Source organism: Schistosoma mansoni, chromosome 1 (genome assembly GCF_000237925.1).
Source record: "Schistosoma mansoni strain Puerto Rico chromosome 1, complete genome".
In the NCBI taxonomy this organism is placed as follows: domain Eukaryota; kingdom Metazoa; phylum Platyhelminthes; class Trematoda; order Strigeidida; family Schistosomatidae; genus Schistosoma; species Schistosoma mansoni.
The window spans coordinates 25,934,402-26,006,490 of NC_031495.1; the positions used below are offsets into that span (position 1 = coordinate 25,934,402).

Here is a 72,089-nt window from a genome sequence, read left to right on the forward strand (position 1 = left end):
ATTATCATTTTTTCTCTTAAGCAACAGAATAAACTTTTCATGTTTGTTTCTATTTTTCTTACTTTGACTATATGTTTCCAATGTGTGTGCATCACACAATTATTAGTTTAGAGTAATGAATTAAAAGCATAGATTATAATGACAAAAGCTATCTTTAAACTAATTATTCAATTAACTTAGAGTACAATCCACTTAAATAACTTCCTTTAACATGAATATCTCGAATATTGATCGGTTGATAGTGTTTAAAACAACTGAATGATTTTTCATCTGACCACCCACAACATTGAAATCCAAGACTGACTGTGATGGGAGTAGAATGAAAGAAGGCTATAAGTTTTCAAATTTGTACAATACATCAATCCATGGGGTTACAGATCTGATCTGTTCTGCTAAGTGATGACAATAAAACAGGTTTTGTGTGGTAACTATGATCATTGACTTGAAATGTTGAATGACGTTGGAGTGTAACAGAAACACTGGATACTTCTTTTACTTACCCCTAATCTTCAATTTCGTGAATATCTCATACATTTTACTCAGCGAATTCATCTGTTCTTTTCAAACCATATTCCTCTTAAGTATGGTTATCTAAACTATCAGTTCTACTTTGATAATGTGCTGAGGAAACTTGAAAAGATGTACATATCACTTAACTCATGTCTTCTAGTGAAAAAGTATAATCAGATGAGAATGGGATAGGTAATTATGCAGAACTTGAGAATTGGTTTGATGCACTGAGTTAGGTTCTTAAGTAAGAGTTTGTGACAAAGGTGTCCGTTATGTACCACAAACGATATAAGATCAAATCAGTTGTAGTGATGTGATGTATTATCGGTTTATAAGAAAAGGCTAAACTATTATTCCTAACGTGTTCTCTTTGTTTTTATTCTGCTTCATTACAGTTGCTGTTACTAATAGTTTCAATCTTTGATTTTACAGTTAATCACATCCACTACATGTATTGATTCAAAGTATATATTAGTGATGTTTGCGCAATATTATGGGTTGATTGAAGTTAGACTGTCACACTAATGGTATAGAGGTTAGGCTTTCGGACGTGAGGCACTGGTTTTTATTCCTGCTTACGAAATCGAAGATGCGCACAACTGAGGAGTTTTCGATCTGGACGAAGTGGTTGTCCAGTGCTTCCAGCTTTCTAGTCGTTGTTTTACTTAAATCGAAACATGATATAAGTAGAATTTAACAATCTCCCACAACTTCATACTGATCATCGTAGAAAATATTGAAATGTCTTTAGTCTACCCCGGATACATTTGACAAACTTTACCTAGAAATCTCATCAGCCTAATTCCAATAATTCTAAATATTACACATTGATGATCACAAACAAAAATGAACAATTTCCTCAACAATAAATACATCTACGAGACAACTTTTTACTTGAATGTTCATTATCTTAAAACGTAACACAACATAAAGCCTCGCCGGACCAGCCTCCAAATGCCCTGGTACGGCCGAGAGTGGGGAGAGTCCGCTCTCCCTCTCCAAATGCTCTCACATGGCCACGCGTATATAGCCTCTGCCAGGGAAGTCCTACTCACTGCCTTCTCGTGGCGGGGGTGTTGTTCACGAAAGTGAGAGGACGAAGAGTCAATGTTCGGCGCTTTAACTGGGTTGGTGGACATAGAACGTGCACCTATGGGAGTTGGAAAACCTTGATTCTAAACCAATGGCGCACATAGGCTCCAGTATCCTGAGGGAACAAATGGCTTATGAATCAACCATTGGTCACCGACTACCATAGGACTGCATCTCCTCACGATGCTCCACTGCCTTGTGGGTTAGACCTATAGATCAAAGGCTCTGGGTGTGGACCCCCAAAGAAAACCACCTGCTTCAGTTTGGGCACCTGGGCAGTATCACAGCCCTAATACAAATCGAATGAGATTTATGTGGCGCATATGTATCTGGTGCTTCCTTGTACCAATATTTATGTGTTTAAATAAATAAATAATAAATAAACCGCATTGAAAAGAATTTCTTTACTGCAATTTTGTTTTTAGACCATTATTAGGTAAATTAGAACAAATAACCAATGTCCCACTGAAAAGAAATTAATACATGTCATATTCGATTTGTACCACTTGAAGAACTCTCAGTTCCTATTTCATGTACAAATTATGAAGATTATATAGAATAAACTAAGGAGCAATCATCAGTATCAAAAAGATGAACCGATAAAAACAAAAGAATAAATATCACCTATGACAACAATGACAAATAATATCAACAATATTAGTACTAATAAAAAAAGTCTTTCACCATTTTTACCTGGGTGTCTAGATAACCAAACCAACTTGAAAAACCATATCAACGAAGGATATTGCAATCACTCAATGAAAAAAAAAATCAAAAAACCACCATAACAAACATTACGTAACATTTGTAATGGAAAAAAAAAGAAAAACAAACAAAAGGAGGGAAAAAAAGAGCATAGAAAAGATAAAACATTAAAAACAAATATTGACATTTTCATGATCTATAAAAAAAAAAGAAAAGTGGACTTATGTGACATAATGAAACATAAATAGTGTGTTTAAGTAGAATTGGAAATGTTAATCTTTTTTGAATAAGACATATACACCTACAAAAAACGAGAACACAAACTGTGAACGAAAAAAACAAAAAAAAAACACAAATCAAGAAAGACTTGACTCTCACAAAAACAAAATGAAAAAAAATATGGGTTCCAGGCAGACAAATAGTAAACACAGTAATAATAAGTGTAGATATTAGAAATTATAGAAAATACTTTCATATTAAGCACTTAATTGTGATTTATATGATAATGGTGAAATTACATCTGATGTTGATCCAATTGTTTCATCACTAGTTTCTGGTAAATATTTATGAACATAACCCATAGATATTAAACAACATATAGAAAATGTAGTAAACAATATGGAAGGATTAATTAAATTACCAGTTATTTCAAATAGTTCTGTTATTAAAAAAGCAAAGATCCAATTGACAGCAATAGCAGCACTTAAAGCATTTCCACGACTACTAACTGGAAACAATTCCATGCTAATAAGTACTGGTAATGGTCCCCAGCCAAATGAATAACCAAACATAAATAAAATAATCCACAACTCACCAAGTTTAGTACTGTATGAAAAACTCTGGAAGAGGAAATTGGAAATGGTAGAATAATCACTATTACAACTTACAAGAAAAATATTATTTAAAGCATATTAACCTAGTCCTATAGCAGTTAAGAAACTCAATGGGTTTTTATATTATACTATCAAACATGAGAAAGCTATAGGAAATCTGAAGCGAGGGAGAACAGCAGGCCCTGACAGGTTTACCCCTGAGATTTTTAAGGATAGTGGTCCAGTACTAGCAGCGAAATTGACTGAGGTCTTAGGGAGAATCTGGGAACTGAACGTAATTCCATCTGACTGGTCCTAATCACTGATTTTACCAGTCTATAAGAAAGGACAAAAGTCCCCTTCTGACAATCACAGAGGGATCAGTTTGACTAATATAGTTTCTAAAATATCATCTTCAATAATACTTCGCCGCCTAACCAAAGCTCGTGAAGAGCAGACTAGAGAAAACCAGGCTGGTTTTCGACCTGGACGTGGTTGTATAGACCAGATATTCACTCTACGTCAGGTCCTAGAACATAGAAACACATTCAGACGTCCCACAATGGTAGTATTTTCGACCTTAAGGCGGCATTTGACTCCGTTGATCGTAAGGCTCTATGGCAGGGTTTATCATTGAAAGGAGTACGAAGAAGTGCATTAACCTTATAAAGGCTCTCTACTCGAACACAACTGGCCGAGTTAGAGCTTATGGCGAACTGTCATAGGGTTTACTGTGCAGCAGTTCGTTCTGTCCTACTTTATGGCAGTGAAACATGGCCGGTAAGAATAGAGAATACTCTCAAGCTACTAGTATTCGATTATAGATGTCTTCAAAGCATTGCTAGTATATCCTGGGACCACCGGGTAAGTAATGCAGTTGTTAGGAAACGGGTACTAAGTAAGGATGGCAAATCGACTGATGAAGTAGCGAAACTTCATCAGTTGAGATGGCTGGGACATGTGTTACGTATACCCAACCACCGACTGCCCCGACGTGCAATGCCTTACGGTGTAGACGTAGGTTGGAAGAAAGCTAGGGGCGGCTAGACCAAAACGTGGCACAAATCCATGAAGTCACTGACAACTGGATTGAGCCATGCTGGTAGGTGTAGACTACCTGGTTGAGATTCGCGAGACGATAGCAATCGATGGTTAGAGACCTTGAATGACATGGCTCAAAATCGTTTGCAATGGCGCAGGTGCATCCACTCTTTGTGTTCTCCTAAATTCTAATCTGATATCTTTATGTCCCTTTCTTTTTTTTTCTTTGCAAATTTATTTCACTGGATTATGCCCCTTGAATAACATCTTCAAACCCTAATCTTGAGGATTACCGCTTAAGCTCTTACTACCTCTACGACTATGGGATTTGAACTGACAACTGCATCTCTGTGCTAATGTAGTATGACAACTCGAACTGATGTACGTACGTAATAAGTTCTACGTTGTGACTGATTGACTAACTGATCAATCACTTAGACACTTGATATTGAACCATATCGATGAGTCCAGGTTGCCTGAAGCAGGACGTAATATTGCATAACACGAATTATAAAGTGAAGAATGAGGAATGTCTAAGGAATATGTTGATACAGTCTCGAAGGAACACTCTGAAGACATGACTGAAAAATCAAAAACAAAAGGAGACAACAAAACCTCTTTTCTAGAATCTCCTAAGAATATGTTTTCAACTATTCTAATGCATAAGCGTCCACGTTACAAATACAAGCACTGTCACTCGGTTCAAAAATTTGTGATGCTTCTGAGAAAGTTGATGAACACACAAAAACACAATTTGAAAACCTTATCAAACAAACGTTTGAGTTAACCTCAGTTCCTAACAATCATTTTGAGGAACTTAAATCAACAACCACTAGTTGTTCCCATGAATACATTAATTCGCAAACCTCAACGAGGCGGTTCTTATCAAAAAGACATAAACCTTAATCAAATGAACATTTAAAAACAAGGGTTTATCATTGCTTCGTTCAGATGAAGAAGCTGGGATTGTTCTAACGGCTCGAAAGGGCCATCCTTCTAGTTGTCCTTCTGTTGATAAGAATATTTCATGCTTGACGACGTGGTAATATGAACATGCTTCCTTGAAAACAAATTTCCATCTAGAAACCGTAGAGTTAAGCAAGATTACGTGCACTTCAAGAACTTTCTTGAGTTTCAGTATACAAAGAAATATACTGATTGTACAATGGGGGTTCTCATCGCTTTTGATAACGATGGCGCAACTGCAGCAATATTAATATCATAATTTGCAAGGTGGCTGATCCAAAGTAAATAACTTTTTAATATATTTCATAATGTATTTTGGTAGGCAGTATCGGTATATTGTTAGCGAACATACAATTTTTGGAGGATAGATAGTCATCAGTTAGTCAGTCACAACGTAGAAACTGGTACGTATGTGTATCGACAAAGTTGTCATACCCAATTAGAACAGAGAGAGGAAATTGTCAGGCCAAATACCAGAATAGTAAAGGTAGTAACATTATCAATCATAACAGGAAGGATTAGGCATCGGGGATACTATTCGAAAGAAAATAAATTGGTGAAACAAAAACAAAGTTATGAGGAATATAGAATCTCAGAATTTGGAGGGAGATAAAAAGTGGATGCACCTGGGCAGGGTTATGAGCCATGTCATTCAAAGTCTATAAGTATTGGTTACAATAATCACGCGGACCCCAACCAGGTAATCTACACCTATTAACATGGCTGAGTTAAATTGTCGGTGACTTCATGGACAGGTGTCATGTTTCCTTTTGAACGCCCCTAGCTTTCTTACAACCAACTCTTACACACGAAAAAATTGCTCGTCGAGGAAGGCGGTGGTAGTGCATACGTGACACATTTCCAAACCACCTCAGTTAATGAAGATTTACTACCTTATCAATCGATTTACCATTTTACCTAGTACTCTATTACTAGTTAGTTTCATACAAAACCAAAAGAAATAGACCTAATGAAGTCAAACCTTCAAATAATTTATACTGTTCGCAAAAAGATCAGTAAATTTTCCATATATATAGTTAACATCGTCAGTAAAAGAGCCGTAGCACAAAATACTCCATGATTAATCTAGAATTTTTCAGATAAAACAATTAAAGTCGCCAAGTAGTCTAAGTCCAAGCTTAAATGTTTAATGTTACGTTCATCAGGAAATTGTTTTGATTTTAACGTCACATCGTGACCATATGAACATATACATATCCAATCTACAAAAATTTAATAAATCACCGGTAATATTCATGACACAACCCGTAGCATAAAGGGCAGATATACAAAGACTTCTCTTTACTTAAAGTTTGCAAAAAGCATCAGGAAACTATAGACTTTATCGGCATTCTCGACTATAATAAGAAAATGCTGTTCATGTATTCTAAGTAAATGAGTCTCTGTTTAGGAGACCCATCACTAAAATTGGCAGTAAAGGTTTGCAAGACCACCACTGGTTGTTTTAAATTTAAATAAACACACCTTAAACATTTACGAAAGTTTTAATCGTATAAGAAACTATTTGTTTACCTGCTTTACATTTAAAGAATGCAAAAGTTAACTTTTACACTGTGTACTTTATAGTTCCATTGAAAACATTTTTGAGCTTCCTTTCAACGAACAATTAACCATAGTATTCTTAGAGAAGTAGAGAATGTATCTATAGAATATCTTTGTTCATTCGTTTAGAGACATGCATGAAAACATGCTTAACATATTTACGTTATGCTAATAATAAAGTGACATTCTTGGATAAAAGGAAAGTAGAAATTATTTCACAGTTAATTTACAGAAATTGTGATGCTATAGGCCAGTAACGCTATAACCATGATAAAGGCACTAAATTGAAGTAATGTTTTTCGACGCATGTGATTGATAACAAAAGCTGCTAAAATAGTGAATATCATTTGAAAAAAGCCTATAGAGAAGGCACAAGCAGGAGGTGATTTTGCATTTCCAATGAGACAAACTGATTCAGCAAAAAAGAGGATAGCATTTACACCGGTTAACTGTTGAAATATCATGAGGGCTATAGCCATTCGTAATTGAGGTTGTTGACTTGACGGAACAATTGAACATGGAAAGACATAAGGCCATAATGAGTGCCATTTTGTTTTATTATTGGTTATATTTTCATTTAAATTGATCGTATCCATAGAATGTTCACTGACCTTGCAAAATAAAATACAAGATTCGCAAGGGCAGCACTGCTAGAGATTTAAAAAGTATCTTAATCCCAATTCACATTATTGGGCTATTCCTATAAAACTCATAAAATTGTTAGCATTTCAACACAGGCTAAAAAAAATGGAAGTGAGATCAACATTCCTATATGCAATCAAAAATATTTCCTACTTAACATTAAATAAAAGCAGAAGACTTTTTACAGACTATAAATTGAATCAAAATCATTGTCAACAAGAAATACCTGTTTTAAGTTATCAAATTACTAATAACGTGGATAGTAAATAGATAAATTTTATGAGTTGGGAAACCCTGATTCCAAACCAATGGTGCACATGAGCTCCAGTACCCAGAAGGAACAAATGGTGTATGAACCAATTGTTGGTCACCGATTACCATTGGACTGCATCTCCTTACGATGCTCTACTGCCTTGTGAGTCAGACCTTAAGATCAAAGGCTCCAGGTGTGGCCCCCTACGTAAACCACCTGCTTCAGTCTAAGCACCCGGGTAGTACCATAGCCCTCACACAATTAAAATGAAACGAAAATGATTATGATATGTAAATCCACAAATCAAGGTTCTTTTAGATAATTCTTTAAAACCTGATTTGTAATTTCTTTGACAATATTTTTTAAAGAAACTTTTGGGAATACAAAAATAACAAAGTTAAATCACATCAAATGTGAATTGATATTTATTCACCCCGTAGGTATAAAAATGTAAATTTACTAGGTAATATGATTCACTAAAGACTTACTGTCCCAAACAACTGTATGCTAACATTGTTAGCTTCGTGAATACGGCCAGCTTTTCGAAGCCATTTTGGAGATTCTGGGAGAAGCCATACGAGAACTAGTACGACACTGGAGAAAATGGAATTTATGAGAGCGATTTGTTCCCAAAGCTTAAACATAGCCATGAAAAAAGATATACAAATCCCAGAGACTATTCCAACTTGAGGTAATGAACCAACTATACCACGAATTTTAGTGGGAGATATTTCTAACATATATGTGGCAGAAGATGGAATACATAATCCCGCCCCAAATCCAGTTAAAAGACGACCAAAAATAAATAGATTTGCTGGGAAAGCATTTTGATATATTACGTCAGCACAAAGATACATCCATAACCAGCCTAACACAGTAGGAATACAAGATACCAAAAGAGTAAAACGTCTTCCAGCAGTTGACAACATATGCGCTGATAGCAACCCACCTAAAAGACCACCAATGTTCAATGAACTGGCGAAAATTGCAGATTTTGAGGCCGTAACGTATATTTGGAGAGTGATTGCCGAAGAAAAACCGAAGGCTAAACCTAAAAGTTAAAGGATTACGAGTTTGTAACTGTCAAGTCTTAAATACAGGACGTAAAGTCACATTTATTTACACACAAGAACATAATATATCATATCTTCATGTATCTGTAAATAGACGATAATTCAAAGTCAATGAGTTAAGTGATGTTAAATTGTCTTAAATATGCATCACATATAGGGGAATGATGACTCAGTATCTAATAGATTCATCATATTCAGATAGAATTAGTCAACTAAATAATCTGCATAAACGATGACTTAAATCAGGTTTGAAAAATAACTATGTAATTCATCAAAGGTATTGTAAGAAATTGAGGATAGATGACAAAATTTGTGGGAATTCGGTTGGTATCGAGAGTGACAAACTGATAAGATATTCAGTGACCTGATATAAAGACTTATTGATCTTAGGCTCCTGTAAATGACAGTGTTATACTGTACGTAAAATAGCTGACGAAATGAAGATATTTAGGGTTTTGTTCAAACAGGCTTGACAGTTTTCCTTCATCTTGTATGAACTTCACATGAAGTTAACACATACTAAAACTATAACAAGTCTTCCGTAAATTAGTCTTCAATTATGCACAAAACTGACCGGACTACTTTGTAGAATATTATCAACTGTAAGTCAACAAATGTATGCTTTTTGCTCCCACAAATTATGCAGTACGTAGACCTATGAATTTTTGAAATTGGTAGTCAAATATCTAAAATGTTTTAAGCGTAAAAAATTGCCACTTTTTCTGAAATACCTACTTAAACTATGATCATAATGTATTCTGTAACAGAGTAACTTTCCGAAAGTTAAAGGAGGACGTCGACTTTGACCCACAAACGTAAAAGAAACTGTTTCTTACTTATTTGAGCGTTATACTGAATTCGATTTATGCTAAAATTTCAAGGAACCGAAAACTGTAAATGAGCACTCACTGAAATTAAGAGACTTTATGAAAAATAGGTAATTTTATTGTTGACTTTAAGCGACGAGATGTCCATACAAAATGGATTTCCACAGGCCTTTACATCACTGTCTCCTTACATAAATTCACAATTAGTGTTATAAATTTCTGTTATTACGACCCAGCTATTCCTATTGATTAGTATTTTTGGACACCAATTCATTCGACAAGCCCCCAGGTCAGAAGCCGGTTTGATATATTGAACTATTTGTACATAAGACATTTTGTCAAGTCTAAATAAATGGAAACAATTATGTGTAGAATTTACAGAATCGCGAAAATATCCCGTTAAGAGCAAGACCTGACATTTTATTGACAGGTATACCTTGAGAGAGTACAATTATCTCCCCTTTCCTATTTACAAAATGGTAATTTATATTTGAATTAGTGATAATCAATATATAAAATGAAGTTTTAAAAGTACGAATACCAGCTTATTAAATAACTGCGGTCAAAAATTTAGATTCATAAGGTGGATAGTGAAGGATTGAAAATGACAGTACTTGTGATACGTCGAGATAAATTCTTACCGGGCATTATAGAACTTAACATTGACGCAATTATAGTAAATGAGCTAGTTATACGATAATTCACAATCGACGGCATGATGACAACGTTTAATTTGAAGATTATGAGCCAGGACGTTAGAACACAAATACCTAAGGAAGAAAAGTATAGCATTAAGAAGATAATCGAATCAAAAATACAGTAGGGGAATATAAAATAACGTAATCCAGAAGATTGATGTAAAAAGCAATTCAAAGCTAACTTTGTAGTGGACTTTTATCAACACAGTACTTATGTTCACACTGTCTGATAGTCTTCACACATCACAAAAAAGGTTGAAGTTAAGTTTCGAAACCTTCCGACACAATTAATTCCTGAAGAAAACTATTTGATAGAGCACCGTAACTTCGAAAGAGAAAGGTACACTGTACATCACACTTAGTACATGGATTAAAAAAGCATATTGAATAAAGTTTTGATCATGGAACTTTTGTACAATTTAACATTCACTAAATTTTACACGGTCAGACCATAATTTATGGTCACGTACATACTACGGTCAAACTAGGGTTATGAACCAGTATAAGGGATTAGGATTATTATTTAGAGTTGATAGTTAAAAATTATATTTAGTGTTTTCACTACAAACTGACATTGGTTGTAATGCCGAAACGATAGTTAGTTAAATAGATGAACTGATTTCGTGCCAAAATTCAGAGATTGTTATCGTAAATATGACCGGTTCGTCCATAAATTATAGTCTAGCCTCGTACATAATTTAAAGTAAAACTTTTATGATAATAATCGCATTACGCTAAATAAGTACACTAAATCAATCCTTCATAGCACTCGACTTGTTACGTTGCAGATGTGAACGAAATTGCCAAATATTACGGACGATCGAAAGAAAATGATAGTTGGATGGAAAGCAAGATAAGATAACACAAAGATTAGGAAAAAGACGGACACCGAATGTACACTTCGAAAATAAATGAGTCGAGTAATGACATTTATAAAATTATGATAAGTTATGAGCAAAATAACCTAGACCCCACCAAACTAATATTAGGGTATAAATATACAACTTATTTACCAACTAATTGTTTGGGTTTTCAGATTACTGTTAGTGATGTATAAATTGAGGTTTTAACGAGAATGTTAACTTTTTGACATGCGCTAAATTGACTAGCAGTTGCTCTTGGAATCAGCTATGTTTTTTATCTTATTCGAACTAACGCTTAACCAAGAAGCTTTGGAACACAAAAACCTGGTAAGCGAAAAAATATCGCGGCACTACATAGGTCACTCTAACGATCACTGATGTAAAAAAACAAATTCTGAATAGAAATCCGTTGTTAATTTACAATCTTTTAATCTTAAGAGCAGCTATAGGCATGAAAACATACCAAGGGATTGGCTTGTTCAACTGACATCGATGAAGATTAGTCCAGCCAGTCTGTACTAATAATCGACCTATTATTTGATCACAACTCAAGCTCCGCCTTCCAATGTCTTTGAAATTCCCAAAAAATTCTCATGTCACTCTCGCGTAGAAGAGGTTGGTAAATGGTGTGAGCTTCACAATGATTTCAATGATAATAAAAACTATGGATTTATATCAATAGTCCATTTAAAAAATATTGTATGCTGTCAAGTGTAATTTACTTTAAAGAACTTTAGGAAAACTATATAACCATCCTCATCCATATGTCAATGTAGTCTGTACTGGTAAAAAAATTCACATCGTACATATTTGTGAGTCTTTGAAAAATTTGCTGACCTCGTGCTAGATAATGAACTGGTACTCTGTGCTATGCATTTATGTAACCATAGTCCAGGTTAGACTAAACACTTACCAACACCAAGGTAACTATCCAAATATATCTTCGAGTCCGAAACCCTTAACTTCTGATTTGCCTGGGTTGGTATTTTTTGAACATAAATGTTTTCCAGACGAAAGCGTTATCAAACATCGGATAACGAAATCCTGACAATACATGTTCATGCTTAAAAAACGTAACTAAAAGAGCACCATCGTTACTCGTTTGCATACATTGCCAGTGACCAATATATGTTACATTGTTTTTCCATCAAATCTCAGGTATTTTAGGAAGGTGTCGATCATCAGACAAAGAATTACACATTCTTCTTACCTCCAGGATTCCAAGCTCCAGGAACATAGAGCCAAACTTTTCCCGACGATGCATTGTTTACTCGACAATTTACTGATACACATCTAGTAATCTGAGGTTAGTATAAGCTGTTCTGAGTATCTGCATGACGTGATGTCTGATACACTGAATCATATGCTATGATACAACTTTTTTGTAGCGCTTTATAGATAAGTATTTCTGTTGTGATATTTGTGGAGGACAGTGTAACGTCTTGTGCTATTTTACACCCACATAATTTATTCTAGCTTCCGAACAAGCAAGTTTACTCATTCTTCTTAAACCATATCTTGACCTTGTCACTTATTGGTTTAATTATTCTGTTTTTAGGTAAGCGTGTGTTCATTTCCTGTCTTAATCATCACATATCTGCAACTTATTTTGATCTTCCCATAGATATCGATTAACGCTTGATCAAATCGAGCTGGCTCAGCCGCCTCATCAATTGAGCGTCATCTATTTTTGCCTCACTTTCAGACCAACGATCGTATGGATTGAAATCCATGACCGTATTTAATGTATTAAATCCCATTGAAAACTAATGCGAGTTAAGTTGATGATTATATACGACAGTAACGAGGATGTTTATTTCAATAGCAATCATTCGATAACTATCATTAATACGATATAACTGTAGTCAGATCACGGATCACTAAATACTTTTATGCGCTCCTGTAATTTTTTCTGCAATGATCAATACCACGAGTGCTGAACAGGTACTGTATACTCAGCATACTTTCTAGCGCTGCTTCACAATATGAATAAAGCCCTTCCTTAGATGTAAAAACCAAATCAATTGCGCCTTATACACTTTAAGCAATATTAGACTAAATAACAAGCAGCTAACTGGCACTACTGAGCATGTAACAAGCGTATTTGTCCTTATGTCCTTAAAATCGAATCACTTCTGAAAATAATAGCACTCAGATCTATTGTTTCTAGTTAGAAAGTGGTTACGTTAACTGCGCAGTGGCAAAGTATTCCCCTGGCATATTTTAAGTGTTGAATATTATACATAGTTACTTCCACTGTAGGAGGTCATAAACACTGACCGACGCGTCACAACAATAATTGAATTACATTGTATACCTTTCTTTAGGCCATAGGCGCAAAGTAAGAAACCCACAAGACTACTAACCAATCCAAAGGCGTTCATTTACGAAGTACCTATGTATTAACTGACGAATAAATAAATCACAGGTTCTTTATAAAGTTCCTTAACAGAAAACGATACTGTGAATTTGCGCTTTCAACACGTGCTATGCTGTCTTTTAGATTTGAACACATTACATTACTTGACTTTTTTATAAGTCACTTATTTATGAGTCTTGGTAAGAAAATAGAAGACACTTTTTCGATTTTAAATGGCTTGTCACCATAGTATAGGAACACTACGAGGCGGATTACGGTAGTGAGAGATTTACTTACAGTGGATTATATGTAAGAAAATACCGTCAGTGACTCAAGCGATTTACGAATATTCAGTTTAAAAAAATAACCTCATGTAAATACAACAGGATAAAAAGATTAATTCGAATAAAAATCGAAGGAATCTAGAGGACTGTGCATAACAGAAAGGTGTGTCTAACTTAATTCAGAGAATGAAAGTCTTCCGTAAATACTGTTTTGTTAGGTAAGTTTTCCACGTAGTATTTGAGCATAAGACAAAGTCGAAATATTTGAAGCAGGTAATACATTACAGTCAGTCTTAGGATCTTTTAGCAATTTTGGTTGTTCGTTGGAAGGCTTCACTACTCCAGGACATTCTCGTTTGAGCACGTTGGTTAGGCTTCCACGATTGCTCATTGATCCCGCAGGTAGTTTGGAATAACCACGTCTCGCAATAATCATTACATGACAGTTAGGTCCCGGATCACATGTACAAGCTTCCATACCATAGTATTCTACAATATCATGAATGAATCGACGTTTCCTTTTATTCATAGGAGGAAAACGATGAGTCAAAACTCGGGGGTATTCTTTAGGATTATTTGGATCAGTAGGTTCAATATTGGATTTCAAGAACTAAAATAAAGTAAATACTCGATTTACAGAAGACACAATGACTTAAAGATAAATAACATTGGTAAAGCAATACATAAAGTATTTTGAGTGTATCCAGTAAATGTGAAAACTATTGAGAACGATTTTAAAAAGTTTCCTTTACCATCTATACGAGAAATCACTTTGCTGAACATTCACGTCACTAACTGTTAGAGATTTGCTTGTTTGAACTCAGTGTAGTTTCTTTAGCCTTTTTCCTCAATAGAAGGAAACCGTGTTTATTACATATCACCACATCTTTATACTTAATAAGACATCAAAAATTTACTAAGCCACTAACTATTTTTATAAACACCATAAAGAAAACAATATCTGGAGTTTATGACCTATTTCATGAATGTCTTTTTCTCAAGAGAAACTACTTCAATGAAATTTGCGGTGTTCTGAAATCAAATGTTTCAAACGGTTTATATTTATCTCACAAACTAGATAATACTATTATGTTGTAGTAGCCACAATACAACTTTCCTCTGGTATTAAAAATAGTTAAAAAGAGAGGGAAATTCATCATTGTGAGAATACTATGTACCAAATAAGAAACGTCTTCGGTCTATTGCAAAGCTTGATCACAACATATGAGGTGTTCACGAAGAATAACTAAAAGCCAACGAGATATACCTCCCACGAATTTTCGGAAGAATACTTTGCCTATGATGCCAGTATATATCTAGAACAATGAATAATCTTAGGGGTTATAATGATATACCTACGTATTCTCATCTAGATATTACTGACTTAAAACATCAATTTCTATTGCTCTAATCTACTACAAAACATTCTGTTATTCGTCACCGGTAATTATGAGTACAGAATTAGCGGGGAACATGGAGACAGCTATGATGCGATGCCTCCGATGGTATTATGCGCGTAGTTTTAAAGTAGCTTCAGTTTATGATAAATTCAAGTTATTCTGTAAATTTGATTTTATTGTTTTGATCGACTTTAAACTGTTAGCACACTTTAATGGTGAACTTGTTTTCTTTAAATATGTGAATTTTTTTTAATTTAAACCTTTGTTAGTTCAGTAAAGTCCAACAAACTATCAAATTATAAAGAACAGTATATTCCAACGAAATAAATCAAATGATGAGAGCACAGAATAAGTGTGTTATGTAACAGATTGTATTCAAGTTTCCTTTAAATAATGAACTAAGTTAGTAATTCATCTAATGACCAGCAAATATCATTTCTACTACATAGAAAGAATAGCGAGCAGAAAACTGTCACGACGTGAGAGAAACTTGTAAAATTTATGTGTATTACAACTGTACTGTTAATGAGTAGCTAATTTTTATTCCTTTTCCTGTATATTTTTCGTTAATTGCATTGGTTGATATAAACTTTATTTGTCCGACTACAGTGAACTATCTATGAGCCTATATGTGTTGCTGCGTTCGTTACCTTGTATGTGAATTTAACGAAAACTAACTATTATTGATTATGGAACCACTCCTTGTTCATATATTTTCGTATGTAAATACTCTGAGAAGGCGAAACAATCTACTTATATCAGTCGTCCGCATGTACGTAGTTTCAGTAAATCTAAGAAGGCATATTATTCGACAAGACACTATGATAGTGACTATATGTTAAGATCACCTTATTGTTGTTTATTGACAGACTGAAGACAGTAAATAACATTTTTACCGTTGACTGTCATTGTGAGAAAATGGTATGTTAAACAACTTTCTCAAAACTGAAATAAGTTTTAGTATTATGGACTAACTTTTGTGAAATTTGGTGAATATCGAACTTGGCGGTAGACAGAAAGACTGAAATAAAATAACAGTAGAATAATATTCAAAAAGTGGTTTTTTAGAAAATAAACTTACTTGCATAATCATGCTTCTCAATTGTTCTTCAGTATTTTCAACAAAAGTAAAATTTCTTAGTGCAAACTGCTTTAAGTGGTCAGGATACTCTGGAGGATCAAATGGGCATTCATCTCCATCTGAGTTAGGCAACTCAGCATCAGAACTGTTTGTAAAACCTCTTTTCCAAGTGCTTGTATTAGCATATTGACTGTTTGTATGTGACTCTGTAGAACTAGTACAAGAATTATCACATGCTAATAAAGGTATTGGCTTTTGAGAATCATGCTCAGTAAAAAGTGGATGAATATCTGTCAATGATGCACCGCTCACATTGCGTTCATGCTCTAAAAGTAGATATTGCTTTGCATACACCTAAGATAAAGTTGTTAGTATATACAGTTGTATTAGCGGTTTTCTATTTAAAGTATCCTATAAAAAATGTTATCATGGTACCCTTCACCACTGTAAAAATGTATCAAAAACACAATGAATAGTTTCGCTCTCGTTCTCAGCTCAACCAGCAAAATATCCATCACATAATTCTGAAATGTGATTTTACTATAAAAATAAGTTTCAATTAAAATCTAATGTACAAGATGTTTATCTTACAACAGTAATTAAAAGTTTTCATTTTTAAAACGTAGAATAGCGAGACTATAATTTATGGACGAACCAATCAGATATAAAAAAACAGGTCTTGGATTTTGGCGCGAAATTCACTCATGCATTTGGCTAAATAGCGTTTTGGCATCATAGCTGATGTCATTTCGTTATGAAAATCCTAAATCTAATTCCCAACCATAACCATCTACTTTAAGTCAAAATCTTTATTCTTTCCACAGGTTTATAACCCTTACTTAGCCCTACTTAGTAGGTGGACATTCTCAAGGTTAGTTTGGTGTCGCTCAAACGTTGTCCATAAATAATAGTCTCACTGACCAATTTTATAGGTAGAATCATTTATAAGTGTGAGGTTACATAAATCATCAGTAAAGTTTACTTAGTTCAAAATAAGGATTTTTTAGATTTATACGTTTAGTTAGAGTGACCTGCGATTAGTTGAGGATTAAAGCCAGACATATTCAACGATAAAATTAAGAATAAACTGCCTTATATTGGGAAAATCATTCGACATTAATTCTATTTGCTGACTGTTTTATACTTGGTATAAATAAAATTTTGTTGTGATTTACATTTGATTCTCAATAGAACGATCAAATAATTGAGTTGACTATATCATTACATGATCAAGTATTATGTTCATCTGATTTGCATTACAAATAACGGGGACAATATAATTGTCTTCAATCTTAGTAAAGATGTATTGCACACTAAAAACAAATCAATTCATTAAATTCACTTAGTATTACTTGTTTGAATCTTCCCATTGATGTTTAGGACTGCAACTGGTCAGTCTCTTATTGGCATACGTGCATACCCCATTGCGCAAGCAAGTGGCTATCAGGACTCAGTAGCTGACTGGATAACGCGATGGCGTTTGAAGTGAAAGATACTGGGTTCGAGTCCCAGAGTGGACATCAACTCTGAGATGCAGGCACACCAAGCTGACGAGTCCCAAATAGGACGAAACACGCGTCCTAAATTCCACTGCTAGCCACTATCCATCTTTGCTTACAATGTTTGTGAAATAAGGCAATATCGAGGCAATACGCACAGTATGCACATATGCCAATAAGAGACTGACCAGTTGCAGTCCTAAACATCAATGGGAAGATTCAAACAAGTAATACTAAGTGAATTTAAAAACTTCACTCCATTGCACAAGCAATCGGCTATCAGGAATCAGTAGCTGAGTGGATAACGCGATGGCGTTTGAAGCGAAAGGATTCCACTGCTAGCCACTATCCATCTTTGCTCACAAATCGATTCATTTCACTTCTCCACACAATATTCGTTTCTACTTCATAAAAAAATTACTTAAGGAACTATTTATAAGAAATTCAGAAAATAATCAACAACCAAGGACATTGTGACACTTTTTAACTCAATTGTTGAGGTTCATTATAGGACAATTCAAATTATCTATACAAAATGCACACACATTATACTTATATGGAGGATGTGAATAAACAATTCTGGTAACATTATTGTCATCATACGTTGAAAGGTTAAGACGTTTGAAAGTGACAAAGGACTGCTTCTGAATTAAATAAAACATAATAGCATCATAAACTTGAGCAAAACTTATCAGCCCATTTTGGTACCAAAATCTTTTCAAGACTATGATGTTTTGAGTTTTATTTTGAATAGATGAGGTCATGGTATACACAGTTCTCAGTAGTCACAATTTAAAATGAAACTGATTGTTTGATAGTAGAAGTACTCTCATCTGATATGTGGTTTAACAACCATAACTTTATATCTTGATCAAATACTATTAACTTTTATTGATCGTTTAAAACTAAGGGAGGTTTGCCAGTCTACTTCAAATATTGAAAAATAAACTGTGAGAAAATATAAGAGGTCAGTGTATTTATTGTTAATAACTTTCACTGACCAGACTTATCTATATGAAGTAAACTGGGTATAAAACTCAAGAACTAACTCGACTCGTTGATTGATGTCTAGCGAACCTGATTTTAAAAAAGACCTTGAAGTGTTTCAATGCAAATGCGACATATTAGGTTAGGCAAGCGCTAACCTGGAATCCTGTAGGGAAACTGAAAAGAGAAAGGTCAAGGGATACACTGCGTCGAGAATTGGGAGCAGACATCAAAAGGATTATCCAGGAGAGAGTTGGGTGGAGAATGCTGGTGGGCAGCATATGCTTCTTCACGAGGGGTAACAGACGTAAGTAATTATTACCAATGAGTAACCATTTTTTTATTACTATATAATCTCTTTCTTATGTTTCATTGGTAGTTTCATTAATCGTAAACCAACATTTCTCACAGCTGAGAAACTTTGTATCTGTCGAGAAATATCGAACTAGTCATTTCTGTACTTTTCCATGGTGAAAGTTAACCGTTGTTGCTGATTTTCCCACGTTGAATATGAGTTTTTTGTAGACTAAGCTATTTATGGAATCGTTTATTATTTATGTATAATCATATATAAACAGTCTAAGTAGTCAAAACAATCTACTGACTCTGATAGATCTCAGGATCATTATTCCGGTGAATCTAACGTAGGACCTGATAGAAACGTGCATTGACCCTACATGGGACGTCACGTCAGCATTGCAGAATTGAATTAAAAAGTGAACACTAAAGTAGTAGCAGTGATAGTAAACAAGGAAAATCAAATGTGGAGAGCATAATACAAGAAGAACGAACCAAACAAGTTTAAATTATTCTCAAACTCAGGATCTAGCGGTAGACAAAGAATTAATGTATTTGTAATATTATAAGAAATTATGAGCCAATTAATTCAACGTCTTCAAAAATTGGCCACAACAATCGTGAAGACTCTAATCAGGTATTCTGCACTTGCCAACATGGCTCAAACCAACAGTCAAAGACGTCATTAACCAACATGATGTCTCGACCTAACCTTCACCAACTTATTCCCTTGCTAACCAACAATGATAAGAGCGATTATTTAGTTTTATGCCATTAAAAAAATTACAAGGATTACCTGATGACATTGTTGACTTTGTTTGAGTTTGCCACAGCGACAGACGACATCTACTAATGCAGTGCAAATCAACTGGCTTTCTAAACCGTGATTAACAAAAGCCTCCAAACATGATTGATTTCGGACTTCGTGACAAGGTAAACCACATGGATGTCCGCAACCAGGACGAGGTTTTTGACAGGGTTGGATGCATACAGTATTACATTCTTCGTCGGATGAAGCTAGATCCAAACAAGGACCAGAGTGACATTTACGCTGACAAAGATGTGAGCAACCTGGAAGTGGTTTATTGCAAATTCGACCACAACTTCGCACTTCTTGAAAACAAGGCACTTTAAACTGTACTCCGTGTCCTAATATGATATATGGAAAAGAATGAACGGTTAAATTATGGTAATAGAAACAATATTTCAAAAATCAAGAGGTGAAAATCAGTCAAAAGTCAGGCGGGAATAGATAATTAATGACTTGACAAAAATATATATTGGTCCCGGTCAGCGGTTCGGTAAAACGAGAAAAAAATAAAAGATGAGAAAGGATACTGACTATTGTGAAAAGTCAGCCATGAAAAAAGACATTTCAAACAAAACGAGTGAGATCAAACAAAGTGACACCAAACTGAAAATTAAAGGAATAATCAAGTGTAAATTTAACTGTGCTATTTCAACTGATTTTGAACTGTATATCATAACGATTATTTTATGACTCTCAAAACATTCACCAATTCCATATTCTAGTACCCTGTCTAACCTAACTCTTCTTACCCTCCCCTCAGTGTATTCCTACGAAAATTTATCTCAACTCCCTATACTTTGATGAATGTTTACAGATTAATCATTGAACTAATCATTTCTATTTGAAATCACACATGTAACCTCAACATTAATCATTTGGTAGTTTCACAGCATATGAATAATGCTTCAAAGATATCGATAATAATCAAAATTTAAAACTTTCATCTATTCTGTGTTTTCGTAGCCGGCCTGCTTGAACATCTGGGCTACCTGTTCCTGTCATATAAGTATTTCAACAAGTTATGTAATTGTGTTTGTTCTAATACATCATTATGGCTATTAATCGCATAACCTATTCAGGTGCGTTTCTGAAACGTTTATGACCTTTCGCTGTACAAGTTACAAAAATGTACATTCAGCGACGTGATAGTGGCTTGAAATATACATCGAAAAGAATGAACATTATTCAGATGACGATTGATGAATAGCTAATATCGAACTGTTGATCACTGAATATTTATCAGTCAGAATCAATCAAGAAATGAGGAACGGAAACTTGTTGAAATAATTTGTGCTGAGAATTCTATATTGTACCAAAAATATAATATTGAATAAAGCTTATGATAATAATAATAATTTTTTGGTAGTTGTCAAACAGTGTACAGAAGACTGATGAAGAATATACTCACTCTCTTTGATATCCAAGAAAATCAATATATATTATAAACATTATTAGAAGGGGGTTTTGTGGAGATTTTAGTAATTTTATATAGTTGAAATCATGAGTCAATTGAAGCTAGACCACCATGGAAAATGAGGAAGCACTGGACGGCCGTTTCGTCCTATTGTGGGACTCCTCAGCAGTGCGCATTCACGATCCCGCCCCGCGCGATTCGAACCCAGGACCTGTCGGTCTCGCGCACGAGCGTTTAACCACTACATCACTAAGCTGGCCAGCATCCAACGGTGTAAATGTCTAACTTCAGCCAATCCACAAAAATGAGCAACCATTCACCAATGTCTTCAGTGAGTTGATATCTCACAACAGATCTAGTTGAACTCCACTGGTCACTGCTTCTCACTAGAACTCCAGGAAATATCTCTTGAAGTCAGTCATTAGTGAGCATAGGATTATTATCAAAAGGGGTTTTGCGGAGATTTCAGTAACGGCCGTCCAGTGCTTCCAGGTTTTCCATAGTGGTCTAGATTCAATTGACTCATGATTTCAACTCTATAAAATATGTTATAAACACTTAATATTTTATTGTAATCAGCTTAATGTTACTTAATGTACACAAGATACTTAAACTTAATATGTAAATTAGAAAGTATCAATTAAGTTATAATTAGTATATAAAATGTAGTTCTACAACAACATAAAAGTTACCATTATCGCTTTTAATTAGTTTATGTAAGTTTATATAAATAAATAACTAATTGGTATAAAAATCAATGAGATATTGATTTAATTTTAATAGTTGAGATCATAAAATCAATTAAAGCTAAACCACCATGGAAAACCTAGAAGCACTGGACGGCCGTTTCATCCTATTGTGAAATGGCCTTCCAGTGTTTCCAGGTTTTCCATGATGGTCTATGTTCAATCGACTCATGATTTCAACTATATAAAATTACTATAATATCCACAAAACCCCTTCTGATAATATTGATTTAAGACATTTTGTTTTCTTTTTCTATAGATTAGTTGGATTGAAAAACAAAAAAAAAATGATTTAATACACATAATTGATTTAATCGATTTCACAGGTGATTTTACTATGATAAAAGGTGAGATTATAATTTGTAGACGATGTTTGAGTAATACTAAAGTAACTTTTAGAATATCCATCTAATAATTAAAACTAAAATGAAGGTTATAAAACTATTTGAGGAAATACAATTATGATTTACAGTTAAACATTAAGGTTAGAAATTAGATTTAAGGTTTTCCACACGAACTGAGCCAAATGAATGAATGAATTTCGCGCCAAAATCCAAGACCTGTTTTCTTATATCTGATTGTTTCGTACATAAATTATAGTCTTGCTATTATCTCATGATATATATCAGATGTATAGACTTGAAAGAGTAAACCGGCTGGGGACAAGACGAATGTATGATTATACTCAAACAATACAATTCATAAGTGTAGCAGTCAGTCAGTCAGCCACAACGTAGGACCAGGCACATATATGCATCGGTCCAAGTTGCCATACCTCGTTAGCACAACAAGATCAACACCGGATTCATAGTATTTAATTTAGTGGTGGTGGTAGTATATAAATTATGGGTTGTATATAAGGATATAGTATAGGAAGGAAGAAAGTTATGGAGCAATTTTAATCTCAAGGTTTAAGGGAAGATAAAGAGCGTATATACCTACGCCATTGTGATCGATTCTGAGCCATGTCACCTAGAGTCTCCAACCATTGGTTACGATAGTCACGCGGACCCCAACCAGGTAGTCTGCATCTACCGACATGGCTCAGACTAGAAGTTAGTGACTTCAAGCACTGATGCCATGTTTTGGTTTGGCCGCCCCTAACTCTCTTCCAACCATCCCCAATACTAGTCATCATAGAGTGTCGTGGTAATCGGTGTTCAGGCATACGTAACACGTGGCCCAACCATCTCAGTTGATGAAGATTCATGACCCCATCAACTGATTTACCATCATTCCCTAATACCCTGCGTCTAACCTCACTATTACTTACCCGGTTATCCCAGCAGATGTGAGCAATATTTCTAAGGCATCTGTGGTGTAGCAGAAAATAATGATGTGCTTAGTCCCATACTGACTCTATAAAGGCTTCAGATAAGTGATTACGAAACAGCTTTAAAAATGACAAGTTGACAGATTATTATTAGTAATCCTTCACTGAAAGCTTTAGTAACTGTATCTGAGATGTAGCCACAAGCCGAATTAACACGTGGCTTTAAGAGAGTGATAAATAAGAACCTCAAAACAACCTAAAGATGACAAAATTCCTGAACAATGAAAAGCTCTTTAGGAAGATAAACAATTTAATAGTGAGTATAAACCAAATGGAAATTGATATGCCGAAGAAAGTAATATGTGGATGCCTAATAAGAGAAGATATATATATCCAGCTATACTAAATATAAATGACTGTTTTACATGTAAAACTGATTCCAGACTGATTTTATTGTTGATTGCTTTATGCTTCGTGTGAATAAACTACTGTTTTAGTTTAATTTTAATCTCGATAGTTGTTCAGACTCTAATTGTCCGAGTCCACGCAATCCAGCTTAGTGTTAGGTGTACTAATCTAATCAGCAAATTACCAGTGGTAGGATCAATTCAAATCAAATTGCTTTTGTTATATAAGAAATAAAACACATATTTAGGCTAGTATTAGTTGAACATATTTATAATTAATTTCTTTTTAGCTTTTTAGCTCTTGAATTTAAAGAGCGAGATCCTATTATCTTCAATTCTACGAAATGGTGGCACCAAGTCTCTTGTTAAGTATATATGAAGTGGAAAGTTTTTCTAAAAGGAGTTGTATGTTACTTATTGGCCCTTTGTGGTACGACACAAAGACGAAAGGTGTCAGTTGCTTAGGAACCACAGAAAAGCACTTACGTTGAAGGCTGTAAAGTTAAACAACACATGCAGTTTCGGTGTAGCTAGATATTATGGAGCAGTAGGAAAATAACTAGTTAGAAGTTTGGAAGAACTAAGACAATATAAATTTTTGAACAGCGAAAACCACCTTAGATCAAGAGGGATTCATTTTGTTTATGACTAATCTTAGTAAACGAGATCGTAACTCGCATTATTCTCACTCAAAGTGCTTCTACAATACTAAGCGACATAGAGTAGGTTAACACTTGAGGATCAAAGTCATTACAATGTTTATATGTTTGATTAGTTTTATCAAAGGTAGTGGAAATCCGATAGGTGTGACTGATATTCAAATATTAAAAGGCAGAAAAGTATACGTAAATTCAAAACACTTATACAAACATGAAAGTCCCCTGATAGTGAAATATAGGACATACAATGTTTCAACAAAGATATATTTTCAGCACCTTTACAGATTATGAGATCAATCTTCACTCAATAATAAAGAAACCAATATGTTTCAATTTTGGTTACCTTTGCCGTCTTATATTTCATCCATTGATATATCGACAGCTTATATAATAACACAATCTTCGCCAACTCAATGAGTTACTAAACGAAACTATCAACTGATGACGTGTCAACTTGAAATAAAGGATATATAAAACTAAAACAAAACCTTCAACATCATCAATAAAAATCATGAATAATTCAACATTTTTTAAAGTTTATGTAAAAGATTTAATCTATTTACTCAGTAGTCAATAAGGAAAGTTAACAGTTGAAAATATTAATACCAATCAAAAGCAGTGGTAATTACGCTTACCTCCTGGACAAACTTTATCCATTATGACTGTACAAGGTGGACACTTAGGTTCCATATGACAAGTATGTTTCACTGGATGATCACAATTATGCGTGAGACTACAAGGTTGATTACATTCAGGTGCACTAGATCCACAGGGCTGTGGGGGATGCAGTATAGTGTTACCACAACGGCATACCAGTTCTGAATAAATCACACCACGCCAACAAGAATTGCATGGGCCTGAATGACACTGTTCTTCACAATAATGTAATTGGCAAGATAATCGACGGCCACAGATTTCAGGGCATGAGTGCATAGTATCCTAAAATTCATAAGCGGTGGAAATTGATGACAACAACTGAAATGAAAACAGTATTTTGAAATTGTTTAACGTGTAGATATGCCGTTAGTCGATATCCACCCAATGGAGATATCCAAGTTCGCTTAAAACCTTTAAACCATAAGAATGTGCCTACAGAACACTCGTACTTGAGTATTAGCCAGCTGCTACTCAACATTTTTAATTTTTCCCTTCAGTCGAATGCTCTAATAATGTGAAGATGATTTCATTAGTTAAAGTTCCACTTTCATAGATACCTATTTACATACTACAACTAGAAAAAAATACATGGTGATGGTAAGCAAAGTTTTAACCTATTATTTTGGAAACAACCATTCACTTCTTTACAGATATAACAGGCAAAATGATCACGAAAACGCTACGAGTATTGACTGTCATATAAAACCATAAAGCTAACTTCGTAGATAAAACCTATTTAACCAACTGCCAATAATCGGATGACATCATTGTGCAAAAGGTTACAGAGTTATGATATAAACGACAGTGAGAACAGGAACCGTATGCTTTTTATCAGTATTACTATCTTTAAAACAAGACACTGGTATATGTCCACACAAAAAACTAAGTTGAAGTAGCCTGCAGCTTTTTACGTGTTATAAGTTAACAATCATTTAACGTAAATTTGTAAACATCCAAGTATAAATTTACGTAAACTTTCTATTCATTCCATAACTTTTTATAGATCATGCACCAAGTACATGTTTACGCACACAGTTATGGCCACAACTATTCAGGTAAGTGTTAGTTATATAAATCGGTTGCACTAACCGAAATAGGTGGAGTAGAATTCGAATGTGTGACTTACTCGTTGAGAGTTAAATATTCTAGCCATTACCTGACTGAATAACAAATTTATTTCTATTTTTCTCAACTTAGTTATACTGAATAAATAAATGCTTTTTGTATCAACTAGTCTTTATATAAATTCAAGAATAAAGTCTTTTACAGTTAACAGGTACAAGCGTCTGTACACCTTTCCAGGAACGTTACAATAATCTAACACATCATAAATGATCAAATTGCTAAAATCTCTTAATCAACGGTGGAGAATTCAGTTTATACTAATGCAATTGAAAATTCGTTAATTCGTGCTTAGAATTAAGAAAAAACTTAAAGCTATAGAGTTACTGAAGAAGCTATTTAGTTCAGAGAAAAAAAATGCCTCGTTGTAGTAAGTAGCAAATACCTTTTAATTGGTTGGAAGCAGACGACAGGAAACTCTGGACCTAGGTTTCATGCTATTTGACACTCGTCAGTACGATGTCCCTGAAATCTTGACGGAACTAATGCCACCTGGAGGATTCAAACAAGAGTCATCCAACCTGTCACAGAAATTAACTCTGAACTTTTCTAGTTCCAACTGCTCTCAGCTACATCCAACCATCTAATATCAGTACACATCGCATGCAAAAACGAGTTACTGATACCAGTGATAACATTGTGACTTGATAGATAGAACTCGATCAGCGCTAAAACACAAAATGGTCATCAACCAGTGAATAATTAGTGCAGATGTTTCAGTTCTGTTGGCAGTCAGTCGTGTTCTGAATAGCTCAGTGATAACTTTATATGTTTAGAAACTGGGTGACCAGGGTTCAGGTCTACCAGGTAGCATCAGTTCCCTCAAAATAGCATGTACCCATTGCTGAAGTATACCAACTTGCACGAAATCGAGATCCAGGTTTTCCTGGCAACTACGTCCAACCAATTAACGTTAGAATGAAGTGTACTTAATATCAAGTCAGTCAGATTGGTGACTACATTGCAAATTGATCACTGGAATTCGATCAACACAAAAGACTAAACAGACATAGCATTGAACATTACTCAGTGATCATTACGTAAATAAATACCTATCGCCTTATCATTAGAAACATGAGGAAATGTTAAATAACGAACTTACTTAATTTAAAACTTACATTACAACATAATGTTTTGCATTTATGTCGACCACAAATTAATTTCTTCTTACATATACGTTGACAACAGAGTTCAGGAACGCCTATAAAATGTCAACGATATATTTTGAAATAACTTGGAAATGCACACAATATTACAATCGACTTTTGTATAATTTTTTCGGATATAAATGGCAACTATCGATCTATTTGCAAGTCTAGTCACCATGTACCACTGAATTTGTATGGTTATTTTTTTTTCTTAAAATAACATTTGGCTGTGAAAACCGACTGACGATCATAAATAGTAACCGTTCATGTATGTTTGAATAATCGTTAAGTAAAAAGTGCAACACATTAAGTACAGTTCATTTCTCAAGTAGCTTATCTGCACAAATCATTACATAGACCAGATATATATATATAATTACCTTCACAATAAACTTTACACAATTATACTCAAGTGGATAATTGTGAAAGACAATAAATGTCTTTAAATTAGGATACATTAATGAGTTATTTAAGTACGAAAACCCTAAATGGAATATTTTCAATGATCTGTATGAATTTTTTAAAAAAAAGACTTAAAACAAATCATTATTTATAAGCAATGATGGATAGTGGCTAGCAGTGGAATCTAGGACGCGCGTTTTGTCCTATTTGGGACTCGTCAGCTGGAGACTGACCAGTTGCAGTCCTAAACATCAATGGGAAGATTCAAACAAGTAATACTAAGTGAACTTAAATCTTTATTTATAAGTTATTGAAGAAGAACTGCAGAAGATGAAGATATTTAGATAGATGATTAAAAGTTGAAAAAGCGTACACACTAACAAGGACATTACAGATGATCTCTTGATGATTTTATAAGAACCCATGGGATTATTGGTTAATAATGTCAAGAATGAGATAGTTATCATAAATGACATAAAATGAACACTGTGTCACATTACCAATTGATCGAAGTGAGAAATGTGAACCGATATGAGATTCAATGGTTTACAGATGTCATGTTTGAAGTAATACTCACATCTTCTCGCTTCAATTATACACTGGATCGTAGATGTGTACTATCAAGAAGTTTAAAACTGTGGTAAAACAAGTGACCAGTGTTTTCACTGGTTTACAACAGTTTACCGGCTAGCGTCAACTCTTAAAGAATTGAATCAAGATACATAAGTATCATTACCAAGTTTGGATCTGATAGTTTCGAATAAATTGAGCATTGGGTAGATTGTTATAAAAAAACATATTTGTAGTATCTCAATGAGTAGAAAAATTAGATTTTCTGACGTGTCGTGGTTCAGTGTAAGCCGCTTCTTCAGAGAACAAATAACCAAATTAGCATTAATCCAAGTTTAAATAGTACAACGGAACAACCCGAATATTAGTGCGATCAATCAAAAAACAGGTATAAATAAATCAATGTCATGTCATTTCGGTCAAGGTGATTCATAAGCGACATGTATGTAAATTTGTGTATGTATGTGTATATGTGATTGATCGCACCTAATATTCGGGTTGTTCCGTTGCCCTGGTACGGCCGAGAGTGGGGAGAGCCCACTCTCTCTCTCGAAATGCTCTCACATGGCCAGCGAATATATAGCCTCTGTCAGGGAAGTCCTACTCACTGCCTTCTCGTGGCGGGGGTGTTGTTTACGAAAGTGAGAGGACGAAAAGCGAATGTCCGGAGCTTTAACCGGGTTGGTGGACACGGAGGGTCCACCTAGAGGAGTTGGAAAACCCTGATTCCAAACCAATGGTGCACATGGGCTCCAGTATCCTGATGGAACGAATGGCGAATGAACCTTCTGCTGGTCAACGGCTACCATGGGACTGCATCTCCTTACGATGCTCCACTGCCTTGTGGATTAGACCTTTAGGTCAAAGGCTCGGGGTGTGGCCCCCTAAGAAAACCACCTGCTTCGGTTTGGGCACCCGGGCAGTATCACAGCCCACACACAAATAAATGAAATGATGAATTCTATTGACGATACTATTCTCACTCACACTAGAAGCAAGACAATTTACACTATTATTATTATTATTACTATTATTTACTACGTCGCTTTTTCACTCCCTTTATTCTCAAATTGTGTATCCTTCCTTTCCAACTTATGCAGTAGCTCGCCCATGGTGGAAACTCTGTCCTATCTAAACGATCTCCAGTCACTGTCTGGTTGAAAGTGAATGCTTCCACCGATTATGAATACTGAAGCAGTCTTTCTGAAACCGCGTACACCGTTCAAGCTGGCTTCCTTCAACGTTCGCACACTAATGCAGATCGGACAACAGATGGGGCTGGCTATGTCTTTAGAAAGTCTTAATGTTGATGTTTGCTGTCGATCCGAGACCCATATTCAAGACTCTAGTGAAGTACTACAAATTCGCTCTCCATCTGTCGCTTCGAAAAGCTTGTTTCACGTGCGCTTATCCGGGGACTCTGTGGCATCTTCGTCTGGTCTTGCTGGCATTGATGTCGCACTAAGCGCTAGAGCTGAGGCAGCACTGATCGATTGGATCCCCATTAACAGTCGGTTATGTGCTGTTAGATTAGAAAGTTCCATCAAAGTGAGAAGAAACCAGTGTGAGAAACGGTGTCTTTTCGTCATCTCCGCCTATGCCCCGACAGATTGCAGCCCGGATGCAATCAAGGATGAGTTTTACCACCAGTTAACAGTTCTTCTCCAGAAAGCGCGTTCGACAGATATTGTAGTATTAGCCGGAGACTTGAATGCGCAGGTCGGGCGTCTAGGCACAGAAGAGAGTCGTTTAGGTGGCCGATGGGGACTTGTTGGTCGCAGGACAGATAACGGAGACTGTTTGCCGCAACTGTGCACAGACCACAACCTGTTTCTGGCTAGCACTAACTTCCGGCACAGTCATCGCCGGTGTGCAACCTGGAGTCCTCCCTCTGCATCTCAAGCCTGGACTCAGATTGATCACATCGCGATCAGCTACCGCTGGCGTGGTTATGTACAAGACTGCCGCTCCTTTTGGAGTACCTATCTGGAGTCTGATCATGCCCTGGTCTGCGCCAATCTCACCTTACTTTTCAGTGGCCGAAGGATTGACTGCCATCAACGGATCGATGTTAGTAAACTGGCTGCAACTTCTGTTGCAAGTAAGTATCGAGCCGAACTAGCTTCTAGGCTAGCTACCATCCCACCGAAAAGTATAGATGAGCATTGGTTGCATCTTCACGACGCCATGAAAATGGCGAGTAAAGCTGCTTGCGGCTTCGCGAAACGTCCCGCTTACAAGCACTGGGTTTCTTCTGGCTCCTTACAACTGATCGAAGCCCGTCGGTCTACTCTGGGTGACCGTGAGTTTGACCACAAACGAAGGCTGTTACGTAATGAAATCGGGCAAGGCTTGCGTAAGGACCGAGAAGCCTGGTGGTCGGAGCGTGACAGTGAGATGAAAGCAGCAGCTGCATCTGGTAACTGCCGGAAGCTCTTCCAACTCATCTGAGCCACTGGCAGCAACAAGTCTGGTGTGAGTGAAACAATCTACAAGGATGATGGGATGCCAATCACTAACATCTCTCGACGTCTTGGACGATGGGCGGAATTTTTCGAAGGGCAGTTCAACTGGCCTGCTGCTCCGGCAACATCAACCAGTTTGTCCTGTCCCCCATGGCTGGTGACGACTGATCCACCAAACGAGGCGGAAATCCGCAAGGAACTCCAACCCTTGAAGCGCTACAAATCACCGGGCTCAGATGACTTACCTCCGGCTCTTTTTAAAGATGGTGGTGACTTTCCGGCTAAGGAACTGACGGTGTTGTTTGCAAAGGTTTGGGAGCAAGAAAGTGTTCCAACATCATGGAATGAGTCAATAGTCGTCCCTATCTTTAAAAAGGGTTCACGTTGTTCCTGTAACAACTATCGGGGGATAAGTCTACCTCCGATTGCGTTCAAACTATTGGCTCCTGTCATTTTTCGTAGGTTGTTTAAAACCCGAGAACGATTGACTCGCGAGGAGCAGGCTGGTTTTCGTTCTGGTCGAGGATGCATTGATCACATCTTCACCCTCCGCCAAATGTTAGACCACCGTCATACTTATCGCAGGCCAACAATCGTAGTGTTTCTTGATATCAGGACTGCCTTCGATTCGTTGGACAGGACTGTTCTCTGGGATTGTCTATTGAAGAAGGGTGTGTCTGAGAAGTTCATTAACATCTTAAAGGCCCTGTATACGAACACCTCAGGCAGAGTGAGGGCATACAACCACCTTTCTCCCTTGTTTCATTCAAGCAGTGGGGTTAGGCAGGGTTGCCCGATCTCACCATTCCTCTTCAACTTTGCCATCGATGACATCCTGGAAACAGCTCTGATGGATGTAAGTAATGGCGGTGTGGATCTGCTGCCTGGAGAACGACTTCTCGACCTTGAGTATGCGGATGATATTGTCTTACTGTGCGATAATGCCCAAGGCATGCAATCCGCACTTAATCAGTTGGCAATCAGTGTCCGCAGGTACGGCATGTGCTTTGCACCCTCCAAGTGCAAAGTGCTCCTACAAGACTGGCAGGATTCTAATCCTGCACTCACCCTAGATGGTGAGCAGATTGAAGTAGTTGAGAAGTTCGTGTATCTAGGCAGCTATATAAGTGCTGGTGGTGGCGTGAGTGATGAGATTGATGCACGTATAAGGAAAGCCAGAGCGGCTTATGCCAATCTGGGTCATCTTTGGCGTCTTCATGATGTTAGTCTGGCTGTAAAAGGTCGGATCTACAACGCGTCTGTGAGAGCAGTTTTGCTCTATCCTTGTGAAACCTGGCCTCTCCGAGTTGAGGATGTTAGACTACTCTCTGTGTTCAATCATCGTTGTCTCCGAAGGATTGCTGACACCCAGTGGCAGCACCATGTTAGTAATGCAGAGGTTCGACATCGTGTGTTCGGGCGCCGAGACGATAATTCAATTGGTGTCACCATCTTGAAACACCGACTTCGGTGGCTTGGACATGTTCTACAAATGTCGTCCCAGAGACTTCCACAACGTGCATTATTTGCCGACTCTGGGACTGGTTGGAAAAAGCAGAGAGGTGGTCAGTGTATGACATGGTGTCGTGGTATGAAAGAAAGCTGCAAAGGACTAGCTTCTGTTGGTCCTTCACGACTCCCTGGCTGGGGTCCGAGAGATGGTGCAACACAGTGGCTAGAGACGTTATCGGATATGGCTCAGAATAGAAGCCAGTGGCGATCCTGCTGCAACCTTCTTTTACTTTCTACATAAAGAGTGGTTCTAACTTTCTTAACTGAAAGAGTCTTCTGGTTGTACATTTTAGTCCGCGTTATCTTTTCATCCTTTCTCTTCCTACTTTCATTATTTTGTGTGGCGCATATGTATCTGGTGCCCTTTTGTACCAATATATATGTGTTTAAATAAATTAATAAATAAATAAATAAAATTTAAACTTGAATTAATGTTAATTCGGTTATTAATTTTCTGAAGAAGTGGCTTACACTGAGTCACGAATCGTCAGAAAACCTAATTTTTGTACTGATAAGGATATTACAAATATATAATTTATCAACTCAGATATGTTCACTTCAAAATGCATTTGAATGATAGACCAAAATGAACACGACTGATTAAATATTAAAAAGTCAATCAATAAAATGTATTACTGCTTAAAGTAGAAAATATAAATGATTACCTTCTTTATCTGATAATTTAGAGAACTCTTGACATGTTATTACTTTTGAACTTTGTCCACAACGACATTTTAACGAAATAGATAATTCACATGGAGGACAAGGGCCAGTATGACAATATTCTGAACATGTATGGCCACATAATGGTCTAGGACGTCCACAGATATTAGGACAAGTAGGTAAAGGATCCGTACAAGATTGTCGATTTCCGTATAAACAACCTGTGGATACCTATAAATGTAAAAAAATGACCTAATTTTTCTGTAACCAAATAAATATTAGATATATGTTACAACAGTAAGAAAGGTATAATAAACATTCAAATATATTTCCCAAGGATTTATTGTAGATATAAGGTAAATTTTACAAAACCTAAACCACCACTTGAACATGTTAGAAATATTGATTCAAACCAAACTTAACAATTACCGATTAGCGCTTAATAACAAAACTACTACTACTGTGGTGTGTGCTACTTGCGTTGACAGATATAAGTAGTATGTAATAGCAGTTGGGAGTGGAATGCCTGCAAGCAGAAGAGTGAAATGAAGAGAATAGAAAGGAAAACAAAGAGCAAATGGAATAACAACAAAATTGGAAGAATTAGGAAGGACAACTGAAGGAAGATGTGTAAATAATGTACCTAATGTATGATTATCACATTTTGCATAGAATAATAAATCGGTTTATCTCACCTATGTCTTCGTTCACTACACTACTGCTATACTAGAAGAGTGGGCAAACAGAAACTTAGGATAATAGCATACACTAGTTAATGCTGTTACACATAGTAATATGACAACGAAAGATTATCAAAAGAAACGAGAAAATAAAATGAATTAAAAATGAACATAAATAGACGGAGGAATAAATAAGTAGTAAAATTAGCAAAGATTAAAGGAGTAAGGTATCTTCCCCATTATTATCTATGTTGATCTACATTACTTAGGGCCGTCAATCATACATTGAAGAAAATCGTATACGACTAGTACTAACAGTAATTGATTACTTGAGATAATGCTCTTTGGTTTTGTTTATTTTTAGGTATATTACGACCTGATCCTCTTCTAGATAATATCAAATAAACGTTATTTAGTTAATTTTATAGAGTTGAGATCATGAGTCAATTGAAGCTAGACTACCATGGAAAACCTGGAAGCACTGGACGGCCGTATCGTCCTATTATGGGACTCCTCAGCTCGAAACTGGTGGGTCCTGGGTTCGAATCCCGCGAGAGTGGGTTCGTGGACGCGCACTGCTGAGGAGTCCCATAATAGGACGAAACGGCCGTCCAGTGCTTCCAGGTTTTCCATGGTAGTCTAGCTTCAATTGACTCATGATCTCAACTCTATAAAATACTAAAATCTCCACAAAACCCCTTCTGTTATTTAGTTAAGTTAATATTCAATTGATGACACACGTATCAAGGTTGACACAATTCTCTGCACAGATAATTAAGACAAGTAATCTGTATTGTAAATGATAAACTCATTTCAATAACAACGACATTATATAGCTATGGATGAGGATAAAAGTTATTTAACGTTTTATGAACTCATAACGAATCAATAATTAAACTTTAATTGAATTAGATTAACTTACTCTCTAGTTATTTAAGTATGAGCTACACCGTAAGTGTGAGAGCTAATGATATCGATCGATTGTCTAGATCGAAGAAGATGGAGCGGGTTTCGGACGTGGGACTTAATTGCTGAAATTTAAACGCCTTAACTACAAAAAGCTACCGCCCCACTAACCGACTAGTTAAATTTTATTGATCAGACTGACAAGTGAATCATATTTTTTTGTAAACCAAGGAAATAATAATAATAACTACACATAGTAAATATCAAGCATTTAAACTACACTAATATAAACTAACCAATTTAGTGAGGGGTGTTTTTCCACAAGGACAGGTTAAACACCATGCCGGATCAAGTGCACACGGTGGACATTCTCCAGAATGACAAAAATTTGAACACTTATGATTTTTGCAACTTAACTGACGATCACACACACGATTACATGAGAAAGAAGGACCAATTTTAACCAATAGCAAATTAGATGAAGTAATCTGTTCATTATTATATTCAACTATTTTAGTCGAATCAGTATTATCGCTATTATGTTCGGATAATTGAGAGGATAAACTATTGTTTAAATCATCACTAACACATAATGATAAATCATCAGTAATTGATATTTGCTGAAGTTTTAAAATATCAGAATAATCGTTACTGGTCATTTTACTTTGAAATTCCACAAAAGCTGTACGTAAAGTTTGCAAATCTTTTGTAGAAAAAGTGCATTTTCTTATTTCATTACTGCCACAAATCAACTTTACATTATTATCCTGACCACAAAAACAAGCTAGTAAAAAAGAAAATAAATACATAAATAAATCATTATGAGCAAAGAAGAATAGTGGCTAGCAGCGGTGGAATCCAGGAAATGTGTTTCGTCCAATTTGGGACTTGTCAGCTGGATGAATTTAATTCAAGCAAGCAACACAAAAATGTATTAAAAACAAAGTACATGTAAAGAAAAAAAAGCATTGAAATTCAATTCAAATGTAGAAATTGAGTTTCTTAATATTATCCAAGTGAACGGGTTACTTGAAGATAGGAATCAGAGGATTATAGAGATCGTTAATGAAACTAGTTAACTTAATGAATATCAGATTAATCACCTTTTGATTAATAGCTTAATTACTACGACAAACGACGAGATAAACGTAATCCCTATATGCTCACAAGCTCATTCTAGCTCACAGTACAATCAGAAAACAAAGATAGTAAGAGGACCTAAATGTCTGTTATTCTTTATTCATCATGACTCAAAAACTCATAGACTTATAAACATTGATTATCTAACTTACGGTATCACAAATAAGAAATCAAAATACATACATGACCAAGACATAAGAGATACGAAATTGAGTAATAGGCCCGTAACTAGTAAACAACAGTTTAAGGATGGTAACACAAAACAATATCTTAGAAGTCAAAAGGGATTTATATATATATATATATATATATATATATATATATATATAACTATAATCCACCAAAATTAAATCTTTACAGTTCTTGATGAGTTGTTTACTAACCCGGAGATTTTACTGAAACGTTTGCTTTTTTCATTTTGTTCCTCAATAAATATTACTACAGAAAGTAGGACATACATTAAATCTGTATGGAAATGATCAAACTTTCATTATCGATCATCTAGAAAGATATGAATGGCTTCCTCCAATGAGCCTTATTTTAATAAACACTTTTAAAAACACCGAATCACATAATATGGATTTTCAGTGAGAAGATAAGTGCCAAACACAAATGTGGAACTAAATAAATAAAGGGAATACAAAGTATTGATACTTTTCTAATTTTAATTAAATTGCAACATAACATGATCTTCACCCAATTCTCTCAGTAAATAACTGTCTGACTTTTGACTTGGTTGATAAAAATTCGCTGTAAGCAATTTGTACCATGAACTTTCATTGAATAACTGCTGAAAGCTGGGAGTATTGTGTTGGCTGTTTCGTCCCAGTTTAAAATTTCTTAAAATTTCCAAAAGTCGATAAGATACAAAATGGGAATACTAAAGTAACATGAGCTTACTGCTCAATCTATTATTTGATGTGAAATAAGATTCAATAATATTAAATCTTTAAAATCAAAACTCATATAATCGACAAGGCGAACAATTATATTCAATAGTAATTTAGAATTTAGATGCCAGCTCAGTGGTCTATCGGCTAAGTGCTCTGGCGCGAGACTGGTAGGTCCTGAGTTCAAATATCGCCAGACGGGATCGTGGACGCGCACTGTTGAGGAGTCCCATGGTCGGAAGAAACGGCCGTCCAGTGTTTCCAGGCCTTCCATGGTGGTCTAGCTTCAATTGACTCATGATTTCAACTATGAAAAATTTAGACTATTACAAATAGTTAAAATGTGAAACGAAACAACTGTTTTTCAAGCAGACAGTTCATAGGATAAAACGGTCAATACAAAATATAATATATTATACCTGTTTCAATTATCCACTGACAAGGATTACAGGAACCATAATGACAAGTTGATAAACATGTATGGAAACCAGTTGCGCAATTAAATGAAAGTTGACGTTTACATATTTGACCACAAGGTTGAAGATTAGGATCACCACAAGTAGCAGAACGTTGAGATTTTCCACATGGGCAACTCAAAGTGATAGTTGCTAAACATGGAGGGCATGGACCTGGATGACAAAGTCTATAGGAATGAAAATAGATTATAATGAAGTTTTATTTCCGACATTAATTCTATGAATAAATAGTATATTTGTAATATCTCAATGAGTAGAAAAATTAGATTTTCTGACGTTTCGTAACTCGGTGTAAGCCACTTCTTCAGAGAACCGAATTTGGTTATTTATGAACTAATTTTGCTTAATTGTGAATATTTATTTTGATAGGTAAAATGGGAAAAAGATACTTTGATACCAAAATGTAACAGAAATGTGAGATTCTAACTATAACTGTTGGAAAATCATGTGTATTTAGCAACTTATATCTGATTCCGAGTTTCTATTTGTCATCACCATACTTTGACAGCTATACCACAGTGGCACCAGTAATAAATATTTCCTGTTTGAGTTTTAATTAAACCTTTTACCAAATAAAGATCGAACTATCAACGGAGATCCAAAACTAAAAAATTAATCAACATTCTTTCGAAAAACGTTCATTGTCAGTAATAGTTTGTGTACGTCGGTAAGAGCTCCTGTGTTGGTGTTTATGAAGTGTTCAAGATCAATGACTGAAAATTTTATTTTAATGTTGCTCAATATCGGTCAAAATATTGTGTATGAATTACATAAACGTATAATTTATTATTTTTGGCCGTATAACAAACCATGAATCCATTAACCCTCCTCCCATACACACATACACGAACGATAGACCACACAAACCTCAACGTCCTCGAATTTCATTCAGAACACATAAAAACTAGATAAGTGGTCAGAAGCACTTTTTGCTCCTAAATAAAGTAGATATACGATTTAAAGTCATGACCACAAATAATACATAGCAAACTGAACATAACCGGAAAGTTTTAAATAACTTCGCAAACCTAACTATCCACAATATTCAATCAAATCGAAGTTAAAATAGAAATACGCTTATAAAGAGATGCTGTTCATTTAACCAAAATTACTTAACATAAAATGTTACAATACATAAGTTTGAGTATTTTTAAACTCACTCTGTGCAAAGATGAGTGCACTGATAATCAGACAAACTGGATTCAGAAGTTATACGTTTCACTTTATTGCAAACTTGGTCACAACCATGTGGTATTGTCATACGAGCAGGGTGAAATTCAGGATTTTTAGTGCGTCCACAAAAGCATCGATAAGAAATTAGTTGGGGAGACAAGTCATAAGTTGTCTGACAAGATGGACAGCGCCAAACGGGAGATGAATCAGATTCGATGTTATGTTCTTGGAATGATTTTTTGGCCCAAGACCTAATACATGATAGGTGGTAAATATGATAACACGTAGCACATGACCATATTGGGTCAGTAACACGAATTTCTGAAATGCATATCATACACTGATATGTGCTGTTGCGCAATCCATCGATAAGGTTACCTGACCAATAGATATCATAAATATCGTCATAAAATGTAAGCACTCGAAAAAGACGGAAACAACGTAAAATATGTGTCTAATTAACTTCTAATGACTGAGAACAACATTAGTCAACAAAATAAACACGAGAAATTTGCAGGAACCACCTAGTTTATATCCATTTTGTTAAAGTGAACACATCACAAAATATTTAAATCCTACCAAAACAGGAGGTATACTTTGGCCAATTATGAATATAAAGGAGGTCACTATACGAACAATGGTATTCCAAGTAGCATACCTTTTCCAAACTGTACGGTTATGAGTAGAAAACAGTATCGTTTACTATCATTCAACATATGCGCACTCGAGCTAATTAAATTGAAGTATATAATGTAAATGAGTCGAACTATCATTAGCAATCATAATTAGGGATGAACGTCTACGTATAATAAGGAGTCATTATTTATATATACGCAACTGCTAAGTTATTAAATTAGGAAGGACGGGATAGTCTATAAATTAATAGTGCTTAAATGAGTGTATTCATTGTGTGGTTTAAAAAGTTGACTTTTAAGTCTAACCTTTAGTAAGGAATTCGTTTTGATTTTGATATACAAACAGATAGGAAATACTATCCTTTGACAGGGGTAATCAGAAAGACTAATTACTATCATAATTCCTAGTCATAAAATTTAGTCTGATGCTGTTTGTGAAACACCTTTACTAAAGCTTCACTTTTTGTTAACGTAGTGACCGAGGGAAGTAAGTTACACTTGTAAATGTGTGAAATTTACAAGTATATGCTTGAACTCTATCAAAGCACCTTGAAGACCAGGTGACCATGAAGCTTTCCTTGTACTAGAAAGAACTCCGTCACTATCACTGTTAGGAAATTCGGTAGCACTGTGGTACATGCTACTTATGTCGACAAACATAAGTAGTATGTAACGCCAATCAGAAGTGGAATGCCTGTCAAAAATAGGTTGAGAATATTGAACTGAATAAAACAGAAAGGGAAACAGAAAGAAACCGAGAATCAAAAGAATCATGAAGGATGTAAAAAACAATTGACAAAAGATTTGTAAATGAAGTATTTTATGTATGGTTTTCACATTTTAAGGAAGAACTCTGTAATTTTGCGTTAAATAATAAATCGATCACCCCACCAACTCTTCGTTCAATACAACACGACTGGAAAATTTAGCTGGCACTCACATTCTAACATAGTGGCATGGTTACAATTTTAAATTAGTCAGTTATACACAGTATTAAACCTGGTAAAAGTCTTTATCAGTTCAGGTTGCGACAACTAATATGAGGATATTTTTACAGAAATTAAAAAGACAAAACTCAAAGAAATCGGAATGACACTGGTATAAAACTAAACATTGAAAATATCGCGCAAAAAGAGATAATAAAATAGAAAGATTAGTAGAATATAACACAAGTGTTCAACACCTAAATGAAGATAAGGAGTGGATAAATGTGCTACACTGCAAATCCGTTTGAGCTATATAACATCGTTTTAAGCTATAAAGTAGTGTTCATTTCCCAGCACGTTTTACTCAAATCCATGATTTCATATACTGATATCATATTTTGGTTTTATCGCCAGTTAAGTCTATTTATGTGCCAACTAGAGCGCCAGAGTCGTTTCAGTCGCACGTATTTACCATTTAACCAGGGACTTTATGTTTAAACCTAGCATTACCGATCGGTTGATTTCACTATGAACAAAAATTACCTAGACACAAACGCTGAATAGTATCCATTGTTCTTGATAAGAATGAGAGCATCTCATCTAAACTATAAGTGTGACAAGGCAAAATTACGGGAGTTACTCCCATATACGTAGAAATTATATTCCATACAAACTAACCATTTATGGAGTACTAAAGATAAACGAGGTGACTGATACTGTGTGTTGAAAACCAACAATAAATTCTCCAAGAAAATTATTGCCCTTGGGCATATACATAACGATATGTGATAAAAATGGGGGTAGTGAAAAGTCCCGAGAAACACTACATTATGTAAACACTTCAGATTACATTTGCCCAGAAGCCCTGACTCATCCGTATGCGTTCAAGTTCAGCGACATCAAAAGATATTTCATTGTGAAGAAACCTCTCAATTGATGATGGGATCCAATGTTCCCTTCAGTTACCAACAACGGTGCCACCATTGAACGTTATTACATTTGTTGATGTCCCAGACATGGAATAATAGTAAAAATTTGATCAACATATTTGTGGCTTCATCTGAAAACTGGTTTTTATACCTAGATCACCAATATGATCATTTAAATCCAAAGACAGAATCATAATACAAACTTTACGTGCCTCTTTGGTAAGACCATTTATTTAGTCGTAGAACTTATCGGTCATTGTAAGCGAGCTACAGTTCATTGGAGCGAAGATATATTTGAATATAATAAGTTACTTCGATTGATAATTTCAGTCTAGTAGTACAGAAGTTTTCCTCAATGAGGATCTGGTCAGTTAGGCCTACTTTGCTTTTACCTAATGGAGTTACAGCGAAGTCAATATTACAGGGTATCAAACCAGATGTACACAGAACACCGATTGGAAGGACAATTAGGTAAGAATGTGTTCAGATGTAATTTAAACCAAAACCAATAAATAATCTGCAACATTTTTCCGTCCTATAAATGAACAATTGTGAAAAGAAATAAGAAAGGTGCTCCCTAAATATATTTTTTGACTGTTTCTGTTTTGCTTATTCGGTTGTTTATTATTTATTTCGTGAGTTATTTCTTTAGAATCCGTTTTATCTTTTTTTGATGATATATCTCTTGATGCCAATAATGTATCACGTTTATATTTATAAAGAAGCTGCAAAAAATTGACTCACTTCTCAAATTATCATGATTTTTAGGCTCACAATTTACTTTTAAGGTAGTTTTTGGTCGTTGTTGAAAAGACAAGGAAGTATCACTTTCTGAAGAACCAGTTTGAACTAGGTAGGTGGACTCAACCGAATAGTTTGGATTGGTTGAAGACTCAGAGGTTGATAGCGTCCGAATAATTTGATGGCCATCAAATTCATGTCCGGAATATGGAGAACCTCTTCTGTGGTCAAAGTTTCTTGAAGGGGGGCCTAAAAAGCCACTGACAGTCATCGAGGGATTATTTCTCCTATACGGATAGCAAAGGCGGTCACATGGTCTATAATGGTTACGATGTCCAGATCCACTGTTAAAATTATCTGCTACTGAACTTGGACACCGGTAAGTGTGTACTGATGTTGCTGAACGAGAAGAGGCACGATGAGTGGTCCCATTTGCTTGACGTATATATCTGTTACCTCTAGATAGACGTGGATTACTTCTGGCATCAAGATACATTCTGATTACCGATTTTGAGAGATCCAAGCAAACGTTTGTCACTTAAGGAGGATTAATGAAACTTTATGAGTGGCATTTCAAAGCAGAAAATGTATGTTTTAAACATGCAAAGTCTGCACTCAACTTTATTTCAAATTAGATAAACATATGACTCGTATAATCAACTGCTTAGAGTTTTAGCGATGCTATGAGTGTATAGTAATGTCAAAAATCTAACATTAATTTTCAAACGTTACTCCGTAACCCCCGCTCAGTGCGAGCACAACTGAATAACAGTGAACAAGGTAGTAGTCTTTGTAATAACACAGAACCTAAAACGAATAAGACATAGAGTTCCTAAATTTAAATACTGTTACGACTTCCAGAAGAAATAGTCGATCCCGTGTTCTTTGCATTCAACAGGGAGTTAATCGCCTACGTAAGCTAGCTTACAAATATCATGAGTCCAGTCAACTGTGCTCCAATGAATAGATCTCTTTATCCAACTTACTTTGTAGTACCGTATACAGGTCACTCTAGTTTAGATCAAGCTCTTAACCCTGCTCACCAAGGAACTTATAATACTCAAAGCTGAGTCAAATAACTAAACTATCAACACAAAATACAAACATACAGAAATACCAAAATTGGTCGGTTGTAAGACGCGTGTTCGGGAAATAACTCTGTTGGTTTTGCTGTTACACCAAACACTGATGATGTTACACAACACTACTGATTATTATGAGGGACTCCATTGGCATAAAACAAACGGATTATGTGTTTTAGTGTAATTCTGAGGTTTCAACACTTAAAAGATTACTATGTATAAGACAGATTTGTTGTCCTTATTATTAAGCGGTTATTTGTTCTGAAATGTCGTTGTTGTATCCTTATTTACTAGTGCGAATATAAGTAAAAAATGTTATATGGGGTTTTTTATAATTTACTTCTCAGTGTTAGGTCTGCATAATAATACCTTCTTGACACTGAAAGATAACAGAACGTATTACCTAATTTACTCTGACGTACAATTAATGCTTTTAGCGTTTATAAAGCTTGAGTATGCTGAGAAGATAATAACAATGTATGAAGCAAAGAGACTATGTAAAAATGTTAAAATGTTTTTTTATTCACTACGTATAGATAACTAGATATCGACGCAATCAAATCGGGTGAATTTTTGGCTGATAACATCTGATGGCATTCACGACCACAGTAAGAACACCGATGAACTGAAGTCGTAAAAGCTCCTCAAAATGAACATTCATTTAGCTTTAAGTGGAAATACTTCCTAATGGCGCCCGGCTAACCATGGTATCCATATCCCCACACAGCCCACATGATACGCATTTCCTTCTGTTGCAATCCAGCTTTGAATTCTCACGGTACCTATGTCTCCCTACATTTGAATATATTGTATTTTCAACCAATATTGTTTGCTATTGTTACTCTTCTTGATATAATTCTTGAGAGTATTTTCCTCGATGAGCCCAGTATTTAATATATTTCCCTAATAAGATCGTAGCATAAACTTAAAGAGTGAGAGAACTTGATATTAACAAGACTGTATGTAAATTGTAAGCGTTATTTATCACATCCAAGACAGTTTTCAATATACTGGGAGCCACTCGTTATAATAAGCTTGGTTTAGAAAAGTAATATAGGGTGAAGATGCTCAGTGTCCCTCAAAGGGATAACTAAAGGATATCAAACGCAATAAATCTCATTTTTCAGCCACACAAAGTTCCCAACACAATAAAGACATTTTAAAGCTACTCTTAACAAAAAAAGAAATTGAGCTTTTCTATACAAATTTAGTCAGTAATATACATTACTCTGGAAGTTTCACTTCAACAAAAATAAGTTATAACAGTTGGAGAAACCCAGCACCATATCGAACGTCCATGCGGCCTCGTCACATCTTTGTATACCGACAATGTTAGTATTAGGTTTTTATTCAACGAAGTTACACCAGGGTCAAACGATTTTGGGAATAAATTATCGAAGCCTTTAATTGAAACCTGTAATAAGGTCAAGTATTCCTGCAATAGTGAATTTACTACAACTCATAGCAGTTGGTTCAACATATTTTTATTTATGATCCCATAAAGAGATATAATGATTAATCAGTATGTCCAATCAGATAAAGCTGTCTACTCTCCCCCTTCCTCTTTCTTCTGGTGATTGACTGGATTATGAAGACTTCGACATCTGACGGGAAGCACGGAATAAAATGGACATCTCAGAATCAATTAGACGATTTGGAGTTGGCAGATAACTTAGTCCTTCTATTCCATACATATGAACAAATACAGACGAAGACAACAAATGCAGCAGCAGCCTCTGCATCAATAGGCATCAACATACACAAAGAAAAAAGCAAGATTCTCAAATACAACATGAAGAACACCAACCCAGTAACACTTGATGGCGAAACTCTGGAAGATGTAGAAACATTCACGTACCTGGGAAACATTATTGATAAACAAGGAGGATCTGATTGATGCAGATGTAAAGGCGAGGATTGGCAAAGCAAGGACAGCATTTCTACAATTGAAGAACATATGGAACTCAAAACAACTGTCAACTAATTTCGAAGTGAGAATCTTCAATACGAACGTCAAGACAGTCCTACTGTACGGAGTTGAAACGTCAAGAACTACTACATCCATCGTCAGGAAGGTACAAGTATTTATAAACAGTTGTCTCCGCAAAATACTCAACATTCACTGGCCGGATACCATCAGCAATAGTCTGTTACGGGAGAGAACAAACCAGCTTGCAGCTGAAGAGGAGATTAGGAAAAGACGTTGAAAGTGGATCGGACATACATTACGGAAATCACCAAAGTGCATCACGAGGCAAGCCCTAACTTGGAATTCGGAAGGGAAGCGGAAAAGAGGAAGGTCAAAGAACACATTACGCCGGGAAATAGAAGCAGATATGAAAAGGTTGAATAACTACTGGAAAGGATTGCCCCGGATAGGGTTGGATGGAGAACGCAAGTATGCGGCCTATGTTCCGCCAAGAGGGGTAACAGGCGTAAGTAAGTAAAGTGGTTGATGGTAAACGACATCGTTGTAGAAACCTGCTGGTGAATGCGATGAATTTGAACAACACTATACAACTTTTCTCATGTTAGTAGTAAATACCCATTTAGAGAGATTTGAGTCTAAGCCTGAGAAACACCTGACCATAGATATCATCAAATTATGTAACACAAACACTAAACAACCAGAATAACGCAGACGAACTCAAAGTACTTTGAGTTGTCCCACGCGGGATAACTGAACATAGTCGTAACGAAACAACCATGAGGAAACAAAAAAGGGGAAATAACAGCGAATAAGAGAGATATAAAAGGACATTCCTAAATAAAATAGGGGAGACTTGAAGAAATTCCTTTTATGTGGTTGCATGCAATCACATGTCTACTTTCTTGCTTGCCAAAGGCAAATGGCGAAATTTGCAAGATTTCTTTGTGCTTTTGTTCCCATTATCCCCCATAAATCAGATTTTATTTCCCCCTTTTTATCTTGCCTGATATTTTATATATCTTTCCAGGATATTTTCATGCTATTTCCCCATTGGTTTCCTGAAGTATGACCAAATTTTATCGACTAGATTTCAAATAGTATGTGACGTGTTTAAACATAACTAATATCTATAACGTATGAACTGAAGTAAACTGATGTATGTAATAAAAACAGCTGACTAGTAACGCACACTTTAAACTCCCCGGTTTCACTTTGGAAAGGACAGGAGGCTTGATGGTCTGTATTAGTCCTGGCAATAATGGTCTCTCAGTTGATCCAAGTTTCTTTTGAAAGAATCAACAGACGGAGCCCAATCATGTATTGAGGTAATGAATCCCACTCGTTGATGATTCGATGAGAAAGTTGATAGTCAGCTGACAAGTGATTTGTTCTGGTCTTGTGAACTTTTTTGGAGTGTCCTCAAAAATTCCTTGTTTTGGAAGAAAAGAAAAATGAGGGTATATCAGATGCAAATTTATCACTAATTTGAAAACTGTAATCAATTCCCGTCTAGTCCTTCAAAATGACAACGGGAATAGGTTTAGTTTAGTTATTCGAGCATCATATGGGAGCGTCGCTATTCCGATTGTAGCTGTAAATAATTCCCCGAAATCAATAGCTCTGTAAGTGTTCGACATTGGGTGCTGACCACATTAGTTTTAGTGGACTCGTTTAGCTGAAGGCGCTCGGTCATGCATCCGTACCAGATCACGTTACAGCACAGCGTGGTAAACATCTCCTACGTTCGCTAGCCAGATTAGATCAGTCACTTCTCGATATATTGATAACCCATGAAATATATCTTCCAACCTCCTCGCTTCTGACTTCTGATTTTAACTGGGTGGGCGCGATTCGATTATAGGTGTTACTGGTAGAGTTATCAAACTACAATACTGGTGGTATCTTCACTATAGACGTAGCATACATTGACTTCGACAACGCTGTTGACAAAGTTCCCCACAACCGGTTGTTATACAAGTTGAGAAATGTTGGGGTTGGAGACATTCTATTGGTGTGGATAAAAGACTTCCTAGTTGGGTGACAACAAAGAGTACGGGTGAACTCCAAGTTGTCTATGTGGGAAACTGTGCTTAGCGGAGTGCCTCAGGGAACGGTTTTGGGGTCAGTGTTCTTCTCTTTATGTGTAAATGACCGTCCTCGTCTCCTGTCGTCACCGGTCTTGCTATGCGCTGACGATGTCGAAATATAGAGAGTGATAAAAAGTAAAGGTGATAGCTAAGAGCTCCAAACTTGACAATCGTCGATAAATACTTCCCAGTGCATTGCGACGCATATTGGTCATCAAGGTACTGATACATACATGATGAATAACACTGAGCCACCTGTTGTCCAGACATACTATGGCTTATGAGTCATCGTTAGCCAAAACCTAAAGACTTAAAAAATGTTCTAGAACCCTATGGTCAATTTGTAGGGCTTTTAGTCATGTCGACGCTAAAACGTTTTTGGCTTTGTACACAGTGTTCGTGCGTAGTAAACTTGAGTACTGCACACAAGCGGCTATTCCTTTCTGGAAAGAGACAGTGAGTTTTTACAAAAGTTCCGGAGAACAGCAACAAAGCTGATTATCGTGAAGATACCACCAGCATTGTAGTTTGACAACTCTTTACCAGTAACACCTCCTATAAACCTACCCTGGTAATATATGCTTATTATCCAGAGTGATTAGGTGTCAAATTGTTTTCACATTATTTTGTTATTATTATCCTTATCTATTCTTACTCCCATTTCCAGTCTAGCTGACCTTTTATTTTTATATATAAATGTTCTTAACAAGTATATATGTGATCAGATTTTTCGAAATGTATTGCGCTAATAATATCACATAGTTCTGATCATCTTCGTCTTCTTATTACATTATCGAAATTTATCAAAGAGACTAATTGCACTAAACTTCTTAAAAGAAGACTCCCTGCACATATATTTTTATTAGATAATTAGGTAGCTAGATTATATATATATATCCTTTATCACTAGCTGTCATTTACCTTATTGGCTACTATTAAACGACATACCATTCCTAATTTGTTCCTGATCTGTTAGTTGCAGTTCCCTATACCCACAGCCACTTTTAGCTTGATCTTGTATAATTATTATTTTTCATTTAGTGATGTGGTGAGGTCTCTGGTTTACTTGTATATAAACCACGTATGTTTGAAGTATACAATTCACACAGCGACTGTTATTTGTATTCTGGACAATCTGGATTAGGAGAGTAATTACCATTCAGAGTTTCGGAGTTGACTGAAGACTGCTCGTGCCAGTCAGCGCATCATTAGTTTATCACAGACAAGGTCATAGAGGCCGGTACTCTGATGGGTAATTCCGTCACGTGATATTTGGAGAGCTATAGGACAACTTTTCTTGGAACTTTCATCAGGCCTGGTGTCTGAAAATAATACACAGGGACAGATTGTGATGCATATCTGATTTTTGCAAACGCGGGTTTTCAGAACACCCGGAAAAGTATGTATTTAGTCACTCATCTATTACACCTTCATCAATACAAATGCAGGCCTTATCATTGGGTCCCAAGCTCTGTAATAGCACCTTCAAAGCCAGTAGACTTCATATGCAAAGCACAGTTTCCCACATAGACAACTTGGAGTTCACCCGTACTCTTTGTTGTCACCCAACTAGGAAGTCTTTTATCCACACCAATAGAATGTCTCCAACCCCAACATTTCTCAACTTGTATAACAACCGGTTGTGGGGAACTTTGTCAACAGCGTTGTCGAAGTCAATGTATGCTACGTCTATAGTGAAGATACCACCAGTATTGTAGTTTGATAACTCTTTACCAGTAACACCTATAATCGAATCGCGCCCACCCAGTTAAAATCAGAAGTCAGAAGCGAGGAGGTTGGAAGATATATTTCATGGGTTATCAATATATCGAGAAGTGACTGATCTAATCTGGCTAGCGAACGTAGGAGATGTTTACCACGCTGTGCTGTAACGTGATCTGGTACGGATGCATGACCGAGCGCCTTCAGCTAAACGAGTCCACTAAAACTAATGTGGTCAGCATCCAATGTCGAACACTTACAGAGCTATTGATTTCGGGGAATTATTTACAGCTACAAATCACCCCCCTAGTGAGGTAGTGATGACCCTTAGATGTAGCCAACCAGAAAATTAAACCCAACGAGTTTGTCGTTGGTAAACACTCTTCTGATAGCTTGCTATGTTTAGCAGCGTCTGGTCGTCTTTCCTTGCTATAACGGGCCATGAGATACATTATAGTAATCGTAAAGCAAAATACAATCGAAAATCTCGGTTCTTTATGAACTTCAACGTTCTTTTCCAGCCGTCCTGGAAAAGAAAAAAAAAGAACCAGTGAGTGCATGTTGAACTACACTCGTACTTGCTTAAAGACACAAGGTGAGCGGAAAAAAGGTGAATAAACTAATACGCTCGCGATAACGTAAAAGCGATTGAAAAATCGTTTTTATTTGTTTTGTTTTTTATAAAAAAAATGATACGCTTATTAGTAAAACAGTTGTTTCTTTCTTGGATTAAAAATATATAAATGAGCATATTAAATTGTTTTTATAATAAATAATGCAAAGGAAATTCATGATAGTTTGTGTCCTACGTGCAATATTCGTTTAAATGTTCTGGAAATCTTACCCTTCTTCCAGAACGCGTTTTCTTAGGTTTATTTTCAGACGTTGACGAAGTATCATCGTGAGTGTCGGCTGTCGTGTGGGGTACTTCAAGTGTAGGGGCCGTGTCGTTCGATTTTGCCGAAGGAAAATCGACGTAGCTAGGGTTTCCTTCTAGGTACGCAGCTTTGAGTCGATCGATACTGATGCTATCTTTCGTACCGTTCTTATCGACTACATAGTACTTAGGTTCGCGTTGAAGAACTTTGAAGGGTCCTTCGTATGCTGATTCGAGGGGTCGTCGATGTGAGTCTCGACGAACGAAGACGTGTGTACTATGTCGTAATTCGGGTTGAACGAAAACATCAGTTGATTGAGGTCGAGTGTGAGCAGGTTTAACTGAACGCATAGCGTTTGTAAGCCTACTCGTGTAAGAGTTTAGATCCATGTTCAATGAAGAAGCTGAAGGATCCACGAATTCTCCTGGGAGTCGGAGTGTCGTTCCGTAAACGAGTTGAGATGCCGTGTATCCAATGTCGGCTAGTAAGACGAGTGGAAGAGTGTTTTTCCATTGTGAAACGTTTGCAGCCAATAGCGAAGCTTTTAGTTGTCGGTGAAAACGTTCTACCAACCCGTTTGCTTGTAGGTGGTAGGCGGTCGTTCGGAAACGCGTGATTCCTAATAGTGTGGTCAGACAACGGAAAAGTCCAGATTCGAACTGTCATCCGCCGTCTGTAGTGATGGTTGAAGAGCAGCCGAAATTCGCTACCCATCGTTCGATGAAGGCGCGGGTCACTGTTTTAGCAGTAATTTCCTTAATAGGTACTGCCATCGAGTGAAACGGTCTACGCATGCTAAGAGATATGAGTATGCATTTGAATCTGGTAAGGGGCCTACCAAATCCAGATGAACATGGTCGAAATGAGCATCTGGGGTTTTGAAAGAGCCTAAGAGACATTTTTTGTGTCTAATTACCTTAGATTTTTGGCAGCTTACAAAGGAGCGTGCCCACTCCCTCACGTCTTTATTCATAACAAGCCAGCAAATTCGGCTTTAAGCTTGATGGATGCACGAACACCTGGATGAGAAGACTTATTGAAGACGTTGCGTCGGTAATGTTTTGGTACGATTGGACGATCCCTACCTGTAGATGTGTAACATAGTAAGGTTTCCTTACTTGTTCCCATCTGTTTAATACGCAGTTTTAGAGTTGTCGAGGATAACTCGTGCTGAAGATCAGTGTCTTCTTTTTGAAGCTGGGCGAATTTAAGAAGGTCGATTCCTCGGTAACTGTTCAAGGAAGTTATACGAGACAAGGCATCTGCAACTACATTGTTTGCTCCAGAAATGTGTTGTATATCTGGGGTGAACTGCGAAATGTAGTCCAGTTGTTGAGACTATCGAGATGAGTACTTGTCTGAGGACGAGCTTAAAGAGAAGGTAAGAAGTTTATGATCGGTAAAAAGCGTGAATTCTCTTTCTTCGATGGAATGTTGGAAATGCAGTACAGCATAATACATAGCTAGGAGTTCCCTACCGAACGTGCTGAACCTAGATTCAGTGTCTAACTACCGTCTCGAGAAAAATCCTAAAGGTTGCCAAGAGTTGTTAACCCATTGTTGTAGGACTCCTCCGGTTACTGAGTCGGATACGTCTACGGCGATACTAATGGGCGCTTGAGTGTCCTGGTGTGCCAGAATGGTTGCCTTAGCGATAAGTTCCTTAACTGTGGAGAATGCCTTTCGAGCGGTGTCGTTTAGATTAATTTATTTCGCATTTCCACGAAGTTGGTCGGTTAACAGTTTCATAAGGGATGCGCATTTAGGTATGAACCGTCTATAGAAACTTACAAGACCGTTAAATGTGTGCAACTGCTTAATCGTGGTCAGTTCTGGGTAACCCAGAATGGCCGCCATTTTGCTTCTAAGGGGTCGGATGCCTTGAGCATCAATAGTGTGTCCTAAGAAGTCTAAGGAGTTTGTCCCGATTTGACATTTCTGAATGTTTACAGTAATGCCATGCCTTTGGAGTCGTTCGAAAACAACGTCCAAATGCTGGAGATGGGATTCTCTGTCCCGACTTGCTATCAGGCAGTCATCAACATACGCATTCCTTAGACTGAAGGGCATTCGTAAAAATTCGTACAGGCCGAAAGGAGTGATGATGGCGGTTTTCGGAATGTCGTCATGAGCCATTGGGATTTTGTCATAAGCTTTAACGAAGTCGATTTTCGAAAAGACAGTTGTACCTTTCAAGGTAACTGTCAAATCGTGAATGTGAGGTAACGGGTAACGATCGGGAATGTTTTTAGCATTCAGACGCCGATAATCACCAGTTGGACGCCAATCATTGCTGTCCTTTTTAGGGACCATGTGCAAAGGAGATGACCATGGGCTATTTGACGGTCGGATGATTCCTAAGTCTATCATGTGGTCAAATTCGTTTTTAGCTAACCTAAGCTTTTCGGGGGCCAGTCGGCCTGCTTTTGAGGATACAAGTGGTCCTGTAGTCGAGATGTGATGTGTAACATTGCTGGCTACACACAGCAATTTCGGCTGTGGTTGATATATCCCGGAGTGTTTATCGAGTAATGGTTGATACAAGGGGTCTATGGTGTGCTTAATTGTGACTGGGGATAATCTGCAACCAGAAAAAGGAGTTACGCAAACGGATAACTTAGTGTTTCCGTCTATTAACCGTCGTTTGCGTGTGTCGATGAGTAGATTGTGGTATTGTAGCAGGTCTATATCAATGATTGGCATAGAAATATCTGCAACCACGAAAATCCAGTGTATGGGTTTGCGTAAACCCACGTTAAGGTAAACGTACCTTTTCCCATATGTAGCGATCGGTTTTCCGTTTGCCGCCTGTAAGCTTAAAACAGACTCGTGAAGTCCGTCGTTGGAATTCGCGGGAAGAACTCTAACTTCTGCGTCAGTGTCGACGAGGTGGCGAACTTTCGTGGTCACATCCGTGACATATAACAGACGGCTATGTTCTCCGCCTACGGTTGCCGTTAACGCGTGCCGGCTGGGAAGTTTTCCGAGTTGTTTTTCGTGTCGGTCGACTTGCAGTTCGGGTAATTGCAGGGTTTCCTGCAATTTCTAGAAGACTTGCCATACTGGTTATGATACCAGCACCAGTCGGGATTATCTGTCTCTCGTTGTCTAGAGACAGATCGCCTACGTGGAACGCTTCTTCACGTGGTTCTTGACCGACTAAGGTCATTACGAAATCACAGATGTCTTGTTAGTGTATGGCATAATTCGTTGATGTCATTCTGGGTCGTTTGAAGTTTTTATTTGACCGAAAAAACCTCGTCGCTAGTAGATTTTGTAATTTCTAAAATGCAGTCGGCAGATGCAGCAAGTTCGTCTACGGCGTTGTTTTGAAACGAGACAAGTACTGCTTGCACATGTTGCGGGAGTTTAGATAAGAAGAGCTGTTTGAATAGGCCTTCGTCGAGAGTTCATTGACCTATCACCCCTCTCATCCTAAACAACATATCTGTCGCAGAACCATGTTGCAGATCGATGTTAATAAGGGGTTGGTATAACCTTTGTCGGTTGGTTAGATCTCCGCTTTTAAAAATCGATCGTTTTAGAGTTTCGTAAGGTTCCTAAACATACTATGTGTGACGTACCTGTTGAACTCGCGTGGTAGTGCCTTAACAACCGCGAGGAACTGTGTGCGTGAGTCCGTAATGCCGTGCCCGTAAAAGTCGGCTTCTGCGCAGCAGAACCAGGCTTCGATATTGTCTGGCCAAAAAGACGTTAACTGAATCGAGGGTGGGGGTATAGTCTTTAACCTAAATACTTTGGGTGTCTGTTCCGTCATTGTGAAAAATCAATTATTATAATGAACGAAAAATAAATAATTAAAATATATCCGAAAACTCGAAGAAAAAACATCAAGATATAAAAGTCAAATAATGCAACACAATGATTAATGAAGTTCCAAAAAGGAACAGACTCGGGCTCACCACTGAAGATACCACCAGTATTGTAGTTTGACAACTCTTTACCAGTAACACCTTCTATAATGAATGCTTCAGGTGTCAAATTCGCGCAAACTTCGTGGCACCAGCCTTTGCACTCTTCGCACTGCATGTTGCTTTCAAAGAGGTATGGACAGCCCGGACGTTGGTAATTACTTTTCTTTCACAGTCCAGTAATCGATCAGACGTTTTCGGAAAGAAACTAGATACGATAGTACCCAGAGACAAAAGTGATTTACGACCCAAAACTGGAAAACTATAGATTGTTAGGACCAAAAGTGCTAACAAATACAAAAGAAACAAAGTACTCAAAGGTACTGACGATGAACTACTTTAGAAACAGAAACGATAATCTCAGCGGATACTTTAAGTGAAATAAATTCAGTTCAAGCGTAAACAGTAGTCTTCATATGTAATAAACGATCAAAACAATAAAAATTCACCCAACGAGGAAAACATTACTGTCCTTTTAAATATCTTTACTACGAATTTGTACAAACAGACTGATTTCTTCGTGCTCGCTTCTTATTGCTTCGATAGAATTCTAGATACTTGGTAATGTTCACTGGTTTGTACTCTAACTACTCGGATGCACTAATTCTAGTCAATGTGTTAGTAATTTTCGAATTCGTGTATCCTGTAATATGAGTGAGTGCGTTTGTCTCAGGACCGTAGTTTTTCTGGATACCAGCAGCTATCACATTATCAGAGAGGAGGCTGGTCGATTGCACTGTCAAATATAAGATTGGTAGTTTGAGTGCTAACGAGGACGATTGTTTCAAGAATATCAAGTGAATTTATAATTTGATGGCGTGCAGGAACACGTCATTGAAAGAACAAGAGGGGGGACGGAAGTGATAATAAGCGAAATAGGAATTAGTTACTGATATACGATGACAGAAATATTAGATAAGCTGCGAGACATGTATCAGACGAAGATGGTCCAAGTGGAAGGTGATAATCCATGAATGAATACATCCTTGTCAAGTCTCCACTTGAAGCTATCCACCGAGGGGACTATGGTCTCCTCAACTGAAAGAGCAGTCCAAACGAGGGCAACTCCTGGTGAGAATTGGGAGGATAGCTGACTTGTTGTTTTGTGATGTGTAACTTTTCAAGAGTTGTGTCGAGGTTGGTGATGTTCTGGTAGGATGTTTGTGCTGCAGTGACTTGGCGTAGTTAGTATGTTCTGTGAGATTATCACCACTTCCGATTATCTTATAACTTAGCGGTAGTAATCCTAAGTATTAGAGTCTGACTTCATAATATGTATTCTTTAGCCTCGTCACTCAGCTGGTTACTCGTCTCCGTACTTGATCCAATAGATTAATGTCTTTCTAAAAAGAGGGATTCTATTGCATTTTGCACTTCAAGTTTAAGCTGTGAATAAATATTAAAGTCTGAGAAACAACTTTGAGCTGATTGAGCCATTTTCTTAGCACGAAATAGATATTTGAATATTTTTTGGTTGTATCCCTGATATAGAGTTTGAGCTGATGTCCAAGCTCATTGTGGTTACCAGCCCTACATCGCTCTCTTAGCAGACGTTTACGAGCGCATTCCCACAGCGGACATAAGCTGCTTGCATCCCATAGGAGTAAACGTTCATGATATGACTAGTTGGTAAATCTATGAAAACGAAGGTTTGGTTGACAGGAGAACTAAACTATCTATTGATGGTGCACTGGTTTATAATCGTGATTTCGCCCAACTCGAATTAAACATAAAATTTTCCCGTACTTCCAGTTTATGTTTGGTGGGTATCATGAATCCCTCAGAACGAAGTGCCACATATGGCTAACAACTTTACGTAATATAGAGCAACTAAAACGCCACCTGTAGTTTTACAGTAACGAATTTGTCTATCTGCCTTGAAGAAACATAAAAAATATGAGCAGATTTCCATGTGGTTTGCCAAGAATAAGAAGTAGCTAAACATGATAAATTTCCAACATCTTCCTTTATTGTCTTCCAAAACATTGGTTCGATTTGCACAGCAACTAAGATCATCGGTTACCTAAGGCGTTGCTGCTGAATGGGTGGCCTGCACTCACTTTGTACAACGAAACTCAAACTTTGGTTGCATAACAATTATTTTAATAGGTTTCGGGTGTCAAATCAAGTATGGACTATTTCACTGTTTATAACAGACTTAGGCTACCCATGTCGATAATTGAGTTGGATGGGATTGATGTGACCTCTTAAGTTATATCAGAGTCACACCAGACGGTTAATAAATAACATGTATTCCGCTTCCGTCGTATATGTGTATTATGACTATCATGATAACCGTACAACATTTACAACTTCCTTACAGAAGTATATTGATGAAAATAGGTCCAAGGAATCAAATGCGCTCACTGCCGCATGAAGCAGTCCATGGTGTATAATTGACTGACGTGTGTTAGTTGTCCTTGTTTCGATAAGAGCGGGTAAGCTGTTCGTTATTCAGTGAGACGACTGGCGTATGATTGATCCAGGGCCCAGTCATATTTTACTGGCCATACACCACGATTTAAGAACGTCTCTGGCGACACGTGACTCCACAAGGCTGTACACCACCCACAAATCAGCCATGTGTTGAAACGGCATATTGGATTAGGAGAATACTAGGTGTTATTGATGATGCAACGGATATTCTAGTTTTACAACTGGATACCAGTAGCACCTTCTATGTTCGATCGTTCCCAGTCAGATAGAAATCAGAAGTCAGACGAGAAGAGGCAGGAAAGATATATTTGATTCGTTACCAATATATCGAGGACCTTTTCTATAAGCTGGCTAATGAAACGTAGGAGCTGTGTCCCACGCTGTGTTGAAACGTGATCTGGTGCGGATGCATGACCGAAAGCCTTCAGCTAAACAAGTCCACTTAAACAACGTGGTCAGCATCCAATGTCGAACACTTAATGAGCTATTGATTTTGGGGAATTATTTACAGCTACAGATCACTCCCCCCCTAGTGAGGTAGTGATGCCCCTAAGACGTGACCAGCCAGAAGTTTAAACCCAACGAGTTTGTCGTTGGTAAACACTCTTCTGATAGCTTGCTTCGTTTAGCAGCGTCTGGTCGTCTTTCTTTAAACTATGGGACCAAAATGTACAACGTAGCAATAAAGAAATATAGTACAATGAAAATTTCGGTTCCTTGCGAAACTTCGTCGTTCTTTTCCAGCCGTCCTGGAAAAGAGGAAAAATAAAACGTGTGAGTGCATGTCGAAAATACACTCGTACTTGCGTAAGGACACAAGATGAGCGGAAAAAAATAAACTGATACACTTACAAACAGCGTAAAAGCGATCGGAAAAAAGGTTTTCTTTTGGTTTTTTTCAATATATAAATATATATATATATACGCTCAAAAAAATGTTTTTTTTTTGTTTTTTTTTTTTTATATAAATAAAAAAATGAGCATATTAAAAAAAATTTATAATAAACTTTGAAAGGGTAATTCAAGATAAAGCTTATGTCCTACGTGCAATATTCGTTAAGATGTTCTGGAAATCTTACTCGTCTTCCAGAACGCGTTGTTTTAGGTTTTTCTATCGACGTTGACGAAGTATCAAGTTGTGTGTCGGCTGTCGTGTAGGGTACTACGAGTGTAGTAGCTGTGTCGTTTGCTTGTACCGAAGGAAAATCGACGTAGCTAGGGTTTCCTTCTAGGTACGCAGCTTTGAGTCGATCGATACTGATGCTATCTTTCGTACCGTTCTTATCGACTACATAGTACTTAGGTTCGCGTTGAAGAACTTTGAAGGGTCCTTCGTATGCTGATTCGAGGGGTCGTCGATGTGAGTCTCGACGAACGAAGACGTGTGTACTATGTCGTAATTCGGGTTGAACGAAAACATCAGTTGATTGAGGTCGAGTGTGAGCAGGTTTAACTGAACGCATAGCGTTTGTAAGCCTACTCGTGTAAGAGTTTAGATCCATGTTCAATGAAGAAGCTGAAGGATCCACGAATTCTCCTGGGAGTCGGAGTGTCGTTCCGTAAACGAGTTGAGATGCCGTGTATCCAATGTCAGCTTTCACTGCATTGCGGATACCTAGCAAGACGAGTGGAAGAGCGTCTGTCCACTGTGAAACGTTTGTAGCTGATAATGAAGCTTTTAGTTGTCGATGAAAACGTTCTACCAACCCGTTTGCTTGTGGGTGGTAGGCGGTCGTTCGGAAGCGCGTGATTCCTAATAGTGAGGTCAGACAACGGAAAAGTCCAGATTCGAATTGGCGTCCGCGGTCTGTAGTGATTGTGGAAGGGCAGCCGAAATTTGCTACCCATCGTTCGACGAAAGCACGGGCCACGGTTTCAGCAGTAATGTCCTTAATCGGTACTGCTTCTGGCCATCGCGTGAAACGGTCTACGCATGTTAGGAGATATGAGTATCCGTTCGAGTCGGGTAAGGGTCCTACTAAATCTATATGGACGTGGTCGAAACGAGCGTCAGGGGTTTTGAAAGAGCCTAAGGGACATTTGTTATGTCTTATGACCTTAGATTTCTGACAGCTTACACAGGAGCGTGCCCACTCCCTCACGTCTTTATTCATGCCAGGCCAACAAAAGCGTTCGGCTATAAGTTCGATTGTTGCACGAGCACCTGGATGAGAAAGATTGTGCAACGTATTGAAGACGTTGCGGCGATAATGTTTTGGTACAATTGGACGATCCCTACCTGTAGATGTGTCACAGAGTAAGGTTTCCTTACCTGTTCCCATCTGCTTAATACTTAGTTTTAGAGTTGTCGAGGATAACTCATGCTGAAGATCAATGTCTTCTTTTTGAAGCTGAGCGAGTTTAAGAAGGTCGATTCCTTGGAAACTGTTCAAGGAGCTAATTCGAGACAAGGCGTCTGCGACTACATTGTTTGCTCCAGAAATATGTTGTATGTCTGAAGTAAACTGCGAAATGTAGTCGAGTTGTCGAGACTCTCGCGGTGAGTACTTGTCTGAAGATGAACTTAAAGAGAAGGTAAGAGGTTTATGATCGGTAAAAAGCGTGAATTCTCTTCCTTCGATGGAATGTTGAAAATGCCGTACAGCACAATACATAGCTAGGAGTTCCCTACCGAACGTACTGTACCTAGATTCCGTGTCTAACAACCGTCTCGAGAAAAATCCTACAGGTTGCCAAGAGTTGTTAACCCATTGTTGTAAGACTGCTCCGATTGCTGAGTCGGATGCGTCTACTGCGATACTAATGGGCGCTTGAGTGTCCTGATGGGCAAGCAGGGTTGCTTTAGCGATGTGTTCCTTAACTGTGGAGAATGCTTTACGGGCTATGTCGTCTAAACTAATTGATTTCGCATTTCCACGAAGCTGATCGGTTAACGGTTTCATTAAGGATGCGCATTTGGGTATGAACCGTCTATAGAAACTCACGAGTCCGTTGAAAGTTCGTAACTGCTTGATCGTGGTCGGTTCCGGGTAATCCAGAATGGCCGCCACTTTGCTCCTAAGGGGTCGGATGCCTTGAGCATCAATAGTGTGTCCTAAGAAGTCTAAGCAGTTAGTTCCGATTTGGCATTTCTGAATGTTGACAGTAATGCTATGCCTTTGGAGTCGATCGAAAACAATGTCCAGATGCTTGAGATGTGATTCTCTGTCCGGACTTGCTATTAGACAGTCATCAACATACGCATGTACGAAGTTGAGACCTCGGAAGACGTCGTCTATAAACCTTTGGAAGGTTTGAGCCGCATTTCTTAAACCAAAAGGCATTCGTAGAAATTCGTAAAGACCGAAGGGAGTGATGATGGCGGTTTTAGGAATGTCGTCAGGTGCCATCGGGATTTGGTTATAAGCTTTAACCAAGTCGATTTTCGAAAAGACAGTTGTACCTTTCAAGGTAGCTGTCAAATCGTGAATATGAGGCAATGGGTAACGATCGGGAATGGTTTTAGCATTCAGACGCCGATAATCACCAGTTGGCCGCCAATCATTGCTGTCCTTTTTAGGGACCATGTGCAATGGGGATGCCCATGGACTATTCGATGGTCGAATTATCCCTAGGTCCATCATGTGGTCGAATTCGTTTTTAGCTAACCTAAGCTTCTCGGGAGCGAGTCTTCGGGCTTTCGAAAATACAGGTGGTCCTGTAGTCGAGATGTGATGTGTAACATTGCTGGTTACACAAGGTAATTTCGATTGGCATATCCCGGGGTATTTGTCGAGTACTGCTTGGTACAAGGGGTCTATGGTGTGCTTAATCGTGACTGGGGATAATCTGCAACCAGAACAAGGAGTTACGCAAACGGATAACTTAGTGTTTCCGTCTATTAACCGTCGTTTGCGTGTGTCGATGAGTAGATTGTGGTGTTGTAACAGGTCTATACCAATGATTGGCATAGAGACATCTGCAACCACGAAAATCCAGTGTATGGGTTTGCGTAAACCCACGTTAAGGTAGACGTACCTTTTACCGTAAGTAGCGATCGGCTTTCCGTTTGCCGCCTGTAAACTCAAAACAGACTCGCGAAGTCTGTCGTCGGGATTTGCTGGAAGAACGCTAACTTCTGCGCCAGTGTCGACGAGGTAGCGAACTTTCGTAGTCACATCCGTGACATATAAGAGGCGGCTGTGTTCGCCGGCTACGGTTGCCGTTAACGCGTGCCGGCTGGGAAGTTTCCCGAACTGTTTTTCGTGTCACTCGATTTTGGGGTCGGATAATTGCAAGGTTTCCTGCAGTTTCTGGAAAACTTACCGTACTGGTTATGATACCAGCACCAGTCGGGATTGTCTGTCTCTCGTGGTCGAGAGCCAGATTGCTTACGTGAGGCACTTCTACGCGGGGTTTTTGACCGACTACGGTCATTGCGAACTCTAAGATATCGTGTAAGCGTGTGACATAGTTCGGCCATGTCAGTCGAGGTCGATTGGGGTTTTTCTTTGACGGAAAAAACCTCGGCCTTAGAAGATCTAGTGATTTCCAAGATTCGATCGGCAGATGCAGCTAGTTCATCTATGGCATTGTTTTGAAATGAAACAAGCACTGCCTGCACCTGTTGAGGGAGTTTAGACAAGAAAAGTTGTCTAAATAGGCCATCATCGAAAGTTCGTTGGCCGATGACTTCTCTCATTCTAAGCAACATGTCCGTCGCAGAACCATGTTGCAAGTCGATATTGTTAAGGAGTTGGTCTAACCTTTGTCGATCAGTTAGGTCTCCTCGTTTTAAAATCGATAGCTTAAGCGATTCGTAAGGTTCGGAAACATCACTAGTAAACATACTAGGTGTTACGTACCTGTTAAACTCGCGCGGTAACGCCTTAACTACCGCGAGGAAACGTGTGCGCGAGTCCGTGATTCCGTGCATGCAAAAATCGGCTTCTGCATAGCAGAACCAGGACTCGATATTGTCGGGCCAAAATGGCGTTAACTGAATCGAAATAGGGGGAATAGACTTTAACTTAAAAACCTTGGGTGAGTGTTCCGTCATATTAATATAGATAACGAAAAATGTCTAATTAAAATATATCCGAGAAAAAAAATTCGCGAAAAAAGTATATCACAATATATAAAATTCAAATAAAGAATAACAATGAATAATAATATTCCAAAATGGAACAGACTCACAGTATATTGACTTGGTGTACCAGATCACGTCGGTCTCACCAATGATGATGCAACGGATATTCTAGTTTTACAACTGGATACCAGTAGCACCTTCTATGTTCGATCGTTCCCAGTCAGATAGAAATCAGAAGTCAGACGAGAAGAGGCAGGAAAGATATATTTGATTCGTTACCAATATATCGAGGACCTTTTCTATAAGCTGGCTAATGAAACGTAGGAGCTGTGTCCCACGCTGTGTTGAAACGTGATCTGGTGCGGATGCATGACCGAAAGCCTTCAGCTAAACAAGTCCACTTAAACAACGTGGTCAGCATCCAATGTCGAACACTTAATGAGCTATTGATTTTGGGGAATTATTTACAGCTACATTATCAACGAAGTTTTCGTCCCATTTATACCCTAAGATTTTATAATATTGAAATCGCTCGAATGTATTGGATATTTATCATTAGCAAAAACGTTCTAGTATCTCACTTCTTTTTGAAACACGTGTTGAGTTTTTTATTCAGAACAACAATGAGGTTAAGATAAACAACGCGACATTTCGAGGACGAATCATTATTTTATAGAACCACGCAATTTGATGATAAAAAGGGTGCACGCTGACCTAGTAGAATCAAATCTCATTAGTTAGAAACAATATTTTACAATCATTAGAATCGACCTTCATAGAATACATTGATTTATCTTACAAAAAACTTTTAATATCATGCATTGGACCGCTCAAACGCTTGCGCGCGTGCCCAATTTACTTCAACGTGTTTATTTAAGGGAATGGACGAGTACGAACATTATAACTACGAAGAGGATAAAGTAGCGGGTTCAAAAGGCGGTAAGAACAGAACGAAAAGGGATGTAGAGGAACACCATAAAAAGTCAGAAAACAGGACAAATCGTATCCACATTGACTATCAAGTCAATAATGAGGAAAAACAACGAGAACAAAATTCTAAACATGGCTCGGAGAACAGTACGTTGCCCTAATACAATTAACTGTTGTATTTCAGAAAAATAACCATATTTGTTCGTAATCACATATTCGTAATAAAACATTTCTATGCATCTTGCTTGTGAGATGTTCATACTATAGGAGTCCTTAGTCTTTTTTCTGTAGCTGCATTCATTTGACAATCATGACTATTACGGCCTTCGAGTTTTTGGAACAATGAGTATGTGAGAAACGTGCGATCAGTGTTTAGAAGAATATATAAGATTCAGATCAGATTTATGCTTTAGGGACAGAAAGCCTGAGTTAATATTCGCATTGTACATTTCTGTGGGTGTCTTATCTCCTTCTAGGTAAGTCAACTGAAGGCTGACTAATCTCGGTAGTTGCTTCAGAGATATGATCAATTGGTAATTTACCTTGTATATTACGATGCTTGGCCGTTGCGTCTAAACCCTTTTTTTTTTGGGTTATGACTTTTTAAAAAAAGAATAAAACAAGTCAAATCAAACTATTTTTTAATATCCTGGACACCATAACTAGTCAATTTGTGGTAGGATATTGTATAGAGTTGTAACTTTTGAACCTGCTGCCTAGCTAGGTAAGCATCTATGGTATCCATTCCCAGAGTGTTATAAGTTTCTGTGGAAAACCCAGAATTTTCCCAAACATTTTACAGATTTTCTCTAAAGCTGAAGAAATTTCTAGGTTTTGTGCCATTTCCTCAAAACAGACAAAATTTTCCCTAAAAATAGGAAGATTGGGTTGAATGACCCAAAATACACCACTAGGTTGACTGTATTTAATGATGATGCTTAAATCAGTTGCAGTAAAACTGACAGACGTCTCCAGTTGTTACATTGGGTTTTGGAATAGTTTTTTTGTCTGAACTTGTAGAATGGGTTCGGTTCAACCACCATTTCTCAGAAAAAAGTATTCCCAACTATACTCACTTAAGTTTCATTGGTAGACCTACTTTTATTTTTGAAACTAATTCATAGAAGACTGTACACATAGTAGCTAGTCATTGAAATATCCTCCTGAGATATTAATTGTCACACTTCCTAGAGCAGGTTAGGTGCCGCAGTTACGGTTTTCACACCATTTTATTTGTAGCTATTAGTAATGATACTGTCAAACAGCCATCTAATGAGCTTCATTACAACATACATACGGGGACGTGTTCCGTACATGCTGCGCATAGTGAACTACCCTGCTGCATACTTATTCCCGAGTAGTGTCGAATAGTCCATCCAACAAGACGAGGAATTTGTATCTGAAGTAAAATCACATCACTCACGGCAGAAGTAATTTTCTGAATATGAGAGGCGTTGTTCATTTAACTACTTCACCGCTAAAATGCTTCACATACAAAAAATTTTCATTAGAGATATGATTAACGGGAATCTTGGATAGTTCAGGTGTTTGTCTTGTTAAGACATACCAGGATCTCGGTCAGTATGTACTCTAGTGCGCAAAAACTCAAGGATCAGACAATTCATAGAAAAGCATTTTTGGTGCCGTCTCATCTTTGTCGCCTAATGTCCGAATATTTTCATAGATTAGAATAAGCTTCACGTTAACTAAGAGAGATTGTGACTTGTACTTTCGAAGGGTAGTGGGTGTATTTTGTGGGACCAAAGTCCTCACTTTGACACCGTCACATCTTGATACCCTCCTGTTGAACTGCGCTCAGTGGCTTAAACTATCAGTTGAACTAGTAGCGATACCTCTGAAGAGACCACAGTACTCGTTAGATTGGACTGTTCGGTTAGTCTCTGCAAAGTGCCGTCTGGGATTTCGTTGAATTGACAAAGTTGCTCTAAGGGCTAGAAAATTTGACAGGAAGACCAGGTAATTGTTTTATCTGACTAGTGTCTTTCAGTAGATATTAATCAAACTCTTGAATCACGAGGCGATATAAGAATCCTCAACTCATCATATCAGACTTCGATTAATGTAATAAGATGAAGATTATGAGTGCTGTGGGGATGTTGCCCAAGTATGCTTAGCATACACCATCATTTCTTCCTAGAAAAGGTGGTACACCACTATAAGTTCCATTTCAACAAGGAAGTATTCCCAAACGCATCTGCGAATTTTTTATATTTGCGTGGGAGCTAACGATACCAAGCAAGGGTGATCTACACTTTGGAGTCTTTAAAGTGTCGTTGTGTTCTTGGTGAACAGAAAACTTATCTCACTCAAACGTACTGAATGATTCACTAAGGTAGTTCAACACTATTAACGGTTGAGTTTTAGTAAGTGTTGCGAATCATTATGTAAGGTTCGACTTAGTTCAATCCTCACAGATTTCTCGACACTTATTTGTTTAAGTTCATGTGAAAGATGACTTTCGGTAAATTGGCCTGGAAAAAGTAAAAACTATTAATCCCTATATATTGTTCGACATTAAGTCTTTTGAGGTAGCGAATCTCTTGATCGTTAAACAGTTTGACATTTTACTGAAACCCTATTTACGTTTGAATATGAATACGAAACATCAACATCACGCGGCAGCTTCCTTATGCAAAGATATAACTTAAAGATTCTACTAAGAAGGAAAAGTTTTAATGTGCATTTACACAAAGAATCATCATGAGATAAAGTGTACAACAAACACTATTATCAGGCTTCCTAGAGTACTTCAGATCAAATTATTTTAGGGTCCAAACACACCAACAAATGCCGGTCTCAGAGGTCGTCCATGTAGTTGGTAACCTACTTTTGTGACCACAGCGACTGTATTCTTTTCCTTTCCAGCCTCCAAGGGAGCTTGGAACACAGCTTCATGAATATTTGGGTCAAAATGTTCGCCAACTTCTGGGGAAATCTGGACTAAGTTATGACGGGAGAAAACCTAATAATATGTAACAAAAAAGAAATACTTAAATTTAAGCCAAGACATTTGAAAACCAGAAGCTACTATAGCCGCTTTTATTTTGTCTAATGAGCTTTTTAAGATGGTTGTGACATATCATTATGAGTTTGGGTTTTAAAACAAATGGTGTAGTTGTAATAAGTTTATTTTGATTCATTGCATTTGTGATTAAGCTCATGGAAAACGATTACACTTATGAAAGAATCTAATTAGCGTTTTTCAGTTTTTTTTCTAACATGCTGAAGCTTAGTGGACAGTAAATATGTAGTACACGTTGCGCCGCAACTTATTTAAACACGTACATATTGGTACGAAGGGGCACCAGATACATATGCGCCACACAAAACAATGAGAATGGGAAGATGCGTATAAATAATAAAAAAATAGTATGAGAAAAAAGAGAAGAGTTAAGAAAGTTATAACTACTCTTCATGAAGAAAGTAAAAGAAGGTTACAGCAGGCTCGCCACTGGCTTCTATTCTGAGCCATATCCGATAACGTCTCTAGCCACTGTGTTGCACCATCTCTCGGACCCCAGCCAGGGAGTCATGAAGGACCAACAGAAGCTAGTCCTTTGCAGCTTTCTTTCATACCACGACACCATGTCATATACTGACCTCCTCTCTGCTTTTTCCAACCAGTCCCAGAGTCGGCAAATAATGCACGTTGTGGAAGTCTCTGGGACGACATTCGTAAAACATGTCCAAGCCACCGAAGTCGGTGTTTCAAGATGGTGACACCAATTGAATTATCGTCTCGGCGCCCGAACACACGATGTCGAACCTCTGCATTACTAACATGGTGCTGCCACTGGGTGTCAGCAATCCTTCGGAGACAACGATGATTGAACACAGAGAGTAGTCTAACATCCTCAACTCGGAGAGGCCAGGTTTCACAAGGATAGAGCAAAACTGCTCTCACAGACGCGTTGTAGATCCGACCTTTTACAGCCAGACTAACATCACGAAGGCGCCAAAGATGACCCAGATTGGCATAAGCCGCTCTGGCTTTCATTATACGTGCATCAATCTCATCACTCACGCCACCACCAGCACTTATATAGCTGCCTAGATACACGAACTTCTCGACTACTTCAATCTGCTCACCATCTAGGGTGAGTACAGGATGAGAATCCTGCCAGTCTTGTAGGAGCACTTTGCACTTGGAGGGTGCAAAGCACATGCCGTACCTGCGGACACTGATTGCCAACTGATTAAGTGCGGATTGCATGCCTTGGGCATTATCGCACAGTAAGACAATATCATCCGCATACTCAAGGTCGAGAAGTCGTTCTCCAGGCAGCAGATCCACACCGCCATTACTTACATCCATCAGAGCTGTTTCCAGGATGTCGTCGATGGCAAAGTTGAAGAGGAATGGTGAGATTGGGCAACCCTGCCTAACCCCACTGCTTGAATGGAACAAGGGAGAAAGGTGGTTGTATGCCCTCACTCTGCCTGAGGTGTTCGTATACAGGGCCTTTAAGATGTTAATGAACTTCTCAGACACACCCTTCTTCAATAGACAATCCCAGAGAACAGTCCTGTCCAACGAATCGAAGGCAGTCCTGATATCAAGAAACACTACGATTGTTGGCCTGCGATAAGTATGACGGTGTTTTAACATTTGGCGGAGGGTGAAGATGTGATCAATGCATCCTCGACCAGAACGAAAACCAGCCTGCTCCTCGCGAGTCAATCGTTCTCGGGTTTTAAACAACCTACGAAGAATGACAGGAGCCAATAGTTTGAACGCAATCGGAGGTAGACTTATCCCCCGATAGTTGTTACAGGAACAACGTGAACCCTTTTTAAAGATAGGGACGACTATTGACTCATTCCATGATGTTGGAACACTTTCTTGCTCCCAAACCTTTGCAAACAACACAGTCAGTTCCTTAGCCGGAAAGTCACCACCATCTTTAAAAAGAGCCGGAGGTAAATCATCTGGGCCCGGCGATTTGTAACGTTTCAAGATTTGGAGTTCCTTGCGGACTTCCGCCTCGTTTGGTGGATCAGTCGTCACCGGCCATGGGGGGCAGGACAAACTGGTTGATGTTGCCGGAGCAGCAGGCCAGTTGAACTGCCCTTCGAAAAATTCCGCCCATCGTCCAAGACGTCGAGAGATGTTAGTGATTGGCATCCCATCATCCTTGTAGATTGTTTCACTCACACCAGACTTGTTGCTGCCAGTGGCTCGGATGAGTTGGAAGAGCTTCCGGCAGTTACCAGATGCAGCTGCTGCTTTCATCTCACTGTCACGCTCCGACCACCAGGCTTCTCGGTCCTTACGCAAGCCTTGCCCGATTTCATTACGTAACAGCCTTCGTTTGTGGTCAAACTCACGGTCACCCAGAGTAGACCGACGGGCTTCGATCAGTTGTAAGGAGCCAGAAGAAACCCAGTGCTTGTAAGCGGGACGTTTCGCGAAGCCGCAAGCAGCTTTACTCGCCATTTTCATGGCGTCATGAAGTTGCAACCAATGCTCATCTATACTTTTCGGTGGGATGGTAGCTAGCCTAGAAGCTAGTTCGGCTCGATACTTACTGGCAACAGAAGTTGCAGCCAGTTTACTAACATCGATCCGTTGATGGCAGTCAATCCTTCGGCCACTGAAAAGTAAGGTAAGATTGGCGCAGACCAGGGCATGATCAGACTCCAGATAGGTACTCCAAAAGGAGCGGCAGTCTTGTACATAACCACGCCAGCGGTAGCTGATCGCGATGTGATCAATCTGAGTCCAGGCTTGAGATGCAGAGGGAGGACGCCAGGTTGCACACCGGCGATGATTGTGCTGGAAGTTAGTGCTAACCAGAAACAGGTTGTAGGCTGTGCACAGTTGCGGCAAACGGTCTCCGTTATCTGTCCTGCAACCAACAAGTCCTCATCGGCCACCTAAACGACTCTCTTCTGTGCCTAGACGCCCGACCTGCGCATTCAAGTCTCCGGCTAATACTACAATATCTGTCGGACGCGCTTTCTGGAGAAGAACAGTTAATTGGTGGTAAAACTTATCCTTGATTGCATCCGGGCTGCTATCTGTCGGGGCATAGGCGGAGATGACGAAAAGATACCGTTTCTCACGCCGGTTTCTTCTCACTTTGATGGAACTTTCTAATCTAACAGCACATAACCGACTGTTAATGGGGATCCAATCGATCAGTGCTGCCTCAGCTCTAGCGCTTAGTGCGACATCAACGCCAGCAAGACCAGACGAAGATGCCACAGGGTCCCCGGATAAGCGCACGTGAAACAAGCTTTTCGAAGCGACAGATGGAGAGCGAATTTGTAGTACTTCACTAGAGTCTTGAATATGGGTCTCGGATAGACAACAGACGTCGACATTAAGACTTTCTAAAAACATAGCCAGATCTATCTGCATTAGTGTGCGAACATTGAAGGAAGCCAGCTTGAACGGCGTACGTGGTTTCAGAAAGACTGCTTCAGTATTCATAATCAGTGGAAGCATTCACTTTCGACCAGACAGCGACTAGAGATCGTTTAGATAGGACAGAGTTTCCACCATGGACGAGCTGTTGTATAAGTTGAAAAGTAAGGATACATAAATTGGGAATAAAAAGGAGTGGATAAGCGACATGGTAAATAATAATAATAATAATGTAAATTGCCTGGCATATAGTAAGCGCGTAAATGGGATTGTCAGTAGAAGTCATCATTTCATTTATTTGTGTCATTTATTTTTGTGAGGGCTGTGATACTGCCCGGGTGCCCAAACTGAAGCAGGTAGTTTTCTTAGGGGGCTACACCCTGAGCCTTTGACCTGAAGGTCTAACCCATAAGTCAGTGGAGCATCGTGAGGAGATGCAGTCCCATGGTAGCCGGTGACTAACAATTGGTTCATGTGCCATTTGTTCCCTCAGGATACTGGAGCCCATGTACACTATTGGTTTGGAATCAGGGTTTTCCAACTCCTCTAGGTGGACTTTCCGTGTCCATCAACCCGGTTAAAGCGCCGGACATTCGCTTTTCGTCCTCTCACTTTCGTGAACAACACCGCCGCCACGAGAAGGCAGTGAGTAGGACTTCCGTGGCAGAGGCTATATACGTGTGGTCATGTGAGAGCATTTCGAGAGGGAGAGCGGACTCTTCGGGGAAAATATAATTAAGCGAGCCGATAATAACTAGATTTTACAGAAAACACACAGGAGTAATAACACAACTCGAAATTTATTATTACCAATTGATTTAGAGCGTTCAAAGATAGTACTAAGAGTTGACATGATAATAATAAGCGAGGAAGCTTTTGAACCTTGAATATACGAAACTTTCCTACAATGTTATGAAATTCAGATTACAATGGTCATAACCAACCTCCGCATATATAGTGTATACATTAAACCGGTGAAGTACCACGAGATTTTTTGGTAAACCACTAGCAAGTGTCCATGGTAATCAAGAGAGTATCTGTAAAAGTGGAGAAGTCAAAGTTGAATTTGTCAAGCCCTATTCCTCTCTGTTCAAACTTTATGTTAGCCTTGAACTGTCTGTTTATTACAATACGAAGCTCCTAATTGAATTCACTTATGCCCGTTGCTCCGCGCCTAGGGGCATAGGCCGCCAACCAGGATTCTCCAACCCACTCTGTTCTGGGCAATCATTTCCAGTTGCCACTCACCTCTTAGATGTTCTTCTCCAGTTCCCGATGCAATGTGTTCTCTGACTTGCTTCATAAGGCGGTTGGATGATTTCCACGGTGTATGTCCTATCTACCTCCAACGTATTTCTTCAATTTCTTCAGCTAAAAATCGGTCTGTTTTCTCGCATATTACGTTGTTGCTGATGGTAGTCTCTTGTGTAGACAACTGTCTATAAATAGCTCTACAAGTTTTAGCTCCGTCCAGTCGAACTGTCTTGACGTTCGTATTGAAGATTCCGACTTTGATGTTGGCTGACAATTGTTTGAGTTCCATATTTTCTTCGACTGTGTGAATGCTGCCCTTCTTTACCAATCCTTGTCTTTACGTTTGCATCGATGATGCTGACCAGATACGTGGAAGTTTCCACCTCTTCCAGAGCTCCTCCACCAAGTGTGACTTGGTTAGTGCTCTTCATGTTGTATTTCAGGATCTTTGTCTTTTTCTTTACGTTGAGGCCTACTGCTGCTACGCTGGCTGTCTTCACTTGCATTTGTTAGTGTATAGGGTAGAAGGGCTAAGTCATCTGCAAAGTCCGAGTCGTCTAGTTGCATACCAGCTACCCATTGTATTCCGTGCTTTTCCTGAGATATGGATGTTCCCATAATTCAATCGGCCACCAGAAGAAAAAAGGTGAGAGTAGACAGCCTTGTCTGACAACGGTCTTAACTTGGAATGCATCTGTCAGATGTCCTCCATGGACGACTCTGCAGTGTAGTCCGTCGTGTGAATTCCGTATGATATTGACGATCTTATCAGGTACACTATGGTGCTCCAAATGGAAGCAATGGTAAATTCACTATTTTGAAATCCCATCGCCGTTTATATAACTTTGTAGTGTACAGTCTCGTGGCGTTATCTGAATGAGTAGCCGAAAACGTCAACTGGGTTCCTACAAATGATGTTTTCACCTTAGACTTATAACTGGGGACACATGTATTTGTACACTATACAGTATAGCCATGTGTTTCTCCTGTAACTTATTCACTCTCGATTACTTAGAACGACTTTGTAGTGTAGACAAAGGGAGAGGTTTGGTTCAATATCTACAAAAAACAAATAAACTGAACCACACAGAAGTGCCACGCAATTTATAGGAAATTTTCGAAATATAGGGTGTGACCCCAAAAGCTCTTACCTTGAACAATTGGCTTTCTGTCAATACTAAGCCATGGTACAAATTAGCGAACGGAGGATTAACTCCATCTTTTAATTGATCTTGAGGAGCTGATTTAGTAGCAGATGTTAAAATATCAGCCACTTCCAGTAAATCTTTGCATAAACTTTGGATACCGAATAATTTTGCTTCATCTATCTGTTTCATCAAACGTTTCCGCATGTTTTCTGACTCGGCGAGTGCCCTTTTATATTTGTCGTCTAAGTTATTATAATTTTCAGTTATTTTCTGCATTTCAGTCTTTAAAGATTCTATTTCTTTATCACTTTCCTTCGGTGTTGACTCCTCAACGGTTTCTGTGCTAAATTTACGATTGAGATGCAATCCAAAGTAGCCTTTTACAACAGAAGTCACAGGGCAACTAGCGTAAAATAATAAACAAAGATGAAGACTTACCGAAACTTTTCCAAGTGTGTTGTATCTAGATGAACACTACGCGAAAATCTAGAGACAATGCTTAGAGCCATAAGCAACTGTTGTAAAAATTAGTTTGCTGTACAGATAATCAAATATATTTTGTCACAGTAACGAGTTCTATACAAAAGTAAATAAAATAATGCGTTGACGTATGATATAATATACATAATGGCATAAGGTACACTAAGTCCTCTTACAATTATTTAAACACATTGGCAATATGTGAACATGCTTACACAATAGCAATTTATTTATGCAGGTTATGTAAAAACAGACGAGATCAATTAAATAAATTCACTTGGTAACCACCGTCTTAATGTACATAATTTTGTTTAGTGTGTTCTAGGTGCTGCCAAATATTAGCTAAGTCAGAACCAAACAAAAGCGAAAGCTCATCATTTTGTTTTGATGAAATATGCTGTGATCCTGATATTGACAGGTCACATGAAGATAATACTGGGTATCTTCTTAAAGATCAGTGTTTACCATGAAAGAGAATCTTTTGATAAGTAACGGAAAACCTGGAAGCCTGCAGGGTTTCGGTAAATTACATCCTTGATTGTGATTATTCCTTCCAAATTTATGAAGATATTTTCAAAATTCGTGATAGTGGACAAAACTTGGACGAGAAGTCTCTTCTGATGCCGAAGACAAAGAAAGAGTAAACGGGGTGCTATCTGGATGGAAACTTGTGGGAAGTGTATAGCAAGGTATGACTTAAGGCCCTTGGACTTTGTGCTTTAAGATGGTCCAAAAGTTGATGCTTAAAGATTGTCCCCAGTAATAGTTCATCAATGTACACTAGTAACCGTAATTATCACTACGTTTCCTGTAACAGTCACTTTAGAGAAACTTTGACGATGATGTGTGTAAGACTTCATACTCCATCTGAGTTAGACCATATCTGGAATATTGTATTCTAGCGGCTAATACATGTCTCATTACTGAAATCGTTTTGACGTGTTTACTAAATGCTAGCTTACACACTCGACTTTCAGCCACAATGCAAGAGAACTAGTGAAACTCCTCAAAACCTATAACATATAAACTAGACGCCAATTGTCAGACAACTCCCTTTTAAAGTGCTTTTAAATTGTAAGTACTATGTTAAACACAGAACTTTCCGATCTTTTCCATGAAAACTAGTCTGATCCGAACACCCATAATCCTTCTGCTCGGTCCACGATAACTTATTCCAGACGCTAGTACAGAAATGTCCAGAAAGCGCGGTCAGAATAACCCAGACTGCTTGTTTTCCCAGTTGGAAGATTAGAAAGGTATGTTTGAATAATCTGCTCTAACAATGGACGCGTTCAGAAGACCGAGTGTTCGCATAGATAATTGACACTTCTGAATACCATGGAATGGCAGAGCATAGGGAGGAATTGCTCTCCTCGAAATGCTCCCACACGGCCACTGCCCAGAAAGTTCTATACAGTGGCTTTTCGTGGTGACGGACGCAAAGCGAGTGCTTGGCAGTTAAAATGTGTTGTTGAGCATGAAGGACCCATCTA

General features: G+C 37.8%; 2 protein-coding genes across 2 annotated transcripts; both read right to left on the minus strand.

The window, feature by feature from the left end:
• Positions 1 to 2,783: 2,783 nt before the first annotated feature.
• Smp_156020 (putative glucose transporter) lies at positions 2,784 to 41,793 on the minus strand (the record flags this gene model as incomplete). The annotated part of the gene is made up of 13 exons (XM_018793838.1): positions 2,784 to 3,146; positions 6,920 to 7,295; positions 8,083 to 8,635; positions 13,974 to 14,298; positions 16,170 to 16,523; positions 19,749 to 20,101; positions 24,898 to 25,201; positions 27,160 to 27,242; positions 32,804 to 33,032; positions 34,684 to 35,171; positions 36,837 to 37,060; positions 38,054 to 38,444; positions 41,301 to 41,793. 13 exons carry the CDS (start codon positions 41,791 to 41,793, stop codon positions 2,784 to 2,786), a joined length of 4,536 nt encoding a protein of 1,511 aa, XP_018648310.1.
• Positions 41,794 to 63,997: 22,204 nt separating this feature from the next.
• Positions 63,998 to 70,625, minus strand: Smp_062790 (putative grpe protein; the record flags this gene model as incomplete). The annotated part of the gene is made up of 3 exons (XM_018793839.1): positions 63,998 to 64,306; positions 70,120 to 70,519; positions 70,555 to 70,625. The coding sequence occupies 3 exons, from the start codon at positions 70,623 to 70,625 to the stop codon at positions 64,109 to 64,111; spliced, it is 669 nt and encodes a 222-aa protein (XP_018648311.1). The 3' UTR covers positions 63,998 to 64,108.
• Between the last annotated feature and the right edge of the window lie 1,464 nt (positions 70,626 to 72,089).